This window comes from Micromys minutus (genome assembly GCF_963924665.1).
Source record: "Micromys minutus genome assembly, chromosome: 19".
Classification (NCBI taxonomy): Eukaryota; Metazoa; Chordata; class Mammalia; order Rodentia; family Muridae; genus Micromys; species Micromys minutus.
This window is the reverse complement of record NC_137954.1, coordinates 32,363,975-32,436,063: the sequence shown is the minus strand read 5'-3', so window position 1 is coordinate 32,436,063 and position 72,089 is coordinate 32,363,975. Positions and strand designations below refer to the sequence as shown.

At 42.1% G+C, this 72,089-nt stretch overlaps 5 protein-coding genes across 5 annotated transcripts; 3 read left to right on the top strand and 2 right to left on the bottom strand.

The window, feature by feature from the left end:
- Positions 1 to 31,152: 31,152 nt before the first annotated feature.
- Positions 31,153 to 31,461, bottom strand: LOC308433420 (uncharacterized protein; the record flags this gene model as incomplete). The annotated part of the gene is made up of 1 exon (XM_080933483.1): positions 31,153 to 31,461. One exon carries the CDS (start codon positions 31,459 to 31,461, stop codon positions 31,153 to 31,155), a length of 309 nt encoding a protein of 102 aa, XP_080789609.1.
- Positions 31,462 to 33,161: 1,700 nt separating this feature from the next.
- On the top strand, positions 33,162 to 33,560 carry LOC308433418 (uncharacterized protein; the record flags this gene model as incomplete). Its single annotated transcript, XM_080933481.1, has 1 exon — positions 33,162 to 33,560. One exon carries the CDS (start codon positions 33,162 to 33,164, stop codon positions 33,558 to 33,560), a length of 399 nt encoding a protein of 132 aa, XP_080789607.1.
- Positions 33,561 to 39,236: 5,676 nt separating this feature from the next.
- LOC308433417 (uncharacterized protein) lies at positions 39,237 to 39,644 on the bottom strand (the record flags this gene model as incomplete). Its single annotated transcript, XM_080933480.1, has 1 exon — positions 39,237 to 39,644. One exon carries the CDS (start codon positions 39,642 to 39,644, stop codon positions 39,237 to 39,239), a length of 408 nt encoding a protein of 135 aa, XP_080789606.1.
- A 2,610-nt stretch (positions 39,645 to 42,254) lies between these two features.
- Positions 42,255 to 42,602, top strand: LOC308433094 (uncharacterized protein; the record flags this gene model as incomplete). The annotated part of the gene is made up of 1 exon (XM_080932972.1): positions 42,255 to 42,602. One exon carries the CDS (start codon positions 42,255 to 42,257, stop codon positions 42,600 to 42,602), a length of 348 nt encoding a protein of 115 aa, XP_080789098.1.
- A 13,903-nt stretch (positions 42,603 to 56,505) lies between these two features.
- Positions 56,506 to 66,990, top strand: SLC19A3 (solute carrier family 19 member 3; the record flags this gene model as incomplete). Its single annotated transcript, XM_080932819.1, has 5 exons — positions 56,506 to 56,655; positions 59,719 to 60,526; positions 63,256 to 63,448; positions 65,998 to 66,139; positions 66,820 to 66,990. The coding sequence occupies 5 exons, from the start codon at positions 56,506 to 56,508 to the stop codon at positions 66,988 to 66,990; spliced, it is 1,464 nt and encodes a 487-aa protein (XP_080788945.1).
- Between the last annotated feature and the right edge of the window lie 5,099 nt (positions 66,991 to 72,089).

Genomic DNA, 72,089 nt, shown 5'->3' with positions numbered 1-72,089 from the left:
CAAGGTTAACCTTGCAAACTCCTCACTGTCTTTGTAGGCCTGTGGCTGGCCCCAGAAAAGACATAACAGCCATCAGGAACACAGTGATACTTTCTTGTTCAGGAGTAAGTAAAACCTTACTAGAGATGGTTTATGTGGCTACTACCCTTCCTGGTGGCTTAATTGTACAGAACTGCTTTGTCCAGTGGGGAAATGTGTTCACAAAACAGTTTTAGAACAAGTTGCTCTATCTGCTGGGGCTGAGGAATGACTAATTACTTAAGTACCCATTTCAATAGCTCACTGTGTGACTGGGAAAGTCATGTTCTCTGAACCTAAGTGCTAAGGAATATGCAAATTCAAGTCTCTGGACTCTGCAGGAAGTGTAGGCTACCAAAGGTTGCTCACATGTATCAATAACATAAAATAATTTTCATAGAGCTTGCTACCTGGTGACTTCATTTCTACTCAATAGAAAATAACTCTAAGCTCTTGCAATATGTGAGCCTTATAATTTAAACCAGCTTATAACGATCCAGTTTAACCAGTAGATGCTTCCCGCCGTGGCCTGACCCTGTACAAGCCTCCATTTTGACTGTTTTTTTGACTGTGCTGTTTTCATGACGATCCTCTCAGCACAAGCGAGGCAAAGCCGAGGCTGCCTTGCACCTTCTTACAGTGTTCATTATCATTCAGTGCTCACAGGTGCCACTGGGAGTAAGCCCAATGACAGAATCAGATAAGCAACTGGAATGTTCCACCATGCCCTTTGGCTCACGCCAGAAGCGCTTATTTATCTGCCTAAAGCCTTTATGTCAGTTCATAGATGAAATGAATCATTAGCTCATTCAAAAGATGTCAAGATCACCCCTGGAATGAGGCAGGGTGATGACGTAGCTATGCAGAAAATGACACTAGTTAACTCCCCAAGTTCAGAGTCATTAATGAACGGCACCTTCATTGCTTCTGTCTAGGCTTGCCTCATAGAAAGGGGACAAAGTATAGAGATGGATTACAAAGAATGGTGGTTTCCTTTGACATAAAATCAGTACATCTTCAGAATAACGTCCCCCCCCCAAATTTTTTTAGAAGATTTCCCAACAGGATCCACCCAATATGATGAGTTAAGTATGGTCTGCAATGCTTCCATTCCAGCTGAGGGCCACTGCTGTCCCTCACTGGAGACTCATGGGTTAACTCAGGACACTCTTCAAGTGCTTCACACAGGACAAGGCTTCCAGGAAGGAAACTGCTTCAGCCACGACTCGGATGACTCTGATGACTTTTACCCAATGGTAAGCAGGACCAATGGGGAAAATAAAAATCTAAGGGAAGTCATTTTGTGGTTCTATGAACTTGTGTGTCCCTCTACTAGTGTCGCTGGAGACTTCTCCTCCGTAACATAGGGTGTTACTAATTAACAGAGATTTGCGATCAATTTCTCAACAACAGTAAATCAAACACTGCTCAGCACAGAAGTTTGGGAAGCCCCTCAGAAGTGCCTGCTATCGTTTGTTGACGTAATGTTTTATTTTACACCACTCATGTCCTGCTTGGGAATTCAGACATTTTTACATAATTTCCCCCTTTGTGTTCTCTTTCTGTATTCCTGGCTTTTTCTTTTCCTACTTTTTTTTCTTATTAGTTTTACACCCATAACATATTGAAATAGGACACATCTCACCTCCTCCTTCTGCCCATTTTTTCCTTCCTTCCTTCCTTCCTTCCTTCCTTCCTAAACCAAATGGTCACACACACAAGTAGAATATCTGTGTGACCCTTTGTATATGTTCTGCCTAGGGAGTAGCACTATTAGAAGGTGGAGCCTTGTTGGAGTAGGTGTGTCACTGTGGGTGTCACCCTAGGTGCTTGGAACTCAGTCTTCCACTAGCCACCTTCAGATGAAGATGTAGAACTCCCAGCTCTGCCTGCACCATACCTGCCTGGATGCTGCCATGTTCCTGCCTTAATGATAATGGACTGAGCCAGAACTATAAGCCAGCCCCAATTAAATGTTGTCCTTATAAGACTTGCCTTGGTCATGGTGTCTGTTAACAGCAGTAAAACCCTAACTAAGACAGCAGCTAATAAAAATATTAGCGAATAGCTTTCTCCTTCACCTCTGGGAAATCCTGACTCTCACTGAAAACATAAATAGAAGATGGAGTACAGAAATGCAAAGAGATTTTTTTTAGAATATCTTGAAATTATTTTAAATACATATATTTAATTAATTCTTTGGGAATTTCAAATATGCATTCAATATCTTTTTATCATATTTTCTCTACTTCTTCCCTCAACTCTTCCAAGATCCATCTCCCATCTACCCTGTTGCAAGCAATTTTCACCCCCAATAAACCTGTATAAAAAACACACACTCCACTTATATATTATAAGCTATAAGCCTAGATGAGGCTATTACCACACCAACCTATTCCCCAGCTATGGTACCCTTGTTGCTACTTGCTATTTCTCCCAGCAAGATGGTTCTGCTCCATCTTCCTCTCTCCTCCCTCTCTTTATCAGGTTTATTGGGGCTAAAGATTAAGGCAACACCAACTGTCAGTTCCATGTTCTTTTTGTAAATAACTCACTGAGTCCAATTTGTGTTCCCCATATACTCTTGGGTGTGGGGCCATCCACTTGCACATTGTCCTTCTACCAGGAACCACATCCCTCAAGAAAACTTCTCTCTCTCTCTCTCTCTCTCCTCTCTCTCTCTCTCTCTCTCTCTCTCTCTCTCTCTCTCTCTCTCTCTCTCTCTCTCTCTCTCTCTCTCTCTCTTAGAAGTCTATTAGGAGTATCAATAGCTCCTTAGTTAGGGGTTGGGGTCCCATGAGCCACTCCCCTGTTCCTACCAGAATATCTTCACTGGCTTGATCCTTTGCAGGTTTTAGTCAGCAACTACAGCTGCCCTGTGTAGAGGGCAGTGGGCCTGTTTTTTCTGGACGACATTGTTTTCCATTGGTCCTCCTTAGGGGAGTGGGTGATATAGTCCCATTGGTGGCTAAGCACCTCGCAGATGCTTATTCTATTCATTCTGACCAGTTGTGAGATTCTGCATTGATCATCTTCCCCTGAACATAGAAAACTCCCTCATGGGATCTGAGAACTATGCTGGTCTATGGGTATAGACCGTGAATGTAGAGAATAGTTTGATGTATGTCCATTTAGCAAAACAGTAGTCATGGGTTCACCTGCAGAGCCTGTAGTAGCTTCCTGACTATGGGTTTTGGATGATCTGCCATACTAGGCATGCATGTCATCCCACAGAATAGGCCTTATACTCAATCAGAAAGTGATGTTACCCCACAATGTTTGTGCCACAATTATACTCATGGCATATCTTACCATTTGGGTAATTATTATAGGTTACTAGATGGGTAAAACTGCTGATAACTTTTCCTCCAGCATCCTGGATAGCACTTTCCAGTCCTATGAAAGCTAGCCAACAATGAGGAAAATCATTGGTCAGTGCCAACTTGATGTCTCTATGTCCTGTGACCAAAGGGCATGGTGTCTGTAGCAATAGGGACTTACCATTAATTCCTTGCCAATCAGCAACAATGCCAATAGCCTATATTGTTTGGGGGTTGTACCTGGGACAACTTAACCAACCAGCCCAAGGAAAGGTAGCCCATATCTGACACTGAACATTTTATTTGGCAATAAAATAAATATATTTTCTTTTGTTATTCCTCTCCCTTCTCCTTCTCCCAATGCCATCCTTTCCCATCCCCTTCCTCCTCTCCTCCCCTTCCCCTCCTTTATATCCCCCTTCTTTCTCCCTCTTCCCTCCCCCTTCCTCCACTTCACTCCTCCCTCTTCTCTCTCCCCTCCTCCCCCTTACCATTCCTCTACCCTTCCTCCTTCTCTTCCCCTTCCTCTCCCTCCATCCCCTTATCTCTCCCTCCACCACTACCTCCCCCAACCCTGGCTTCTGGGAGAGGCATTATTTCCTCTGTACATTAACCCAAATTAAACTCTTTCACATGAGTTTATGAGATTATAAGTTTTCATATGACTTTTTCAAATATCCTTAGTGTTGGCTGTATCTCCTCCCTCCTGCTGGAAATATTCTATTGAAGAATGAAGACTGGAGGTAGAAACTGGATGTGGGGCTTCCAGACGTTAGCAAGGAGACAGCCAAGGAAGGCTGACAAGAGCTGAAGAGGAGGCACCTGCTGCCAAGCCTCAGGAAAGGGGGGAAAGCAACTCCCACAGGATGTCCTCTGACTGCCCCGAATGAGCACTAAACAAGTGTAATTTTTAATCTTTTTTTTAATAAAAACTAAAGAAGATAATTTTTCGGAAATCTTAATCTTACAAAACTAAGAAATGTATGCATTCCTTCATCTCTTGGAACTATAAATACTTATCTCTATAAAATACTTATCTCTATATCCATAGACAAACAATGCTCCCAGCCTTAATGTGAGAAGGTTCTCTTTACTCGAATGATGACAAAATCGGAGACGCTCAGGGCTCAAGGGGTTAAGAAAAAGTAACAGTTTAAGGCTTAGCTCTGAAGGTGACTATGCGTTTCTATCACCCCCTTTAAGGCTCTGCAAACGTTATGGAAGAAGGGGCAGAGAGCAGATACTCTCTATCAATTGATCGGGAAGACAGAGGGAAGGGTAGAGAGGAAGAGAAATGCAGGAAACCTCAGACTCATGGGCAGAAGAAAAACCAAAGGGAGGGCTGAGGGTATGAGAGAGTGGTGCTTGCCTAGCCTTCGATGATTCCTAGTCCACATAAAGGGGAGCAGAGGGGGATGGAAAGAGAAGGGGGGGAGAGAAGGAATGGCATTGGGAGGAGAAGGGGGAAGAAAACAAAAGACATTATGGTTCTAAATTGTGTGTTTCATCGTTTCATTAAGGAAGACAACTGAGGGAAATCAGTCTGGCGGTTCCTCAGAAAACTGGACATAATCCTACCTGAAGACCCAGTTATTCCACTTCTGGGCATATACCCCAGAGAAGCTCCAACATACAATAAGGACACATGCTCCACCATGTTCATAGGAGCCTTATTTATAATAGCCAGAAGCTGGAAAAAAACCCAGATGTCCTTCAGTAGATGAATGGATACAGAAATTGTGGTATATTTACACAATGGAGTACGACTCAGCTATTAGAAACAACGACTTTATGAAATTCCTAGCAAAATGGATGTATCTAGAGAATATCATCCCCAGTGAGGTAACCCAATTACAAAAGAACAGACATAATATGTAGTCATGATAATTGGATACTAGCCCCAGAAAGCTCTGAATACCCAAGAAACAACTCACAGACAATATAAAGCTCAAAAAAAAAAAAAAAAAAAAAAAAAAAAAAAAAGCCAAAAAGTGGAAGCCTCAGTCCTTCTTAGAAAAAAAATAAACAATTAGTGTATAGCACCCTCTCAGAGTGGGGTACACCTAGACCTTAAATCATTAATAACTCAAGAGCTAAGAAGATAACCTTGTGGCAATTTTTGGTATTTAAATATCATTATGTTTAATCTTTACACACCAAGAAAACTTTGACTATTTCCATGTTACATTTTGTTTTACATGCACTTTATGATCATTGTAAATAGTAAGATTTCAATCCATACTATCAAACCTTTAAAAAATATCAAGTACTGACAAAAATATATTCATATACTTTTATGCTAAAATGCTTTTAATAATCTGTGCATGTATCTCTGTTTTGTTTTAAAAAAATAAAGTTGTAAGAAAAAAACAGGAGGAGAGGCCTTCGGTTAAGGCTCATTATCCCAGTATAGGGGAATGCCAAGGCGCTGAAATGGGAGTGGGTGGTTGGGAGTAGCATCTTCATGGAAGCAAGTAGAGGGGGAGGGGACATGGGAAGGGGAAAGGGGATAACATTTGAAATGTAAATACATAGAATATTTAATAAAAATGATAAAAAAAGAAAAACGGGAAGCAATCAATAAAAAAATAAAAAGTAAATAAAAAGGACAACCGAGGTGAGCAACTAGCCCTGTCGGATGCCCACACTCATGAACACACTGAGAAAACAGAGACTTAAGAATTATCTTTCTGTCCTTACTTTAGCTATCGAAAATAATATGGTGTGTGTTGTGAGAATCAGACACATGACACTTTACCAGAAGATAAGATGGATCTGTTCTCGTCCCCCATCCCCCCCCCCCCCCCCCCCCCCCGTCACTGTTATCTCAAAATTTGTCAGGACACGAGTAAGAGGTTTCCTTCAGTAGGAGGAAAATGCACACTCTGGAGACAGGAGAAGTAGAATGTTATTTAATGAACAAGTTGGTTGATTGCAAATATTCTTACTTGATATGTGTGCAAAAGCTTCTAAATGTGTTAAGATACAGCTGGGCAATAATGCTCATTCCTTTTACGAAGTGGGTTTAAAAGTCAAATTAAGAAAGTAAGCTAAATCCACACGCCCTCTTCTTGCTTGGCATTCCATTTGCAATCCTCCTACACCCTGCGTGATACCATCCTACGAGAGTTTCCCCAGCTCGTGTGCCATTTGGCCAGAGGGTCTAAGGATGCCAGCACCTCCCTCCTCTACGTCAACCCTTGCAGCTGCGACTCGGGATCTCGGTCCTGCCTTTCTTGTGACCTAGTTATCATTTCCTGCATACCAAGAAGAGACTTGACTTTTCGGAGTAGAAAGTAGCCCGTCAGCACCTTGTCTCAACAGATGCTTTAGCTCTTGAATGTTTTCCAGTTCCCAGGAGTGAGTAACCGACCGCAGCCTGGCATGACTGTACTTGAGCCGTCCGATTCTCTCTCCTCCAAGCCACAGAACGATGCTCACACAGGGGTTTGAGGGAAGCGCATCCAAACCACCCGCTCACCAGAGTGTGATCAAAAAGGATCGTGTGGCGATGAGAGTGGGAAGTCAAGGCCTGGAAAACTGAATGCAAAGGGCACATTGGCCTCAGGCAAAAGGCACAGCCAGGAGCAGAAGTAAAGGGGCCCGCTTTGGTCCTCTTCCTGGGTTTCTTCAACATCTCTTGGAGCCAGGCTTTCCTGTCATCCATTGTGTCTGGAGGTACCTAGAGTAGACGAGACTTCCAAGAATGTCTATATGCTTGGGAACTCTGGGAGAGTGAGAGCAACCTCATCAGCTGCAATTCCGCTCTATCCAAGAACTGTTTAGGTCTATGTCTCCCTGAGCCCTAGAGCGCTCCTAACTTACAGGTCTCTCCCAAGTGTGTCTTCCCCTGTTCCTAGAGCAACAGATCATGTCTCTCTTAGCTGTTGCGCCTTCTCCATCACTCAGGATGTAGTTAGAAGCCTGCTTTTCCGGGCAGTGAGATGAAACAAGATTTGGGTCTTTACTGTGGACACCCACAGACTCTTCATTTCTCACAGCACACAGTCGCCCTCACGATCACATCCTTGTGTACTTAGCACCTCGTCGAAACGCTTGAGGTTTACAAATGCCTACACCATGATCTAAATACATGGGCTTGCTCCCGCCTTGTTTCCTATACTGATTAGCCACCGATTCTTTTTCATGCTTTAGCTCCAACTCACCTTTGTTCTCCTCCGCAGGGTGGTCTCAAGTTTCAGAATTCACTGTCTGCATTGCTACAGTAAGTGACTTTCTCACCCCAGTCACAGAATCAAAGAATAGGATAGCAACACCTCAGAGGAACCTGTACTTGGTCACCTCGGGGAGGAAAAAGATATTGGCATACCATACCAGGTCATCTTTCCTAGGGGACTAGTTTTGTTTTCAGTAAGTCACCTTTAAAAATGCTTTACTACATTTATTGTTTGTGTAAGTGGGTATTACAACATATCCACGTGGGATCAGACTACAACTTGCAGGAGCTGCTTCTTCCTTTGTACCATGTGGGTCCTGATCTCTGGTCATCAGAATTGGCAGCAAATACCCTTAGGTGTCATCTCACCAGCCTCTAATTCATCTTTAAAATGTCCATCGATTATGTAAACCATTAGAAATTGTCAGTGTATTATTTCTGGGTCTCTGTCATCCAGAGACTTGGACAAAGCAACGTTTGAGAGGAATTGTTTGTTTTGTCCTGTGGTTCCTGATGGGATGGAGATTAGGGTTCTACAGACGAGTTCCCAGTGTGGGAGCCTCTGGTAGGGATTGTTCAGACTACTAACAACACACAGTAACAGGAGAGCCTTCCACCAACGGGGAGCTGGGCATAATCTTCAAAGGCCTCCCTCTACTGACCTACTTCCATGAGCTAGGTGCCATACCTACCCATTACACACCATCCCAAATTCCTACAACATCCCATAACTGCCCCAGCTGGGGGGAAAGCATTAAATAAAGAAACACATTAATAAGTCTGTGAGAAGCATTTCAGATTTGGAAATTAACAGATTAGGTTAAATACTCATATATAATCATATAACATAATTTTTTCTTCTGTTTTGTTTTTCTTTATCCATGTAACAGTATTGGAAACTGAGGCAGCACTGTGAATCTGCTCCAAGATCCTGTTGGGCCTATGTTTTTTGTTTTTTTGTTTTTGTTTTTGTTTTTGTTTTTGTTTTTTTTGCAGTGTAGATTTATTTATTTATTTGATATATTTTAGTTATGTTTCAAATGTTATCCCCTTTCCCAGTTTCCCCTCTATAACCCCCTCTTCCATCCCCCAGCTTCTATGAAGGTGACCAACCCCTTCCACCTCCTGGTTCCAACATTCCCTCACACTGGGGCATTGAGCTTTGGCAGGACCAAGGGCTTCTCTTCCCATTGGTGCCCAACAAGGCCATCCTCTGCTACATATGCAACTGGAGCCATGGGTCTGTCCATGTGTACTCTTTGGATAGTGGTTTAGTCCCTGGGAGCTCTGGTTGGTTAGTAATGTTGTTCTTATGGGGTTGCCAACCCCTTCATTTTTCTTCAATCCTTTCTGCAACTCCTCTATTAGGGTCCCTATTCTCAGTTCAATGGTTTGCTGTAAGCATCTGTATTTGTCATGATCCAGAGACAGGATCAGGCTCCTTAGTACATGAATTTAAACATACTTTATTTGACTTGGCTGTAAGAGGTCCTTCACTGAGGGGTGTGACTCGGCATTCATGTTGTTACAATTGGCTCTCTCAGAAGTTTCTCCTGTTTCTCCACAAGCTTCACTCTGTATTTGTCCTTGAACTTGATTCTCTCCTAGAGCTTCAAGTTTTACTCTGGAAGCAAGCAGTCTCAGAGGACATTGCCTCGGGGCAGACTAAGCTGGCCAGATCCATAAGTTCATTTCAGATCCAGAGAGGAGGCAGGGCAGGCTGTGAACAGAACCCAGGTAAGGCCCTTTATGTACTTTAGGAAGTCCTTGCTTTATTTCTATGTCAGTGAAATGGGGTTGGGAAACAGGAACAGCAGAAAGAACCAGACTGGAATAAAACACCTGAGCATTATAGACTCATACAAGCACCCAGAGCCACACCCTTGGTGGCCTCAGCCCAAATGGTTTAGGCCAAGGGCAGACATGGGGTCTCCTATAGTCCCTGGGAACAAGGGTAAATATCCTTACCAAGTAGTAATGTTCAATTTTAACAAAAACTTTTGTCAAGTCTTTTCTATATATGCTGTGTTTTTCTTATTAGTATGTATTAATTGTACAGTGTTCTGAGTTTCAGTGGAACATTGCTGTATGTCCATGCCCAGGACTTGATCTACCCACTCAACACACACAGACACACACACACACACACACACACACACACACACACACACACACTTTGTTTGACTTACACATGCCCTCCCATGTTCTCGATCCCCTTCTCCTTCTTTATGCCCCACTTCCTCTTTCCTTGTAGGACTCCAGGGGAAGGCTTTTTGACTTAAGCTAGAACACGATACAGGAACTAAATCTTGAGAAGTGAAGGATTCAGAGTGGTAATAGAGATTTTACATAGTAACTGGATTTGAAATTTAGAGAAATAGAAAAAAATCCATACTGGGTAATAGTTAGGCAGCACAGAGAGGGAAGAAACTCATGAATGTTACCCCCTAGCTGGGAGGCTATTCAAAGTGATGGTTCCTGCGGTGAGGACAGTCAGTTTTCTTCAGTGCTATGGTCCAGGGTAAGGTGCTTATACTGTAATCGGTACTTCATGTGCTCAGTGGGTTGTAATAAATAAATAAATAAATGGAAAGGCTGGCATCAAGTTGGAGTGAGGACATGGGAGAGGGGTTGTCAAAGAGTTGGGAGGTTCAAGTGGGGCACAGAAGGGGCAAATATGATCTAAGTACCATATATGCAAATATGAAATTACCAAAAAATACACGGAATTTATAAAATAAAATGACTAGTTTAAAAGTTTTTCTTACATGGTGTACTATGAAAAATATAAAACCTTAACCTGCCTCTACAAGAAATCCACCACTAAGGTGAACTTTATTTGTAAACATTTCAAAATTTTTTTTCAGTGTCACATGAACAAAGGCTAGAGATCACAAATTCCTTTGCCTTATGTTGGCTCCAATCCCACCTTGGGGTCCTAAAATATTAAGATTTAAGACGAGAACTATCTCTTACTTGAATAAGATGACACTTACCAAGCTTAGACGATCCATGTGGGCATGTCACTAAACACTGAGATGTCTGGCATTTCAGAAATCACTAATTTCCCAACTAACTCATCTTGCTATTCTAACATCTGAAGAATCACACACACACACACACACACACACACACACACACACACACACACACACACACTCTTAACTCTTACCTACCAAAAGACATTCCAAATATTCTAATATAAATCCACATTTAAGAGCAGGATGAACATAGCAAGACACAGCTAAATATTAAATGAACAAAGTTTTCTGAAAAGTAAAAGTAGACAGAGCTTAGTAGCTCTTTGATACTTTAAGTTCCGTATTAGGTTCCTCATAGAGCCCGTTCCCACTTGCTCTCTGCTGAAGTTGAAATTGAGTCCTATGTCAAAATAGAATAAAAGATACAGAGTTCTCTATGCAACATTTCATTTAGAGTTGCATACGTCTCTGGATAATATATCTATACCTCTCTTAGAGATAACAAAGCTAGAGAGCTGAGTAACTTGTTTAAGGCGCCCCAACTAATAACGACAGATCTTGGTCCTGAGTCCACCCTGATCCACTGTCCACAGGGCTCTCTATCTTGCTATCTGCCCGTCTGTATTGGCTACAGGGAGTCTATGAGGGAGAATAGACCTCTGGGCTCTGAGCACCACAGGAAGTATTCTAGTGGGCTTTCTGTTGCTGTTTATAAACACCATAACCAAAAGCAACCTGAGAAGGAGAGGACTCATTTGGCTTACACATCTCAGTCACAGCAGGAATTCACCATGAAGAAATGCTTCATGGCTCCGCTCTCTGAGAAAACCCAGAAGGATCTGCCCAGGAGCAGCACTGCCCACACTGAGCTGGGCCTTTGCACATCCATTGTTAATCAAGAATGTGCCCCGCAGGACTATTTGATTGGGGTGTTTTTATAAATGAGGTTTCCTTTTCCCAGGTGACTCTAGTTTATGCCAATTTGACAGAAACTACCCAACACAGAAGTCAGGCCCAAAGCTACACTGCCAGTCTGTAACTGAATTCTGAGTTCAGAAGTGACCTGGTCTCTTCCTACACTAAATGCTCTGCTAGACTTTTAGCCTTGTCATCTCACTTTTGTCTGTCACTGACCTAGTTTTACCACAGGCATTGCTCTGGATAGCCCAATCTTCTGTGAGGTCTTTGCTCTGTTTACTCAGTGTTAGCCACAGCATTACAAACTGAACGATTAACCTAATATTTTTTAGGTACCTAGGGAGATGGGCTACAAGAATGTTCTTATGCTGCTGCGGTTGTAGGGAAAAGGTTGGGTTTGTGTGTTTATGTCTATTTTCCTTGAGAGTTAGTCCATAGATTTCATTAGAGTCCTCAAGTAAAACTCAAAAGATCTGAAGAAGATTCTTTCAAACACTTGATTTTTTAATTAAACAAAAAGTAGAATAAAAGAAAGAAATGGAAAGAAAAAACAACCCAATCATTGTTCTTTTTAATAATAGCCTACCATGAAAGGATTTTAACTGTCCAGAATTTCCTGAAACACATAATATGCTCAGACTTGCTCTCCATTGCTCCCGATGATAGAAGTGCAGGATTCCTGTTATTCGTGCTGTGGATTCCCAGCTCTGATATTTCCCTCCTCTCCATTCAGATGACCAGGCCTGACTGTGTCCATGTACTTCTCATTAGGAAACCTAACTGATAACTCTTCCCAGGCTCCTATCACAGGACTGAATAAGCAAGTAATTTCCTAATGGCAGGACCAATGCCAATCAGTTCTTAAAAAAAATAAAAAATAAAATCCCCCAAAGGAAAACCCAAACATACTGAGAAACAGGAAGCACATGAGTCTAACTATAACTATAACTCAATGTAGAAATAACTCCAGGTGGACATACGTTATAAGCACCATGTAGTTTGAAACTCAGACATTTTCTTTATGTAAGATAAATTCACTGGAATATAAAGAAATCCCATTCTCTATTAACATAGTAATGAACTCTTACTGTCTGATAGGAGTTCTAGTTTAGATGTTATTGTTGTTGCTGTGTTAATTATTTCGTTAGTTAGTTGTTAGTCAGTTAGTTTTACTTTGTGTCCTATGAGCCAAAGACCAACCTAAGCAAGTGCTGTGCCAACCCCTTAGCATGACAAGCAACTCATATAAATTCTTAATATAGCTTCTTATCATTGAAGCTTCACCCAGTGGCTCAAGGGTTATTAATTTCTAGAAGGAAGAAAAAGGAGGAACTTTTTTTTCTAGTCTAGCAAACACACGGTGTTGACGTTCCTCTAGTAGTAAATCCAGTCCTATGCAATCTGTAAATATTAACTTATAAAACACAAAGCTTCCAGGCTCGGGGATTTTTGAGGTGAGCACTCTTCCTGAGAGCCTCATTCCCATCCCTGGGGATTTTGTATCCACAGTTTAGTCTCCAGTTTCTCAGAAATCTTTGGAAACTGTTCATACCCAAAGTATTGAGATTCTTGTTTAAATGAAATTGTCTAATCTTCATTCTAAGTCTGTCTTCATAACTGTGGAGGATTGTGTATGCGCTCCATTTTACTGAGACATGAAGTCCAAGCTTAGATAACAAATAAGTCGAGATGAAGCCTAAGTCTGCCTGGCTCTAGAATTCATGTTCAGCAACAGCGTGGGACAGAATTGAGCACAGAAGGAATGTTAACACATTGGTTCTGCTATGCTGCAGGTTCTGCAGAGCTGAGCACCCCCCAAGGCTCAAGACGTCCAGAAGTGCACGGTTCTGTCTCAGGTATGGCCACGTTGAGACCAGTAAATTTGGGAGTTGTACTAGCTGACAGTGAGCTATTCAGGCAAAGAAACATAGTACCTAGACATTTGAAATGAAAGAAGTAGGAGTGTCCAGTAATATATAATTTTATACATATATGTAATATGTACTGTGAGTGTACAGTGAAGGGGAATCCAGCAAAAACAGTCAAGCTGCGTGTTCATGATGAGGCTAGAGTTACTGGATTAACACGTTAAGAGTAAAATGTGTTTAAGAAGAAATATGGGGGGGGGGTACTGGAGAGGTGTCACGGTGGTTAAGAGCATTGACTGCTCTCCCAGAGGTCCTGAGTTCAAATCCCAGCAACCACATAGTGGTTCACAAGAATCTGTAATGGGATCTGATGCCCTCTTCTGGTGTGTCTGAAGACAGTGACAGTGTATATAATAAATAAATAAATCCAGAAGGAGGAGGAGGAGGAAGAAGAAGAAGGAGAAGGAGAAGGAGAAGGAGAAAGAGAAGGAGAAACATGAAAGGTGCCAGGACTGAGATGACCATAACCCCAACAATAAGAATTAGGAGCCCAGAAATCACATAAGACTGCAGCACACAAGGTGAAAAATATGTAAAAATCTGACTCTTGCCTTGCATAACTTTGCATTCTATGACCATGAAGTCTTTTCAAAGGGGCAGCAAGACCTTCTCTTCCATAGCACTCCAAACACAGGCAGCATCTCCATCACAGTTCTGCTGGCTTCTTCTTCCCTTTGCCATAATTAGTGATTAAATATAAAATGTGACTGGGCCACACCCCAGGAAAACAGATCAGTAAAACCCAAAAGTACTCCTGTGTGTGTCAACATAGATCGTCAAAAACATAAGCCAAGCAGGAAAAGCCAGACACAGCAGGTAATGCATTAGAGCTGTGTGTTTTATGTAAAATGTCCTTATCAGACAAATCCACAGATAGTCATCACAGCTTTGGTTGCAGGAGCTGGAGGCAGAGGCAAAATGGTACACTTTCAGGAACATAGTAATTTGGTCTTAAAAAGTTGTTTGCTAAAATGGTCTACTGGGCTGGCAAGATGAAGGCTCAGTGGATGAAGGGACTTGCTGCCAGGCATAAGGATCTGAGTTTGATCCCTCAGTCCCACATGATAAAGGGAGAGAAGCAATTCCTACAGGTTGTTTTCTGGCCTCCACACGTGTACCCTGGCACACACTTGCTCCACAAGGAAACATGCATGCATATACACAACAAGTAAACGCAATGTAACTTTAAGCATTCGGAGCCTACTAGCAAAGTCCTTTGTGTGGCTTGCCTGGGACAGGGAGGCTTTGGCCTGCCACTGGTGGAATAAAAAGAACCTGCTTTCTCTTCCTGATATCCCTCTTCTTTTTTTCTCCTGGTGACCCATATCCTTTCCTGTCATGCCATTACCTTCTTCCTACCAAGCACACAGAACGCCAGTCAGTTCTAAGAAGGAAATGACTTACTCAAAGCGTTATTCTTGAATCTCCCTGAAAGTCCTCATGCTCAGGAAATGTTCACTGATGCTATTCACACTTCTTTACCAGGGCATTCAGAAACCGAGGATGCACACTACTCCTGTAATTCTGAGGGACATAGGCATGGAGAATCGTAAGTCAGCGAAAACGGCAGACGAGAGGACGTTCTTTTCACAATTAATGGAAACTCTTTTACATACTCCAAGACTTGAATGCTTTTTAAATTTAAAAAAAAATGGAAAATGTTAGGTTCATTTTTTTCCCCATAATTTTTGTCTATCTTGTTACAAAGATCTGCAGCCTATGGGCATTTTCAATATGAGAAAAATAACCCTAAGAAAAGTGACTTACTCCATTTGAGTTCAGTGATATTCAGTAGTTCTTAACCTTCCTAGTGCTATGACCCTTTAACACAGTTCCTTATGCTGTGCTGACCCACCACCATAAAATTATCCCTTTACTACTTCAGAACTGTATTTTTCTACTGTGATAAATTTGGGGTGTAAATATCTGATATGCAGGATATTGAACATCCGACCACAGAGAATGAGACCTATGGGTTGAGAACTACTTCTGCCTCAGATGCTTTTGAGGCAGACAAACACAGCCACTGCTGCTTCTGATCAGAGATGCAATAAAGAACTTCAGTTTCGCAGGAAAGCAGAGGACCAGCCCTCTAATCCGGAACTTCTAATCCTAGAACTGGTCCTTACTGCTGACAAAATGTTAGATTATGGTATAAAATTATTCACCACTTAAAGAAAAAACAAACACATTCACAATCAAAGGGAGAGAGAACACCAAAGGAAAAGCCGGAGCTAAGACTACCTGTTCTTGGAAAGTAACTACTTAATCATGATATAAACAGGGTTTTCACGTCCTTGGATTCAGATAAATACTATGCTCTTAAAGAGGAAATTCATGTTACAGCTCAAGATCCTCTGTTTCAATTAGCCTCCCACCCCATCCCTTTAATGTTAGAAGATAATTAACTATACAGAGAATAGACACATGCCATTAAATGTTCAGAGAGATGGCTGATCCAGTAAGCAAAACATTATAAGTGGGAAATGTCACCAGGAGCAAGGGCAGGCAGAGGATGGAGAACTCTAAGGTGTTTTGTATTTTAAAAGCAATCAAAATCTGGCTGCAATGAGAGAGTTGAGGGAGATGGATGGACATACTTTTAAGTTCCCAGGACGGGTGTCCCAGATACGATCAAACACATAGGAAGAAAGATAGCAGATGTAATGGGTCCCTACCTACCACATTGTTGGTGTTAGATTCTATGAAGCTTTGCCCTAGACAGATACACAGCACAGGGAAGTGAATGCTGGGTTGTGGTCACTGGGGATGACTGTGTGTTTGACAAGATGTGAAGAGGCAACTGGAAAGCGTGAACTCCATTCGCACCACACAACCTGGGGACATGGGCCAAGGAACAAATGAATACGACTCCTTCCAAATGCATCCTCCTCCTCTTTCCTTCCCCGGCCCTTTCATCTTCTGTTCTTTACCCTTTCCATAGACTAAGTGCCATTATTGTTTTGTGAAAGACGGCAAAAGAGATGGTACCTAGAAGCGGGATCAGTAGTGACCCCAAAACTTATGTAGAGTGTACTAATAGCTTACAGTTCATGGAACAGAACAAAGGAGGCCTGGCTCCAGCGAAGTCGTGTAATGAGGAACAAAAGCAAGTGTCTAGCCCCAAATAAATCAGCTAGTTAAAGTTAGACTCAAGTCTCCTGTTTTTCAGGCCCATGCAAAAGAAATCCAAACTTAACCACCTAGAAATCCACTTGTGCCTGAACTGACTGGCACAGCACGTTTTTCAGAATGTTCATTCTCTCACTGGGAGGAAGAGAGCTATATATTCTCTGAAATCCAACTACCGCCTTGCTCAGGAGAGCCTGGGACTCATCTTCTCTGAAGGCAAAACAACTGAAGAATAACACACAGGGAGGTGATCCAGGAGCAGTCAAACAAACACAAAAAAAAAAAAAAAAAAAAAAAAGAGAAAATTCTAGAAATGAAGACACTGAGGAAACCCATGGCCACCCATAGCATAAAGCTCGTGGAATTACTGGGTAGCACCACAGCTGTGTGAACCACAAGGTCAAGCAAACAGAATCAGAAGAAGACGATGAAATAAATGAAATAATAAAATCATTACGTGAAAGTGAGCTTTGCTTAATAAACAAATGCTTCACTTGCTAACAGGTTGATCACCTCAAGAGTTTTCAATGGGACCTTGAGAAGATAACAGTTCCCAGCGCCTAATCTTGGCGCTGAGGGTGGTTATATCAGCCACATAGTTTGCAAATAGGATCTGATCTTGTAAGATTTCCCCCTGACTAAACACGAACATCTGAGTCATCAGCAGGACCTGTGTTAAAGGCGAAGGAGCTGTGGGCTGACCTAGGATGGCTAACCCCATGAGACCCATAAATGCTACCTTACCCAACAGAAGGAACTTTGAACATCTGATTAAGGGTTGTCTTGGTTTCTCAGGATGAACCCTAAAATTTCATCCCAAGTGTCCTGAGGTGGAGGCAGCTGCAAAGCTACTGCAGGGGAGATAACGGAAGCCAAGGTTGGGAGGTTCTGTCGGTTGAGGATACACAAGGCCTCCAAGTACTAGAAGAAGCAAGGGACAGATTCTGCCTGTAGGAGTTCCCAGCCCTGCTGGGACAGGACTTTTGCCCTGTGAGACCAGTGCAGGACCTCTGACTTATGGAGTCTCAAGAGAGCAAACAACCAACTTCTGATTATTCATACAATATCAAGAAGAGATTAACAGAGGTAGTAGATGTGACTGATTTTATCACAGAGAAGCTGTCAAAGCAGTGACTGTGCAGGAGGTGGAGTAAGGAAAGCCCCTGGCCTCTGGTTTGACCCCTCAGGCCTGACTCTCAATCCTTTGGCAGTTCCCACAGTGCCTTTCTCTCGCACTGGCTCATTAGGGACCTAAGCATGCTTCCCGGGCCTCAAGAATTTCAAATTAAATGAATGAAGTTAGAGCATAATATGTTGTTGATAGTAAGTCATCCTGGAAAATTTTCCAAAGCCATTTTTCTATACTCTTTCATTTATCATTTTAATTGATTTCTTTCTAGCTAAGCAAAATTATGTTTTGATACACACATATCATAAAATGACTAAATCAAGCTAGATAGTATATAGATTACCTTAACAGTTACCTTTTATTTTATCATTTTATGATAGGAACACAAAACATAATTTCAGCAGTTTTTAAGTATATGATATATAAGGTTTTGCTTTGACCTAGATTGGAAAGGGTTTTTTTGGGGGGGGGTCTCTTTTCTTTTTTTAACATGGTCTCATTATGTCAATGTGTAGCACAGGGTGGCTCAGTAACATGAACCCCCTGCCTCAGCTTTCCAGGTCTGGGACTACAGGTGTGCATGATCACACTCTACCAACTGTAGTCACACAAGTTGCTCAACAGATTTCTTGAATGTGTCATTAGTGGAAGCCGTGTGTCCTCTTACCATATGTGCTTTTAAATCGCAGACAACCTGAAAACATCTACAGCTCAGCAATACATATTTTCCATGAACTGCAACAGGAATGGAAGACTATGGCCCTGTGGATGTATTAAAAAAAAAAAAAAAAAAACTCATCTATTGAGACCTAATTACCAATGAGCTATAATTAAAGAATGGACCTTTGGGGGGCGGTGGTAGTTCACAAGGGCTCTACCCTTGTACGTGGAATTAGTGTCCCCATAGCAGAGACCATGGAGTGAGAGCTAGTCCTTCCTGACATAGAAGGACTTACTCAAAAGTCATCATCTACATGAAATGAGACTCGGGGTACTGGATCTGCCAATATCTGGACCTCAGACTCTGCAGCCTCAATACCGTGAGGAACAAACACCTATGGCTTATAGGATAGGCTGGTCCATAGGACTGTTGTCATGTCTGTGCAAACGGACTGGAGTAAGTAGTTTTTCAGACTCTCACTATTCTGAACCTTATGCTTCCAGCTCTTCTTCAGAAAGTCTGGTGTCAGAAAGATTACCCCAGGATGAGACTGTATATTCCAATCAACTTGCAAGCATGTCCAAGTTTTTGTCATTGCCATTAAGAGAGTTTGCTCTTAAAGAAACACACAAACTTGTCACCAAAAATTGCAAAAAAAAAAAAAAAAAAAAAAAAAAACCCAAACCAAAACAAACAAATCTCACAATGTTTTAAATACATGTTTGCTTTATAGCTATCCTTGGCCAATGACAGCCCATGGAACACAGGTTAGACATGCCAGGAGGTTTGTGCCTGACCAGATTCCTACTTCTGATCCTTGCTTTGGGGCCCCGGGCTGCAGAGCTGGCCATCTGCAGATGCCTGAAGGTCCCATAGCTCAGCTCCTGGGTCTCTTGTTCCATTTCCGTAACTATGAAGAGCTAAGCAGTAACATTTCAAAAGGCAAAGGGCCTTGTAAGGAAACAACGAACTGGAGATGCTTCACACCATTCCTCGCCATTTCTTCACTGGGTATAAAAGTTTCTCCTCTGTATCTAAAGATGAGAAAAATAACATCGTGTCGCTGGAGGAGCAGAGGAAGTGGCGGGAAATGTGGCATTTCTTGACAGAGAGGAATGACACTTTGTCACAGGCCAGACTGTCTGTGTTGCACTCCACCTGATCTTCTTGCTTTGGCAAAATATTTCAAAAGCTCCCCAAACCACCTACAGTTCCATCACATGCGTCATGTTTCAAATCCAATGGAGAAACTGATTCGATGAGCATTGTAAACCGACAACACTCACTTCAATGAAAGGGGAGGTCGAACTGCTTTGCCCACACTGTCTGGCTTTGTGTCACGTTCCATAAATATTCTTAGCATGCAGAAAAAATATATATTATCAGTCTTTAGAGAATACCAGTTTCTTAGGGTTTCAGCCATCCGCCACTGTGGATTTTCCAACTAAAGCTGGTGTCAGTGCTGAGAATGCTTCTCTACCAACCTTTGTCTGTGCTCCAAAGCAGTAAAGGATGTACTAGAAGATATGCAAGCTTTTGTTGCTTGGGTCTATGAACAGCAACAAAACTTGGCTATGACAGCCAATCTGTCAAGCAGCCTTTCTTACATATCCTTTATTTTTGTCATGGGACACAAGGAATTTATGTTTGATAGCCATTTGGTGCTATCAACCAGAAGACTCTGGTTGACTATTCCCCAAAGAACACGGGGAGATTTAAGGATGCAGAGAAGTTTTCCCAACTGGGCTTAAGGGCTGTGGACAAAAGCTGTTTTGCAGAATGGGGGTTCTCTAAACCTCTTATAGGTCACTCCCCATCACCTGTTTACTCAGTGAATAACTTACCTCTATGTTCATTTTTCTGGCAACTACCAGGGTAATTATGTAAAATTCAAATTTTTCTACATGATCAAACCTCTTCAGTGATTTACCAGGCCCCTTCCAACCCCTACGAGGTCTCCCATATAGTGACCAACACAGCCCATTTGCCTTTTCTCCACATGGCTCAAAAACTGTGACCTTTGTTGCTGGGCACAAGCTGCTCCCTCTGCTCATCTTCCAGAACAATCGCCTTAATTTCTATTCCAACTAAGCCTCTTCCAGAGAGCCACCAACTGCTAATTCACCTGGATTAGTAGCCTCCATTACTGTACTTACCACGTTTCACCGTTAGGTGGCAGCACGGGGCTGTTTTTCAGCGCTCTATTCAGAAGGGCTCTGCAAACAACTAGTTAACTTCCCTCTTGCCCTTGTGTGCCTGGCTTTCCTTCTCCTTAAAGATAACAAAATCCTTTCCACGAGATTTGTGTGTGGATTATATGAAGCAATATAAACGAGCACCAGAATTGCCACAATGAAAGCTCAGTTTGAGGGACGTGTTGTTATTTAAGTCTGTTTAATGTCAGTCTCCTCTCGCCGACTGTGATTAACCTTTCATGTTTAAATATGAATAGCAGAGAATCCATTGCATTCATTTCACGGAAGTCTCTTAGTATCATCCCCACGGCTGCATATTCATCAGAATATCTAAACAGTGTCCTAGCTATTTGTAAAACTCCCTCTGTCAACTGTTTAAAGCCTGTGTCTTCTTATTTCTCTCCCTCCAGTGAGGGTTTCAGCTCAGTGATCACACCTCGTTCACCGTCCCTGCTTCAAAGCCCTGCTGACAGTGATTAAAGGTGAACACCCTTGCCTAGTTTACCAAAGTCCCTGGGGGCCATGGGTGGTCACAATTAACTCGGGGACATCGTCACAATGGATCCTGCCCAAATGCACACCCTCTCTACCACCTCTCACCAAGGCGGGGATCAGATATGGCTTCTGGCTAGAAGGCACTTCTCCCCTCATTTGACAGGCAGAGCCCTGTCTCCGCTTCAACGTCCGTGCCAGGCATGACTCTTTAATATGTCCCCCCTTCATCACAGACCCCCCAACACCCTCAAACCACCTCATCCGCCCCCCCCCATCTTCATCGCACCTTGTATGTAACACGCTAGCAGAGATGGAAATATTTAACAACAATTTTTGCTGTCTCATAGTTGTTGGTGATGGCATCTGACTTTAGGATACAACTTGATAATCCGCCCCCCATAAAGATAACATTGGGGTTTGTGAAAATTAGTCTTTTCCCCACTCTACTCAAACAACGGGAGCTGGGTATAGAAAGAAACGGGACCATAAAAGCCCAGGATGTTGAGCAATAAGATTCCTCATTCCCAGCAGGCAGAGGAAAGAGTTCGAGGCCAGCGTGGGAAGCATAGCAAGAGCTATCTCAAAAGAGAAAACAAAAATCCTTAAGGCCTTCTCGTGTTCAGTTTTTGAGGTCAGAAAAGTCGTGTGTTCAGGATTGAATGGCTACAGATTATAAAGCAATTCCTATGCCAATTTATGGGAACACGTTTAAACATACAGCAGGAACCACCTGACTTATCCACTCAGGAAGCACTGTACTAATTTACTAATAAGCACGCACAGTAATTCACTTGTAATTCATAGTAATACAGGAGCTTGCCGAGGCCATACATAAATCCAAGGTTTTGGCTGACTGCATTTCCTTGTGTGTTCTCATACAAGCAAAGATGATTATGAGGCCCTTAGACAAAATAAACACATGAGACCACCGTCGTGATATTGGCCCGTTGCTGGCAGCAACGTTGTACTTGGTATGTGGGTAAATTCAGCTACATGGACAGAAAATTAATCCCTTCACAGGACACTGTAGAGTTTTTGTTTTTGTTTTTTTCCTGTGTAAAACCCATTCCTCACTATGCCATCTTTTCTTAATATTTGTCCTTGGCAAAGCATCTCCTTTCTATGTGTGCAGAATAAAGTGACAGATCCATCAGAAAATAGAAATGCAACTCTAAAAAGAATGTTTTTTTTCTTCTCACTCAACAATGTCTTCACAATCACCTAAAGGCATATTTTCTGGACCCTGTCCCCCAAACCATCAGTATGTATTTATACGAATACATGTATGAAATTCTGACCTGAATGCTGGGCGCAGACCACAATCCAGAATGACGTGGAGATGGTGAAACCTTCGATAATATCTCAAAACAAGAAGCTGAGATGTGTCTGGGGGAGTCAGCCAATCCATCCTTCGACTCGATTTAGACAGAAAACACCTTTGATGGTAGATATAAGTGTTAAGGGATGGCAAGGAGGGATGGGGAGAAAAATAACTCTTAAACATGCTACAAGCATAATCATACTGAAGAACAGTTGATATATATCATTTAAAACACGGTATTTCTGAATTGCCCACCAACTATGGACAAGAGCTATCTTGGGGTATAGGGAAGGTTTCCACCTTCCAACCTTACCCACCTCTTTCATCATTATGCATAATCTTCTATTTTGAGGATTTGTAAATCCATTTTAAACCAAGCCTCAAAAGAGTATAGGTGGATGTTTGGGCAAAATAATGACAGAGGGTAAAGGCATTCAATAAAACAGCTATGGGACCTTTTCCAACAGGAAGTAAAGTGTTCCAAGTGAGTGAAACCTAAGAAGTTGAATTCTGGGAAGTTCAAGCCCAGGCATGACCTTTCTTTTTCTTATTTGGCTGAAAGGTAGACAGTTTTACCTTAGTTTTTGTTTGCTGGCTTCTAGAGATTATGCCTTGTTTCACTGAGGATTTGGGATCACTCAGAACACATGCAGGAAGAGAAGGGCTGGAAGGTTAAAACAGGGGAAACACAGCTATGAAAATCAGAGGACAGAGAAATGCACAGAAGTGGCGATTGTGCACGCCTCCTTGGAGCTAGTGTACATAAGGACTTGGTTCCAAGCTTCGTCTTGGCCGGAATTAAGACAAACAAGTCATCATATACATTTACCACTGCCTTCAAGTTACAGGCATGCTTAACTTGCTTAGATGGCTTAGCAGGAAGACCCTTTCTCCATACATAGGGCTCACAGCTTTTGTTTATTTAATAAGATTTACTTATTTTATGCATATGAGTGCTTCAGTACATATATGCAGGTGCACCATCTGTATGCCTGGTACCCACAGAAGCCAGAAGAGACATCAGATCCCTTGAAACTAGAATTATGGACAGTTGTGGGCTGTGTGGGTGTTGGGGGCCGAACCTGAATCCTCCTGCTCTTGAAAACAGAGCTACCTCTTCTTATAATTGATTTCTTATTGGACCCCAAAAGGCAATCATAAGGTTTTTTGACTTCATTTTAAAATTAATTTTAAAATAATTTGAATACAAACACACACAAACACACACACACACACATATACACACATCCAAATCAATATAAAGTAACAGAGACAAAGGTCTTCTGTGTTATTAAAATTTATATAAATATTATGCTTCCAAATCTTATTTTCTTTTCTCATTAGTCCTGAGACCTCTATCCATGTCAAATAAGTTGGATCTCATCTAATTATTTAACTATTTAACTGCTACATAGTACTTTATCGTATGAAAATACTTGCATTTATTTCCTTTGGAAATCATTCATTCAGAAGTTGCCACTGTTGACAGTGGCAGCTGTGCTAGCTAGTTCTTACGTCAGCTTGACACACACTCTGGTCATCTAGGAAGAAGGAATTTTTATTGAGAAAATGCCTCCATTGGATTGACCTGTGGCCAAAGCTGTTAGGCATTTTCCTGATTGATAATTGATGTGGGTGTCCACGCTTCCTCCCACCCATCCCTCGCCCCACTGTGAGTTGTGTCATGCCTGGGCAGGTGCCCCCAGGTGGTGGAAGAACACAGAGGGAACAAGCCATGTTGATCGAGTCAGTAAGCAGCGTTCCTCCATGACTTCTCTTCGGTGTCTACCCCAAGGTTCCTGCCTTGAGTTCCTGCCCTGACTTTCTTCTGTGAGGGATTGCAATGTGGAACTGTAAGCCGAAATGAACGCTTTCCTCCCCAAGCTGCCTTTGGTCATGGTGTCTCATCACAGTACTGTGAACCTTAAGACAACAAACTATTTCTTTGTATCATTTTTTTCATGCAGGAATTAGAAAGGCTCTCAGGAGCATAAATTTAAAATTTTAATTCCTGACTTGAATTGTATGCACAGTTGAAAAAGATGTTGCCTAACTATCTAATTTCCAAGTGATAGTATACTCCCCAGAGTTTCTCCCACCTCCTCTCTCTCTCTCTCTCTCTCTCTCTCTCTCTCTCTCTCTCTCTCTCTCTCTCTCTCTCACACACACACACACACACACATACACACACACACACACACACACACACACCTAATCTGATTGATCTAACAGGATATTCCTTATAATTCTACACTAAGAGCTGGAAGTATTTAATTTGACTTTCTTTTGTAACTAGTCCATGTACATACTTTGTATTTTTTCATTAGACTATAAACATTTTTAAACCTGTGAGTCTTATGAACCGTTGCTTGGCTCTTCCTCATAAAAGTGTTAATTATTATGTAATCAGTCTCACCATTTCATTCCCATTTGTGCTGTTGATTTCCACTTTACACAGTCTTTTAGAATCCCAAAGTCATAAAGATACCACATATTTCAAAGTGTTTAAAGAGCAATTTGCTATCCAAACCCAAATCTTTAATCCACCCCCAGTTTACTTTTATGATCTGAATGATTTAGGGTATAAATTTGTCTAATTTTCTTCCTATGTGATGAGCCCAGTTGCTTCAACACCATGAACTGGATAATTCTTCATTTCTCCCACTACATCACAATCTTTCTCTACCACACACTGTTTCTAAACTTTTAGATTTGTTTCTAGGCTGCCCCAGCCACTTTATTCTCCTTCTCTTACAGATATAACCTTAAGCACTTCTGATTGTCTTGGCTCTTTGTGGTCATTTCCTCTTTTGTACACATTTCATGACTGGCTTATTGTAGTGGCTTCGATGAAAATGGCCCCCATGGGCTCATATGTTTGAATGCTTGGCCCTAGTTGGTAGAACTTTTTCAGAACATTTGGGAGGTATGGCCTTGTTGGAGGAGGTATGGCACAGAGGTGGGCTTTAAGATTTCAAAAGCCTAGGCCATCCTAGCTCTCTCCATCTCCCTCCCCCTCCCCCTCTCTCCCTCCCTCTGTCTTGTGGTGTCTCCCTCCCCCTCCCCCTCTCTCCCTCCCTGTCTTGTGGTGTCTCTGAGCTGCTGTCCCAATTCTGTGCCATGTTTATCTCCTTGCTGTCATTATCCCCACCAAGTGGTCATAAACTCACTCTCTGAAGTTTTAAGCATTTAACTAAATGTTTTCTTTTATAAGTTACCCTGGTGATGGTGTCTCTTCACAGAAAAGTAACTAAGACACTTACCAGATCCATCTTAAAGACCGGTTTTGTTGTTTTAGAATTATATTAAACTTATTTATTCATTTACTTAATTGAAGGGCAACAGACTTCCTCAGAAAAATGTTTTCTTTCATATAGTTGTCTAACCAAGTTGGTAGAAACCTTGCCTAGCACAAAGCCCTAACTTCCAGCTCCAACTCTAAATAAAACAAGGCATACTAAAATACACTCTTGTGATCTCAAAACTCTAGAGGTGGAGGCAAGAAGATCAGAAGGTCAGAAGTTCAAGGTCATCCTTAGCTACATAAGAAGTTCAGAGCCAGTCTAAGCTACATGACAATCTGTCTAAAGAAGAAAAAAATTCAAAGCTCCATGGATGAATAGTGTATATCTAGTCATTACCCTTCATTAGTTCAGGTTCCCTTTTGTGTTCTTTAAATACCTGGTTGTTTCTTCAATAGTGGCCTTTCATAGTTTTCGTGAATTTATTGTTAGTAGCAAATAGCCTCTGTTCAAAGAGTAAACTGTATCCTTTTCCCTGTTACATTTTTGTTAACTAAGGATGATTTATAACCCACAGTTCATTTTATCTTAATTTGCTTCCAACATTTCTGTCTCGTCCAGTAGTTTGAGGTTCACTATAACTTCCTAGTGAATTGTTTCATATAAAAATAACAATAGTCTAGGTTTACCCATTTCTCTTCCTCCAAATGCCTGTGTGGCAGGTTGGGGTGTGCGTAACAGCAAGAAATGAGAAGAACTGGACAAAAGTACGTCTGATGTCATTGAGACTCGTGCCACATACTTCACTCCTGGTTTCACAAAAGCACCTCCAGGCCATGGACGGCAGCTGGACCCCTGCCCTCCCCCCACATGGCTTTACCTTCAGTTCTCTTTCATCTTCGCTAGTTCTTTCTGCACAAGGCTATGGTACCGCTCCTGAGGGGTCAGAATGGATGCACTTGGAATCTGGCACTGTCATGGGTCCATGTCATCCCACCTCCAGCAGAAGGGCTCAGTTCTCTGCAGGAGAGGAAGCTAGAATAAGTCGTAGAGCTAAACAGCTACAGTGTACTCATATACATAAACATTTTTTTTTAAGAGAGAAGAGAACCTCAATTGAGAAAACGCCCAGCCTCTGACAAACTTCTGGTGTATTGTCTTAATTAATGATAGATGTGAGAGATCCCAGCTCATTGTGAGTAGTGTCAACCCTGGGCTGGTGCTTCTCGGTGCTATAAGAAGGACTAATAAGACCCAAGAAGCAAGCCAGTAAGCAGAGTTTCTCTATGGCTTCTACATCCGTTCCTACCTCTGGGTTCGCGCCTTGATGGTGTTTTCTGAATTCCTTCAGTGATATACTGTGATCTGAGATTTATGAAACAAAAGAAGTCCTTTGTTCTTTCTCCATATTGAATTCCACAGTGGCAACATTAGCTTATATCCCCGATCAGCAGTGGGTAAGGTTTCTTTCCCCCATATCCTCACCAAAACTGGCTGTTAGTTTATTTTCGTGGTGACAACCATTCTCATTGGGAATGGGGAGGGAATGGAATCCAACACACTTCAATTTATGCTTCCCGGACAGCTTAGGGTTGTTGAATGGCTAACATGTATCCAGTGTTCGTGGGCTCCATTTCTGAGAACTGTCTCTTCACATCATCTTCCCATTTCTCGGTCAGATTATCAGGGAATTGGCATTTAAAAATTTAAGTTCTTTGTTTATCTTAGATATTGATCTCCTGCTAAATGAATAACTAAAAGATGTTCTCCCATTTCATGGGACATCTCTTCATGTGGGTCTTTTCTTCACTCTGAGGAAGTTTTTTTAATTTCAAGCAATCTCGTTTGGCAGTTCTAACTATTGTTTCCCAAAGGTGGGTCGTTTGTAGAAAACAGTTTCTATTAGTGCAAACGTTTTTTCTTTAACCAGCCTGGTTAGTGGGGAGACAGCTGTGTGGTGACGCTGTCATCTAGTGGTAAGAGAGAGGAATGATGTTATGCCTGCGTCTTTTCCTCCATTTGTTCTTAGAGGTTAATCATAAATTTATTTTGGAAGTTCCTTTGACACTGCTCAAACTGCTCCACTTTTTCGAGATCAGAGCAATAGAGCTACGGACCAATCTTAGACTTCCCCCAAACTCAACTGTTAGAGCCAAACATGGCAATATTTGAGACAGAAGTGTTTGGTAGGTGTCATAGGGATGGATCATTTGTTTGACCGATGAGTTTTGTTTCATCATTTTCAACACTGTAGACTGAACCACATGCTAGGCATGTGCTCTTCCAGTTAGATGCATTCTAGCCATCTTCTTTTTATTCTGAGATAGCCTCTCACTAACTTACCTAGGCTGATCTTGACTTTACCACCCGCCCAGATAGGCCTTGAAGTTTTGTTTCTCCTGGTTCCAATTCTCAAGTAGTTTTAACTATAGAACTCTGACCTAGGTATAACCATAATATAGTCTCATGGTTTGAATATTTTTTTATTTCTTTTTCCTAGCTGGAGAGATGTTTGGGGAGATTGTGGGACCTTTGGGACAGGAGGCATAGCTGGTGGGCATAAGTCACTATGAACAGGTCTTTGAGATTTTGCCTGCCTCCAATTTCAGTCTAGCTCTAATCCCTAACCTGCTCCATGTAAAACAGGGTTAGCTCCAACACCTGCCATTTCAGACAGAGCTGCTCCCTTAGCTGCCTTCCCTGGTGTGATGGACAGCTCCCCATTGCTGAAGTTGTTTCTGTCACATGTTTTTGTTGTCATGTAGCTAGGCACATGTGCTATTGTGTTTTCATAAGATGAAGCAACACCAGGGGTGACAGACACAGAAGAAAAGCCATGTAAAGACAAAGAGACAGTGACCATCTACAAAACAAAGAGAGGGTCTTCAGGGGGTGAAAATCCTATTGTATCCTTGAGTTTGACCTCCCAGATTTCAGAAGTATGAGATTAATTTGTTGTCTATGCAAGGCAGCCTGTGGTTTTTTTCTACAGATGACTTAGAAGATGGATCCAAGAGTCTACCCATGGCAGATTATGAATCAGAAAAAGCCAGTTGAGACATAGATTAGTATTCTATAATAATCTTGTTGGTAATTGAAAACCATTCTCTTCATCACCAGGGGTTAAAGTCAATTATATCTGTGTCTGGCTCAGTAAGTCTAAATACAGATTAAAGCAGCAGTGGCAATTTGGACAATTTGATGACAATTCAAGGAAAACTGAATGTCCTGTGGTGTTAGCTGAGGCCCTAGTCAAGGACCACACACCTTTAGGCTGAGAAAAACCTTACCATGGAGTTGCGACCCTTTCAGGTCCTTCAGTCCTTTCTCTAGCTCCTTCACTGGGGTCCCCATGTTCAGTTCAAAGGTTAGCTGCAAGCATCCTCCTCTGTATTAGTGTGGCTCTGGCCATATCAGGCTCCTGTCAGTAAGCACTACTTGGCATCAGCAATAGTACATGGGTTTAGTGGCTGCATATGGGATGGATCCCCAGGTGAGGCAGTCTCTGGATGGTCCTTTCTCCAATCCCTGATCCTCTATTTGTCCCATTATTTCCTCCCATGAATGTTTTGTTCTCCCTTCTAAGAAGGACTGAGGCATCCAACAGTAACATTTTTTAACACTCAACAACATTTTTTTGTACATAGCTTTCATGTGTCCTGTTGGTCAATATCATGCCACATATGATAGTGGTCCCATCAAATCGCAATAGATCTGAAATGTTTCTGTTGCATAGTGACACTGTAGCCACTATACAGTCACAGTAACTCATTGCTCATGGATCTATGACATCACTGCTATGAGCAAGCCGGCCTTGCTGTCCTTGACAGAAAAGTACAGAGTATGCAATTACAATCTTCACGTTGTGCTTAATAACAGTAACAAACACTGTTGCTAGCTTATATTATTGCTACACTATACTTTTCTTGTTATTTTGGAGTGTGTTTATACTAACAAAAGTCTGTTGTAAAGCCATGTGTCATGTTCATCCTGGCATAACCTCATTCTGCCATGTTTACCAACTCTCTCTTATGACTGATTAAATCTCATGTTTTGTTCACCATGATCTTAGGAGCAAAAAAGAAGCCCCTGTCTCTCTCTCTCTCTCTCTCTCTCTCTCTCTCTCTCTCTCTCTCTCTCTCTCTCTCTGTGTGTGTGTGTGTGTATGTGCATGCATGTATGTGTGTTCATATGTGTGCATGTATGCATGCACAGGCAGGCATGTGTGTGTGCATGCATCTGTGTGAACACGTGTGTGATGTAGGCTTTCTGTAAATTCATTCTATAATCTTTGCAGGATGACAGGTCACCAAATAATACACTCTTTCCTAAAAGATAAAATTCACCACAGAAAAAGGTCCCCAATCTTTGCTTTGGCTGAATTAAGTATCTACAAGTTTCTTCACCCATCAGACGACACTGTAATCCACAAAGTAACCTCACCAAGGAAAGGTTTGCTTTAGCTCCTGGTTTCACAAGTTTTCAGACACAGTAACAGACTGTATCTGCAATATAAAATAATTACACATGACCAGGATCAGGGTGATCTGCTAGGGAATTACCATATGTGAGAATTAAATGACTCTTAAATCTCTAGGCATCAACTCTTTACCTTTCTATCCCTTAGAAAATGAGATGAACTTGGAGAACTGATTGGCTCCTTATCTAATTGCCGACTAGATTTAATATGACCCCCATACATCTACAGCAGCATCTTAGCCTTCCTTCTCTTGCTTATTCATAGCTATTGCTATCAATATACTTGATCTCAAAAGCACTTTTAGTAGACCCCCATGTATGTCTCAAGCTCCCATTATTCACCCTTCTGTCTTGATTGGAACCTCTCCCCCTAATCAATTCTACCAGCTCTCACCAACTCTTCAAAACACATCCCAAAAGGACCGGTTTCTTGAGCTCCGGTTCTTTTGAATTATAACCATACTCCACCCAACAGTGTGCTTACCCCTTTTTTCCATACCATGTCCCATCAATGTGAACATGTTACAATGCCATTTTTTCTGCCTTATATTCATGGTCATCTGTGCCTGTCTAGATAATAAACCACACAGGGACTGAATTATTTGTGTGGGTTTGATAAGCATATCACACAGAGCATAATAATGAATAGTGGTAATATGAAGACAACAAATGAATAAAACTACAGGAGACATTTTATGTTTTATTTTGTAATTTTATTTTAAAAGTATTAGTACATTGTCTAAACTCTAGAAAGACTTCTATGACTACAGAAAATATATATTACCACTGATAAACACGAGGAAACCTAAAGCATAGATAGAGATTCAAGAAGGAAAACAGAAAGAAAACCATTGTGCAATTTCATTGACATCAGAAACCAAGATGGCCTGCATCTTTGTCCTTCTATAACATTGACTATGACTGCATTGAAAAAGAAAACCAAGTTGCTTCAACTTGAGAGTATTAAAATCAGGAAACAATGCACCAGAGTCCAAATGCTGGAGAGACAGATGCTGGGAAGACAGCAGGGTCTACCCACACTAGGGCAGAGGAAAACCTTAGCAGTGAGATCAGGGTAACTTGTACCTTTCCCCTCACCCAGGACTTACCCACAGGTCGGGACTGGTAGCACCTGCTTGGAGGCCGGGCATCCCATCTAGCAGCAGCACTTCTTGCAGCCACACTTCTGCTGACAGCAGCAGCACTTCTGCTGACAACATCCCTTCCCACAGCCACAGCCGCAGCCACAGGAGCTGCAGCAGCTGCGGCGGCAGCAGCAGACCACAGGCTTGCAACAGCCACAGCAGCCACAGCAGCCACAGCCACCACAGCCACAGCCACCACAGCCACAGCCACCACAGCCACAGCCACCACAGCCACAGCCGCCACAGCCACAGCCTCCACAGCCACAGCCTCCACAGCCACAGCCACCACAGCCACAGCCACCACAGCCACAACAACCCATGGTGTCAGTAGAGAAGAGTCAGGTGCAGTGAGGAGAGAGACTCGAGAGAGAAGAGGATGATGTGATACCCCCTTTCTGCAGAGAACCCCCTTTTATACTGCCCACCCCCTTTATTTTTAGCCTAGTTTCCATGGAGAATTTCCCAAGAGTTTATTTACTTACATTTTGAGTCACTGTGTCACAATAACAGTGCTATTTTTAGCATTACTATCTTGAAAACCCTTTGAGTATTCATTTGGAGTTTAAAAAAGATGGTGTCTATTTAACCAACAACAGAGAAATGATTCACCAAACACAGCAGAAAAGTAGTTGTAGCATTCCAGAGTGATTTCTGCATCCAAGGGAGACATCTGTGAGTGTCCTCTGCATGAGACTGGATTCTTGAGGTGCTGGGCAAACAAGTGACTGAGTAGGAACAGCCCTTCTAGCCTCTGGTTGACAAGAAGCCTATCAGGGAATGGGTTTTAATGCTTTTCTTCGCCTTTTCCCACTGGCTGATTAAAGGACGTGGGCGTCCCAGAGTAGATACGGCCCTGAAAAGCCAGATCATTCATCTGTGACAGGGTCTACATGTAAGTTCGTTAGGAACAGTGGCATGGTATGCATGCCACATGCAAAGCACATGCATGGATCTCTGCTGTAGCATGTTGGTGGCATCTAAATTAACCAAGTTGCCTTACATGTGAAGCCGGTTGAGCAAAAAGCGAAAGCTCATCCACTGCAAATGGCTACTGCAGGTACTTGGGACTGGAAGTGAAAACCTGGCACACTGAGTCAGCTGGACATTTCCAATCACCATTTCATTTTAAGGGAGTTTCAGGATTTCAAAAATAACCATATAACAGGGTAAAAAAAAAAAGAAGAAGAAGAAGAAAAAGATAGGAGTCTTACTTTTGCAGGTAGCTTGGGCAGGATGTCACAAAATTATATTTTTAACATCAGATAACACATAATTATCTCACTGTAACTTTAAAGGTTTTTTTTTAGTGAATTACAAACCCCGAGGAACCATGAAGAGAACATGTGTGCTTTAAGGCGAGATTGTTAACGTTGAGGCTGCCTGCCACGTCCCTTTGATGCCAGTTTTCCCACAACTTTTTCTGAGAGCGTTTTCATAAGGGAGCATGTTCCCAAAGAGAGTTCCCAGAGATGGATGGAGACTGTTTTATCTGAAATGCAAGAAACACAGCATTTTTATCTGACCCTAGACTTGGTGTTCATAGATACAAAAGAGTATATTTGCAAAAGAATGTTCCGAAATATTCTCAGCATTTATTTAATTTTAAAGGTATCCACTGAATACTTACAATGTGCCAGGCCTTGTTGAAAGTACTACAGTAAAACACACACACACACACACACACACACACAGAGAGAGAGAGAGAGAGAGAGAGAGAGAGAGAGAGAGAGAGAGAGAGAGAGAGAGAGAGAGAAAGAAAGCTGTCAGATTCATGCTGGGATCTAAATATAGGACTGAAGAGGTAAGTAAAAGTTAGAGCTAACTATAAGTTCAGGATGTCAACAAGGAAGGATGCCAAAGGCCTCGTGAGCGCTTTCACGGAAATTTAGATAAACAAGAATGAGCTAAATGTGCCAAGGAGCTGGTATAAAAGGAACCCCCCAGTAGGAGGAGCATCACATCTCCCTCTCCTCTCCTGAGTCTCTCTCCTCACTGCACCTGAATCCTCTCTACTGACACCATGGGTTGCTGTGGCTGTGGCGGCTGTGGAGGCTGCGGCGGCTGTGGAGGCTGCGGTAGCTGTGGAGGCTGTGGTGGCTGCGGCGGCTGTGGCTGCGGTGGCTGTGGTGGCTGCGGCAGCTGTGGTGGATGCGGCGGCTGTGGCTGCGGTGGCTGCGGCGGTTGCAACAGCTGCACCACCTGCAGGTGCTACCGGGTCGGCTGCTGCGGTGGCTGCTGCGGGGGCTGCTGTGGCTGCTGTGGCTGTTGCAGGCCTGTGCTGGTCTGCTGCTGCCGCCGCAGCTGCTGCCGCTCCTGTGGCTGTGGCTCCTGTGGCTGCGGCTGTGGCTGTGGGAAGGGATGCTGTCAGCAGAAGTGCTGCTGTCAGCAGAAGTGTGGCTGCAAGAAGTGCTGCTGCTAGACTGATGGGTGTTCAGGAGCTGTGTGAGTCCTTTGTCCCATCCCTTCCTATAGCTAAAGGCCTCTTCACCCCATCTTGTCTGTCTCCAGCCGGCTCTCTGTCACTTCAGCTCTCTCACACTTTCTTCCTTGATCCTTAAGGTAGACACGTGGACAACTCTCACAAGGTTCCCTGAGGCCTATCATGGAAACTTCCCGATGGTTCTCTGGTTGCTACAACTCTTGGCAAAATCGCTGATTTTGGCTGCCCTGTTGCCTGGCCTATGCCCCTGAGATCAGGGTAAGTACTTAACGGCTGTTCCTGTCTGCCACTCCTGATCAGTGCCCAGCTTCTGAAATTGTTCTGGAACCATGGCTTTCATGCAGTCTTCTCACCAAGCCTCCCCAGTTAAAAACGGTCTAGACTCACTATAGTTAAACGTGAGCATGTGAGCATCTAAAGAGTAGGTCATTGGGACCTCAGACTCATGGGCTAGATTGTCTGTATTTGATTCCCATCATATGTTCAAGTACTTGTCTACCAATGTCTGTCCCAGTGTCTCTTCTGCTGTGGTGTAGTTGGGTTTTTTGCAATGTCCTCAATGTCTAATAAACTATATAAAATATCCTTTGCATCTTTGCCTCACAAAAGCCTCTTGTTTGGTGGGTACTTCTGATGGAGGGTGGATGGGCAGCACTGAGTGGGAGGACAGACTCCTCCCTGAGCGGCTGGGATTTATTGTGGACTTGAACTGTAAATAATGGCAGGACTTTATTAACTAAAACTGAAATTGTAAATCCTTTATCTGTTTCAAATCTGTATTCTAGCCCAATAATTCTAGCCCCCCCTCTCTTTCTCTCTCTCTCATACCCACACCCACACACACACACACACACACACACATACACACACAGATTTACAATACCACCACTGGTGCCAGTTTGCAATAAATGCAAATGGCTAGGAAATTCATCTTTCACTTCTTCAGTATTTTTCCTTTAGCCTCCACTGGTCATTTTTGAAAATGGGTGGCAAACTACAGGCACAGAAGTGGAATGTCATTTTACTAGAGAAACAAGAGTGTGGCATGACATTGTCTCCTAGGACAGCAATCTACCACTCCGAATATTTAAAAAACAACAACAAAAAAATGCCTTATGGTTTCAAAAGTTGACATCTAAAACAAAACAAGAATTTCATCATTTCGTATTTAGTGCAGTACGTGGAGCGAAAAGCCTAGGAAAACCGAACCACTGGTCAGTCTTCTGCTAATGAGGTCAGATCACATGGTCTGTCCATACAAGGAAACACTGTATAGGGTCAAAGATGGTTGAGCCAGATTGTCATAAATTGAGAAGGAATGGTTTGAGTCTCGGGAATGTTCTTAAACCTATGTAGAGTATGCATGGGATCATTTATGTAAATAGAAATTTAAAGAATTTAAAACACACTGTCAAGGAACAGGCATTCCCAGGGAGAGACTCACAAAAGGTTGCCCAGGTGCCTGTAGTACAAAATCAGAAGGAGGGAAAAGTATGAGACCTTAGACCATGACTTTAGCCCATGGAAGCCTTCCAAATGTCACAAGCATCATCCCCATGTATTGTAGTGACCCTGTGCCATGATTGCATGGGAAGCCCTTAGCCAAGGGGAGCAGTTGTCATAATTCTTCGTATTGAAGATAAGACTGAATGTCTCAGCACAGAAGCAAGCCAATGGATGTCTTCACCATCATATCTGATCTTCAGTCAGCCAAACACATTAAGGTCTCTGGAGGGAAGGAGAGACACACACACACACACACACACACACACAGAGAGAGAGAGAGAGAGAGAGAGAGAGAGAGAGAGAGAGAGAGAGAGAGAGTGAGACAGAGAGACAGAGAGACAGAGAGACAGAGAGACAGAGAGACACAGATAGAGACTTAGCCTAAGACATGTCTACAACAGATGTGGAAACTACCGAAGGATATCGGCAAGGTCAAGGGTACTTCCCTCACATTCCAGTCAGGCCCACCCTGGACATCAACACTGCTCTTTCCTCTTTTCTGAGTCATTTATGCTGCCTGTCTTAGGAATTGGCTTGCAATACTGAGAGAAATGGGAAGGAATTCAATCTCATCAAGAAATGGAAAGGAATCCGATCTCATCAGAGAAACTTCATCTTATAGACAATGGGAATTGATACAGGGAGATCTATAACCAGACAATGTACAGAGAGGATATGGAGAACTCAGCCCTAAATGTCTTCATCATGGAAAAATTCTAAGAGCCACAGGTCCAGAAGTGAAGGATGACTCCAAAGGCACAAAGACACCTAGCGTTAGTTTCCAAGTTGTCCCCCAACAAAAACCTGAGCCTAGTCTCTAAGCTAATCCCCAACAAGATCAACATTTCCAGGTTACAGCCTCAAAAAGACCATCTCAAGGTTATTCCCCTCACAAATCTGCACCCCTAGGTTACAAGTCCACCCCCTGCCTAACAACCACCAATGCAGAAGGGAGCAGAAATGAAGTTTATGATATGTCTCCCAGCACCAGACAATCTTGTTAAAGGCCACAGTAGCTTTCCAAGTAGATGCTTACACACTTCCCAGTTGCTGCTTACTATAAAGTATTGCCCAAATAAACATTCAGAGCTCCCCCACCAACAAAACCATCCTGTGTGACAGTGGTGTGTTGAGGGGGCCTAAGCTAGCTTGAATAGAATAAAGACCCTGCTCCTGTCTGTGTTTTGGGGATCACTGGCATTTCCTTGGCACTACACTACTTGGGAAGTTATTGTCGCCTCTAACATAATTGGCTGGTACTGGGAGTCATATCATAAACTTAATTTCTGGATTCCTGTGCACTGGTGGTTGTTAGGTAGAGGATTGTAACCTGGGGATGCAAGTTTGTTGGGTGAATGACCTGGAGATGCTGGTCTTGTAAAGGGTGTAACCTAGAGATGTTGGTCTTGTTGAGCATGTAATCTGGAGATGCTGGTCTTGTTGGGGAGTAGAGAGAGCTAACATCATAGTCTTTCGTCTCCTGGGCGTATCAGAGAAGAGCTGGAGTTGGGCAAAAGGTACCTATTTCTTCTTTGAGGCCTCACAGCACTCGTATTTGTCATGTACCCTCCTCTGGCCTCTTCTGTAGTTCTCTTTAATATAATAACTCTCTACTTTTCAAAGTATTTATCTATTTTATGTATGTGAGCACACTGTAGCTGTCTTCAGACACAACAGAAGAGGGCATCGAATCTTCTTATAGATGGTTGTGAGTCACCATGTGGTTTCTGGGATTTGAACTCAGAACCTCTGGAAGAGCAGTCAGTGCTCTTAACCACTGAGCCATCCCTCCAGCCCCTTAAATTGCAATAATTCTGAAGCCTGGATTTCTGGAAGCACTTCTAGGAAGATGGGAATTGGGGAGGGGGGTTAGTAGGACTCGTGGCCCAGGAGTAGGAGAGGTGACAGAGGCTCACTTCTGAAGGCCCAGGCCAGCTGTTGACCTCATGGATCGCTTATTTCCCATCCCACACTTTCCAGGGAACACTGAGGTACACAGATAGAATTAACAGTTTACAAAAGGGGCAAGCAGGGCATCCAGAGCACAGATTAGTTTGTGTGAAGATTTGCATGTGCTTGGCCCAGGGAGTAGTACTATTGTAAGGTGTGCCCTTGTTGGAGAAAGTGTGTCACTCTGGGGCTGAGCTTGGAGACTCTCCTCCTAGCTGCCTCCTCGATGCTCAGTCTGTTCCTGGCTTGCTTTGGATGGAGATGTCGGACTCTCAGCTCCATCTGCACCATGCCTGCCTGGATGCTGCCATGCTCTTGCCTTGATGATAATGGACTGAACCTCTGAACCTGTAAGCCAGCCCCAATTAAATTTTGTCATTTATAAGACTTGCCTTGGTCACGGTGTCTGTTTACAGAAATAAAATCCTAACTAAGACAGTCACACACTGTGCATGCTTTCAGTTTCAGGGATCCAGCAATGTGGTACAAGAGCCGCCTCTAATGACCTCTTAATGTTTATGATTTGATTGGTTGGTTGTGTTGTTGTTGCTGCTGCTGCTGTTTTTGATGAGGGTTTCTGTGTTGCCCGTGAACTCCTCAGCTCCTGTGATCTTCCCACACAGGTGCCACATTCAGCTTCTCAGGATGATGATCAAACCTGTTCTAGCAACTTCCATCTCTTACTAGCTGATAGTTAAGAAGAACAGAGATGGATTAAAGATTGGCACTAACCTGCCATAAGTATTTCCGTGTTTATTTCTCCTTGTGTATATGCATTTATGTGTGTAGGCATGTGTGTACATGTATGCTTGGATATGTGAAGACCAGAGGACGGCACCACATCATTATCAATTACTCAGCACCTTATTTTTAAATATTTTACATATTTATGCACTTATATAGATGAATTTTTATTTATGTATATGGGTACACTTGTGGGGGGGTTCCACATGTGCACACAGCAACCATAGGGCAGCATCATGGTCATTTTCTATTTCTTTACATCTTTTTAAAAAATATTTATTTATTTATTTATTTATTTATTTATTTATTTATTTATTTATTTATTTATTATAAGCAAGCTGTCTTCAGACACACCAGAAGAAGGCATCTGATCTCATTAGAGATGGTTGTGAGCCACCATGTGGTTGCTGGGAATTGGACCTCTGGGAGAAAAGTTAGTTCTCTTAATCACTGAGCCAACCCTCTAGCCCATTAATGCAGTAATTCTGAAGCATGGATTTCTGAAAGCATTTCTAGGAAGACGGGATCTTTAAAAACAAAAACAAAAACAAACAAACAAAAACCCAAACAGAATTTCTAGATGAACTCGGAGCTCACTGATTTTGCAAGACTACTTAGCCAGCAGGAACCAGGGATTCCTTGTCTCTGCCTGCCAATGCTGAAAATAATGCGCATGCAACCATGCTTTGGTTTTAAATGAACACTCTGGACTGAAGCAAGCACTTTACTGACTGAGCCATTTCCCCAAACCCATGTGATGAAACATTAACCTTTTAACAGAACCAAGCTACAGTAACTCAGACCCCAGTTGTGACAGCATAAGCTTCAGATTTGCACATCCTCTGGCCCCAGACACTGGGGTCAGTATCTGCTAGGAAATGGCAATGCAAGGTCAAAGAGGTATTAAAGAAATGTGTTCCCACACATGGTACTTGCGGGGTCTTCTCTGACTTATATAAGAGGGTAGGTAAAATATCCAGATCCTTAAAATAGTGCGAAAACCTTTCAGTAGAGACTACCCGCTCGACATCGGTCTTGAACCAACAACAGGAGTTTTTACTTTCCTGGGGTTAGTTGTATTTTCGATTAGACACACAAGAATAAGAAACAGAGAGAATGACAATTTTGTATAGTTTATTAGAAGACTATCTTGGTTCACCAAGAAACCCTTAGCTGCAATGCACTATGTGGAAGTTATGGGGAAAGGGAAAGAGGAGTAAAGAGAAACATTCACTTGGGGAAATCTCCAAAGATTTAACACTGAGAACCATTACGATATTTTGTTGCTTATAAACAAGATTCTTGTTGGTCTTTTTTCACTTGGAGGCAGGCTCTCAGAGACGGGGATCTGGACGGACTCTTGTGACTTGAATCTTAGTGGGCAAAAGCAAGAAGAGAGTCTTACCAAGCAGACAGTTACCTGCAGCACCTTCCCAGGGACCAGGTTGACTCCTCTTAGCAGCAGCATTGCTTCTGACAGCAGCACTTCTGCTGACAGCATCCCTTCCCACAGCCACAGCCACAGCCACAGCCACCACAGCCACAGGAGCGGCAGCAGCTGCGGCGGCAGCAGCAGACCAGCACAGGCCTGCAACAGCCACAGCAGCCACAGCAGCCACCACAGCAGCCACCGCAGCAGCCGACCCGGTAGCACCTGCAGGTGGTGCAGCTGTTGCAACCGCCGCAGCCACCGCAGCCACAGCCGCCGCAACCGCCGCAGCCACAGCTGCCGCAACCGCCGCAGCCACAGCTGCCACAGCTGCCACAGCTGCCACAGCCACCACAGCCACCACAGCTACCGCAGCCTCCACAGCCACCGCAGCCTCCACAGCCGCCGCAGCCTCCACAGCCACAACAACCCATGGTGTCAGTAGAGAGGATTCAGGTGCAGTGAGGAGAGAGATTCAGGAGAGGAGGAGAAGATGTGATGCTCGTCCTACAGGGGGAGCCCCTTATGTACCCCCTCCAGGAGGAAGCAGCAGCACACATGACCACTTCCCTGTTCAGCTCTGTGTCACGGGAGTCTCAAATGTGTTATTTACTTCCCTTTCGAGTGCCAGCTAGATTTATTAGATTACCACTTTACCTTTACCTAGAAGGCCCCCATAGTCCCCGTGAGCAACGCTTCAACTGGTGGTTTCACATCAGAAAGACAAAGGAGACTCTCCCAAAGTCTGCCTTTCCCATTTTCTTACCCAAAACTGGAAAAATGAGAAATCTCAGGCACAAATGTCATTGCTGAACAATCCACAACAGCCACAGCAGCCACCACTGCTGTCACTGAGCAACGGCAGATCTACCTCCTCCTCCTACATGACTGTGGCATGAGACTGTTTTACTATTCAGTGTGTTTAACACCGTGTAATTGTCTAGAAGGCATGAGGATTCCACAACAGTCTATGATTCATTTTCTTCATATAAATCCCTACTGAACTTTAAACAAGCACAGAGCTTATCTTAGAATGATATCTTGCTTAGAGTGTTTTAAAGTTTTACCAATTGATATCCAAAAAGGAAAATTTGTTTGTCAAGCTATTGGTCCACAATGGTAGACACATAAAGAGAAATATGGGGACAGACATGGGGTGGGGCTGATAAATTAGCATATTTGAAGATATTTCATTACAATGGACTATTTGATTCTATAGTGAATATTTATAAAAATCAATTAATCATCCATCTCATCTTTGACTAAAACTAGTGATACAAGTATGTCAAAAGTAACATAGAAGAGTGACACTGATCTGAACATAAATTAACAATGTCCATCAAAAAGGAACCCTGTAGAGAAATTAATAAGAAACATGGAGAGGGCTAACGGCAGCAACATGGTGTCACTTCTGTGAAGGATGCTGGGGTGGTAGGGAGAAAGGAATATGGGCATAATTGGAAACACATAAACTCATTTAGTTACTTTGTGTTTCAGACATATTCAACATCACCATTGTGGTCAGCATCACACAGTTCACTTGGTTTGATAGAGACAGTCCCATTACCCAGTTTTAAATCAGATGCCAGACAAGGAGCTTGGGGTTCAGCTTCAGGACCTCTCGGAAGAACTCAGTGAGGACTGTCCTATCTATCATAAGATGCTGAGCAACATCTCTAACACAAGCCAGACAGGAAGACAACCTCTGTCCTGTGTACAACACCTGGCAATGTCTCTGTTAGTGAGTCCTGAAGACAAAATAGTCCCCTGTGATTGTAATCCACTATTCTGTGAACGTGCAAGGGGAATATCGAATATCATAGCAACCTAAAGGGAGAGGTATTAGGTTTATAATTAGCCATTTGAAGTATGCTTTTGAATTTGGTATTAAAAATTTCCTGTTTTTTTTTTTTTAATATTTGGTGAGGCTTCCTGGAGTTCATGATCTGGGATGCTAAGTTGCTTGGTGTCTGGAGGAAGTGGGTGAAGTAGCTGCTCCATCTCTTATGTCCACATAGCTCCATCCTTCCATCCTCACAGATAAACTGTGTCCTCTAGAAATTAATGTCTAATTAATTTCTGCTATCATCTAGGTCTTCCTCCTCCTCCTCCTCCTCTTTTTCTTCTTCTTCTTCTTCTTCTTCTTCTTCTTCTTCTTCTTCTTCTTCTTCTTCTTCTTCTTCTTCTTCTTCTTCTTCTTCTTCTTCTTCTTCTCCTTCTTCTTCTTCTTCTTCTTCTTTTTCTTCTTCTTCTTCCTCCTCCTCCTCCTCCTCCTCCTTCTTCCTCCTCCTCTTTATGTATCTTATGGGAACTCAAATTGCAAGGAATTACAGTGTACTTGGGACATGAAGCCAGCTGGTACTGGAGATTCTGGGCTCTGTTGTCCACCCACCCTGGAAATTCATAAGAAAGGAGGATATTTTTGATTCATTCTGGGAAGTTTACTTTGAAATAATCATGACAAGTTCTCAAAACCCGCAGTGGCCTTGCCAGGTGGCTTTCCTGTCAATCAAGGGGGAAAAGAAGATGTTCTGACACCCTAACATAGAAGCTGGAGTGTGGGAGGGTTAAGAGGCTTTACCTCTTTGTAAGGGGACAATAGTGACTCTCCATTAGTCAGAGAGGAGAAGAAAGTAGGACAGACCCCTCTGAATTCCAGAGACAGATATGAAGCAAAAGCGGAGGAATCCTGATATGAGACCAGAAAGTGTATTTTCCCCAAACAAGACCACAAGGTCATGTGTGAGCTTGAAATAGATGTCAAAATAGGACTAAATATTTCAGAAATGTGTTTTCACTGGAAGCATCATGGGAGGAAGTAAATACTAAACTAAGCAAGTCTTGGGGTGAGGCATGGTCCATGAGGAAATGCACTCAGGGTCTTGTGAATCCTCCCAGGAAGTTGGCAGAAACAAGGAAGCAGCTGCCTGCTTATGTGGGGCCATGGGTGTATTTAAGGGGCTCTTAAAGCAAAGGTCCTCACATCTCTCTCTCCTCTCCTGAGTCTCTCTCCTCACTGTACCTGAGTCCTCTCTACTGACACCATGGGTTGTTGTGGCTGTGGTGGCTGTGGCTGTGGTGGCTGTGGCTGTGGTGGCTGTGGCTGTGGAGGCTGTGGTGGCTGTGGCTGTGGTGGCTGCGGCTGTGGTGGCTGCGGCTGTGGTGGCTGCGGCTGTGGTGGCTGTGGCTGTGGTGGCTGTGGCTGTGGTGGCTGCGGCTGCTGTGGCTGCTGTGGCTGTTGCAAGCCTGTGGTCTGCTGCTGCCGCCGCAGCTGCTGCAGCTCCTGTGGCTGTGGCTCCTGTGGCTGCGGCTGTGGCTGTGGGAAGGGATGCTGTCAGCAGAAGTGCTGCTGCTGTCAGCAGAAGTGTGGCTGCAAGAAGTGCTGCTGCTAACGTTGCTCTTGGCTCTGGTTCTAAGCTACAAAATGCTTGGGAGCCTTTCCTATTGCATCTGGTAAGACTTTCTGGGCACTGCTGACTTTCTGTCCTTCTTACCTACCTATCCTATTGGCTTCCCTCCTTCTCCTCTGCCCACTGGAAATGCTTTTTTGCCTTTTGTGCTCTGAATTTTTAGGTTTGTTTCTTCACCTTTTTAAGAAAGCACTGCTCCTACAATTTCTTCTTCCTGTCTTCTAGCACTTAGTACTCAATACGTATATGTTTGCTGTGATATTTCTAATCTTGACTAGCATATATTCTCAACACCATGTGTAAAAGCAAAGCTGTTTTGTTTCAAAGGAAATATATTATGTGCTTAACAATGAAAATCCCTAATAGGTCATTTTGTTGAAAAAAATTTAAGTTATGGTTAACTTTATACTCTTTCATATTATGTATTCACTAACTTCTTTCCTAACTGTACAACTTTGTTTAAAAGAAAAGCAACTCATTGTCAATAAATAAATAAATAAATAAATAAATAAATAAATACCTAACCCATTCTAATGTGTCTGCCTGGATTGTAAAATGTGCCCTTGCATGGGAAAGGCCAATGGAACAAAAGAAGGTGACATTCAGACTTCAGTGAGGTTTACTGGTAACTGTGTACAGTCCTTATCTTTTCTTGGAATATGTTTTACAATAGAGATGAAAACTTGGAGAGCATTTTGCAGCCTTTGGCATCTGTGTCACCTCCTGCGGGGACTATCATGGCCTACCTGCAACTGAACCACAGCTTAGGTGTCAAAGAAGTCACAGCCTTACTCTCCCAGCAACATCACCAACACCAGCAAACCAGCGGTGAGCAGCTGCACTAGCCAAGGTATTCAACCAAACATAACACTAGACAGCCAAAGATAAACAAAGCCTGCTCCTCCAAGAGTCAGCATCAGACACAGAGATGAGTAAATCAGAATCAATTATCAGCTTCCCAATGGCTGCTCTTCTTTCTCCACTCCTATCCAGACTACAGAAATAGGTTTTCAATGCACTTGATACGGTCATATTTCGGACTATGGCCACTAAGAGATTCTCAATTCACTTGCTAAATGAGTTGGCCACATTTTCCACCATGGGAGAACAAGAGAACAACTCAGAAATGGCCCCACCCCATGCCCCCTCTTCTGTAATCACACTCCAGCCTGAAGTCCCCTTTCCATTAGCTAACAGTGTACCATTCCCACAAATCCGAGTTTAACCATTAACACTGCCTGGCCCTGGTAAAAAAAACCCTTCCCTGGGAGTTTACTCTCTAGGTTCTTCTGATAAGACCTACCTTCAGGTTTATTCTGAGATAAACTTCCCCTTCCCTCTGAACTGCATCCTGTCTTTCTCATCTTAGACAAAAAATAAAATAAAATAAAATAAAATAAAAATAAAATATTTGATCTCCCTGTTAAGTTTTATCAAGCTAATAATCACTGGGCAGAGCTGACCATTCCTTCCCCTAAACCTTCCTTCCCAGCCTTCCAGTATCCTTTCTAATACACTGTTATGGCCTTGTGGCTGACCTTGTGCCCACCTGGTGCCCACTGCTAACCTATCTGGCCTCTCCTTCCAACACTTGAACACTGAGTCTCAGACCCTAGCTGCTTTCTCTTTTCCTCTCTCTGACTCATCAGACCTACATCCTCACATAAACTCCCTCCTCTCTCTCCTAACCCCACCCCCACCCAAGGAACTGAACACGTTCTAACCCACTATAAAACTCACATATTCACCAAGCTTATGATTTGGTGTTCCCCTCACCAACCCCATCTCCATCCAACCACAATGTGAATTCCTGAGAGATCTTTTTCATAAGGAAAAAGGTTAGTATTGACAGAGCTAAACCATCTAGAGGGGTGACTGACAGATTTTATATATATATATATATATATATATATATATATATATATATATATATTCTTACATATTTTAAAATATATAACTATATAATTAATAACTTCTTAATAAGTGGTTTTTAAACGTGCTTTTCTTACATGCAAACGTAGAGAATAGAGCCAAAACTTGCCAAGAGCCACATGCATGTCAGGAACTATCTCAGCATGGCTTGCTCCGCCTGTGCGTCTGCCTCCAGCCTTTCCAGCACAGGATCCAGAAAACCTCTCAAAATCTGAGGTCTTTCACTGATGGGTATGGAGCAGACCAAGGCACCACCTTTTTCACCTTGCAAACTATGTCAAACGCTCTCTGGGAGAGCCAATTTTTCAAAATCAGTGTGTTGCCCAGTGCACAGAATTCTCCCACACCGGAGTTGTGGCTACACCCTCACGGGCCACCTTTTCACAAACCATGGAGGTGGGCAGACGGCAAGAGAAAAATCCAAACCAGAGGTGCAGAGACTCCTGCAGGACTGTTAACCAAAGTCATTTCTGCTTGCTGGGATTGCTTTAAAGTCAAGCGGTATTTCTTTGGAGGACTTTTTTTTTTTTTTTTAACTTCCCCAAATTGATCTTTTAAAAGTTAAGTATTTGTATTTTAACCGGTAGGAAATCTATGTTACATAAATAAAGTTAAATTTAATAGAACTCAGTGATACATGCCTAAAGCACAAGAACCTGGGAACTGTTTGTGACAAATATGAACCATTTGTACCAAACCACTCTTAAAGCACCAGGAAAACACCCACCCACACCCTTGGGCTCGGAGGGACAGTGCTTATAAATTTGACTCTGAAGCCAGGATGTCCCAACTGAAAGCTATGCCTCTCTAGCCTAACAGTTCGGCCTCGTTAGTAATTCTTTTCTTCGTTTGCAAACTGGAAGTCACAGCCTACCTTTCTCCTGAGTCTTAGTTGAAAGAAATGAATTCATAGGAAGAGACAAACGGAACAGAGGATCAGATCTGGTTTCCCTTCATCTCGCCCTACTACGCTGACATGGAGAGTGAGCACATTGTTTGAGGTTGCTCTCTTCAGGTACTGGCTTCACTTTTTTTAGCCCTTTACTGATTGGCTCAGGGACTACTCCGTTTTCCACCCTCCGGATCTAAGGCCTGGGGGCTTCATTAGCATATGCAAAGTTGGGCGCAGCCTTTGGTCCAGCGGGAGTGACCAGGTGACCAAGTCCATCTTTCCTTGAGATCCTGGACCCACTTAGCTGAAAGTGTTAGATATCCGAGACAAGTGACCAGCACCCGCTTCCATAGGTAAGATCTCCCACCGGCGTGTAGTTAATTAAAGGAACTCCAGGAACCCTGGGACGCCCGCTTTTCCTCTTCCCGCTCTAATTTGGAGGCGGGGTGGGGGTGGGAGACTGCAGAGGAGCCTGTGCAGCCGCTGTACGCATGCGCCTGCCTGTAGACAGGCTGGCTTCAGTTTCTGCGACCGCCTGTCTGCTGCTTTCCCGGCCTGCTGAAACCTACCCAGCGTGGTCAAGCCCGGATTCCTATACAACGCTCCCTAAGAGCAGACTAAGTAAAAACCACCATTCTGTTCTGGAGCCAGCAGCTGCCAAGGTCACAACCCGGCTTCCCAGGTTTTACCTACAAAAGCAATTTTAGCACAGAATGCCAAATCCCAGGCCAAACATTGAAAAGTCACCTCCAAAAGAGGAAAGGAAAGGCGAACTTTGAAAGTTAAAGAACCAAGACTGCTGAGAACTATTTTAATGAAAACTAAAATAAAGTAAAACCACGCATCTATCAGGCCGGTGTTCCCTCCGTAAGAAAATATTTTCTAAAATTGGAACGAGCCCTGGTTCTACCAGGATCCACTCCCACTGCCGTGTCCCAAGGCAAACGGCATTTTTGCATTAAACAGACATTTTAAGTAGACTTAGACATTAACTATTTTCCCAAATATGTTTTTTCTTCATCTTGCCTCAGTAGTAGCAAAAACAGATTTTTTTTTTCAGTTGGTTTAGCGAATGGAGCAAATTCTGTAATAGAAAATACAAATCAAGAATTCAAGAATGTCAAAGGACACTGAGCAATTTAGTTTAATGGTGCAAAGGATTCTAGAAAGGACTCTTCATTGCATGAAGCAGTGCTCCCCTGGGCTGGTGGCCTTACAGAAACAGGAAGACTATGGGTCATTTCAGGGTTACTGTCTTTGTGTGGCAGTGGGAGAGATAGAAGAATAGGGAATACGTGCTAAGTTAACTGTATGTGACTGCTTTTCTGTAAGAATTGACTCAGAGGGAACTTTGTGTTCAGCTAACAGCTTAGGTACACCATAGTAACACAGGACTTTGGCATGAATGACTCTTGATTATCAGCCAAGCCTGGGTGGCTGTGGTGCCAGCACTCGTAAGAAAACGATGACTTTCTTTAATTAGTTTTCTCTAACAGGCATAAATAGTCCAAGATGAATTACTATTCTGTCCCCTGAGCCCCTGACCATCAACATAAAGTTTTCTGCTGTCAACCTATTTGGACTCTATCCTTAAACTGTAAGAACCCAGAAACATCCACAGTTTTGGTAGACTCTGTTCCATGTGCTTGCATGAGAAGGAATGAGAAGGAATGAGAAATGGGCTCAGCTGTCATGGGCCAAGAGCTGGAAGGGATGTTTCCACGGCCAGTGCTCTTCCTGAGCTGTCTCACTGACATAGTCTTCTGTATTATGGGATGCAGAGCACAGCAGAAGCCAGGAGAAATATGACGATCAGATTTCAAAGTCAAGCTCTTTCCACTGACCCACACTGCCACAACACACTCAACCCCAATGGGGGGGGGGGGGGACAAGAGAAAACCAAACAAAACATAAAAACCCCAGCTTGGGAGAAGTTGCAGTTAAGAGAGATTAGAAGGTTTAATAACTTGTAGTTATTAAATGCTGAGTCAAGAAGAAATAAAGATAAACATGTTAATGATATTAAGTCACCAAGGAGGTTACTAGTCAAAGGGAGAGTCAGATGGAAAGAGATTCCACAGAATGGGCATATTAATAGGCAGGGACATTGAGTAATGTAAATTGGGATAACTGAAAGGAATTTCTATGAGAAAGGAATATTTTCCCTTCTCTAGGTAAAGCCTATTTGCGTATCTACAGAGAAATTTTTTTTTTCACGAAGCAATTGATTGCTACAATATGGAGTTATAAGGAAGATGGACCCATTTATACTTTTCCTTTTTCTAGAAACACAAGTTTCCCCACCGTCATTGCACAGTTTGCCCCAGGTCCTCACCCCGCCACATCCACAGCGAGGTTTGATTGGTTGGCCTTCAGCTCGCCTGCTCACCCCTTCTGTAGCTCGGTTAGTCGGACATCTCCCTGCAGTTGGGTCAAGCCATGGACACGGGGAGAAGAAGTATGATGGGAAAATGGCAAAGCCAATAAAAAGAGCAATGTGGTACATGATAAAACAGACCCCAAAGTGTGTGTGTGCGCGTGCGTGTGTCACATGCTTTCATGTGTCACATGCTTTCAGCACCACATGTAATTTGACAGTTGCTTTGAACCAAAGTGGAACCAGTTTTCTATTGAGCTTTTTAATATTTTATTGCCCTTAACTTATTTTTATTTTTTATTGCTTGTGGAGTATCTGGGCCTTGTTCATACCTTTTGAATCTGCGTGAAATGCTTCCCATCAGAGAAGATTGGAACTTGGCATGAAGGTTTTACCAGTGACTTTGAGGCTCCTTCCTAGTTTTCCGCACTGACAGTCCATTGTCCTTCAGAAAATAGGTTATTTTGATACTACCATTCAGAGCAAAGTGGGCATTGTTTTGAATTTGTACACTATTCTTATCATTGTGTTTGGAGAAGATCTGAGCCTAGGTGTTTGTTTTTTTCACCAGGATTTCACAGAGGTCAGGGGTGTGGGCTCTGGAGCATTCAGCCTTCTGGGAAGAGCCAGGATCATTGCCCAGGCAGTGCGGCTCTAGAGGAACCACCTTCCTCAGAAGCTGAAGGGACAGTCCAGCTGGCTTTGCTCTGCAACTCGATCGAAGGCGCAGAAGTGAGTCTAAGAGCGAGCCCCAAAGTCAGGACGCAGAAGAAAGAGGTACTTGGTCTATCTGAATCAATCTGAAGAGTGTCAAGGGGCCAGACTCAGGCTTCTTCATTTGTCGTAGATCTGACTTGTGTTAGTATTTCTATGCTACGTATTCTAGGACAAACCCAAACAGAAAGGCGGCTTTCGGTTTTCCATTTATGTAGAGGTCCCACTTTCATGTGAATTGGAATAACCACACTGTACCTGTAAGAAAAACTAAGGGCCAGCATAAACATGCTTTGAAGGAGTGAGGGGAGACTGCCTTCCTTTCATCATATCGACGATGTGCAACTTTCGCACAGAGAGCAGATTAAGTTTGTTTGTAATTATACCCCTCCTTGTAATTAACTCTTTGAGGTACAGGATATTTAATACCCCAGAAACTGCCCTCATAGATAGCTGCTCCCCCTTCCAGCTCCCGACCTCAGAGTTCTGGTTTCAATCAACATGAAGTATTGTAGTTTTGCCTGCTTAGGGACAGGTATGAATGAAATTGCTCAGCCTGTCCTTTTGAGTCTGGATTCCTTTATGGACCATAGTGTTTGAGGTTAATTTACTTTGTGAGCCTTATTTATATCAGTGAATCTTTGTTTGGGTATGACCTTCCATTGCTAACCTACACTTTATGAGTCTGCACTCCATAAATGTGGATTAAAAACTTACAGCCATCACCCCAACCGAGCTCTAGAGAAAGCTTTGTTTTCACCACAGGAACCTCCACATCCTCTGCTGCTCCTGTCCCCTCCCCTCACCCCCACACCAGGCAGCTGCCAATCTACTCCTTGTCTCCTTAGATCAGCCTGGCTTTCCTAAGACTCCATGTATGTTGGTGGGGCCCCATGAATAGAAAATCATGATTTACTATTCATTCTGGTCCTGCCCCTGTGTGGTCCTTCTAACTGCCGGTTGCTATTGGTTGCTGAAGTAGTCTGTGCTGCATATAAATTTCCTCGTTTAGTGGACCCTTCAGCCGTTTCTCACCACACCATGAAAGCATGCAGTTTCTTGGCCAGCTTGCCAGACGATGTCCCAAGAAGCTGGGACTGCTACGTCTTTTGGAAAAGCAATGCATACAGGTTCATTACCTTGAAATCCTTCCCAGCATTCCATATGCTTGCTCATCAGTTTTTAACCATCCAAGAAGTCATCATGGAGAGTTCTGATGTATGATTTCTGAGAGCTTCTGAAGAGTATCTCTCTGCACTTCTAGACAGCCACATTTTTTTAAGTGCTCAGATCTGCCCATCATTTTGGTTTTCAAGATAAAGTTTCATTTGTATAGACTTGACTGTTCTGGTACTGGCTCTGTGGACCAGGCTAGCCTTGAACTCACATTGATACCCCTGCCTTCTGTAGACCAGGCTGGACTTGAACTCATATTGATCCCCCTGCCTCTGCCTCCTGGGTGTTGGGTCTAAAGGCATGCATTACCACTGCATAGCCACCTGTTTATCTTTTGTCCCTGAGTTGTCAGCGTTTATTACACATTTTAAATGCCATTCCTTTGACAAACATGGGTATTAGAGTTGTTTTCTCATCTGTAGCTTCCCTTCCCAGTTTTTGAACAGATTCTTTGGATGAACAAATATGTCTGGGTTTTTGCTTTTACAAAATTCTATTCCTCACTTTTTTTTTTTTATTTTCAAGGTTAATCCTCTTTTTTTTTTTTTTTTTTTTTTTTTTTTTTGTTTCTTTCTTCCCCCTCCCCTTCCCCATTCCTTTGAAATATTTACCAGTTCCTAGTCTTTTAAGTTCTGTTTTCTTCTGGTTTGTTTATGATAGTGTTACACTTTACATATCAGATTGGTTTTTACCAACAGAGATAATGATAGTGAAAGGCATTTTAAAATTTGACTAGTCACAGCGAAAATACAGCTAAGGTAGAAATGTGTGGATTCATCTCCAATCCTGATTTTTACATCACATGAATCAACTTTGGCAGGGACTTGGCATCCTTTGTCCATGTCTGTCTCCCTCAGCAGGTTTGCCTTTGGGGAATCTGGAAGTTCCTTTTATGATCTGATATCAGTTCAAAGCAAATATTTGGATTTTTGCTAATCAGATTTCTAGCTTGTATCTGTCCAGTGAGGGGATTGACTGGTAATATTGAAAACCTGGAAGATGGGGTTCTTAGAGAACATAGCTGGCACACAAGGAAATATACATTACAGCACCATAGTGTCCACTTCCGGTATTCTTGGAAATGACAGAGTGGTAGGAGTGAGTGTGTGTGTGTGTGTGTGTGTGTGTGTGTGTGTGTTCAATTTTGGTTTTGTTCTGTTTTGATAAAAGAAACTCATGGAAGTGGAAAGCGACTTCTGGCTTTCTCTTGTAACCAGCCCACTTCCCCATGGGATCCTGGCAAGGGTGGGTGGGTGCTTCTTGTTTCTAAAAGAAGAAAAACCTTACTTTCTGCAATGTTGTGGAACTGAGATGTCAGCTTAGTTCATCTTGAAGTTAATGTGAAATTGGAGAACTTCAAATACTATTTCCTGATTTTTAGGAAAGGACATTTTAAGGCAGTGGTTAAAAAGAGAAGAACTAGAATACAGAACTAACAACTTTAAGAACTTGTCACCCAACTCTGATAACAAGGACTGCCACCACATAAGAGACATCTTCTCTGAGCACTGAAAGGAACCTTAAGAGAAGCTATCTGCCCAAATGTGATCATTGTCAAAACACAAGTAACTCTTAACACCTTACAAGAGATGAAGTTATGGGTTTCTTTGGGGTTTGCTTTGTTTATGTGTAGCTGGACTCTTTCAAGGTCGTGGACTCTTTTAAGGTCACACGTGCTGCCTTGTAGGAGCCACCAGTGCAAGGGCAGACATGGTGGTGTACTGTGTCCCAGTCAGAGGCAGGTGCTTTTTGTCATCAGGGTTGGTGGAACAGGTGAGACCGGCTGGTATCCCAAGAGAATGGGAGCAGAGCTGAGGCTGGGACTTACTATTCATTACTATTCATTCACCATCCCACCCCCACCCCCCCACCCCACCCTCCACTGAGGCCAAGACTTACTATTCATTGCTATTCATTCACCTCCTCCTCCCCCTGTGCTGTGAGCTGAGCCTCATCTCTCCTTCTGTAAAATCCTTCGCTCTGTCATAACTTTAGCTGCCCTGGGACGGAACTAGAAGAAATGGCTGATGAAATTCATCTTGTGTGTTGCAATCCCTGAGTCTTCACTGATGGAATGTTTGCTCGCTGTTTTAAATCTGAGAATTGTGATTTTGCTTAGGCAATGTTTTGTTTTTCCTTCCTTCCTTCCTTCCTTCCTTCCTTCCTTCCTTCCTTCCTTCCCTTCTCTTCCCTTCCCTTCCTCCTCCTCTTTCACCTCCCTGCTTCCTCCTCCTGCTTCTGTTTTCTTTTTTTACTACAGCCCACACAGTATTCTTGTACCTTAAAAAAAAAAAAAAAAAAAAAGAGTTTTGAGGTTTATGATTAATGGATGAGGACAACCTGCTGTGGAGCAACTCTGTAAAGGATTAGCATGTTTGAAAAGCACAGGAAGTGAAGGGGAAAGGTAAGCTTGCTTTGCAGTAGAACTCCCTTATAATACCAAATGAGTTCATGACCTCAAGTCACATGAGTAAAGCAAACAGAACTTGAAATGGTACTTTAAGGATGGGATGATAGGCTGACCAGAGGAGTATGATAAATGGGAATATGAAAGAGTACTGTAGTTCTGTGTGATATTCTCTCTCTCTCTCTCTCTCTCTCTCTCTCTCTCTGTGTGTGTGTGTGTGTGTGTGCACAAGAGAGAGGGAGAGAGAGAGAGAGAGAGAGAGCTTTCATGCCCCACAGCCTACATCAGAGGATAGTCTTGTGGAGTTGGTTCTCTCCTTCCACTTCTATGAAGGGTCCAGGGATCAAACTCAGGATCCAAATTTGCATGGCCAGTGCCTTTGCTACATGAGCAATCACCTCACAGGCCTCCACATCTATATAGAGGGTGTGTCTCTCCAGAACCACATAGGTATTCTAGGATGATTTGCCCCACTGTGCTTTTGAGGAATATATATACACACTTAAAGCTCTTTCCTCTTCAACTGCTCAGCCTGTCTCCTGTCACTCACATGTGTCATTGCTGGTGTATTTGTTTGTTATTAAAATAAGCCAAGGCTACAGAGGGGCAAGTCCTCATCCACTCTGCAGTGAACTCTACTTATAATAATTTTACATCTTCTTTAAAAAATCCTATTCATGAGCATTAAATTCTTTCATATACCACATTCAGAAAAACGGTGTCCTAAAATAAACCGGAATTGGAGTTTTGAAAATATGCCTGGGCTTTGTCAGCGTGGATGAGAATAGGCTAGTTAGTGAAGCTGGAATTGTAAAACCCAAGTCCAAGTTCATGTTCTATCCTCTTGTTTCCTTTCTATAAAAGGGGGAAAAACAGCGGAGGCTGTAGATCAGTTAGTAGATTGCTTGTCTGGTATACATGGTCTGAGTTCACAACCTAGCACCATACAAAGCCAGACAGTACACTCAAAGGTTTAGAAGCAGGAGGATCAGAAGTTCAAGGCCATCTTTAGCTGCGTAAGCAGTTAAGACCAGCCTGAGCTACACAAGGCTCTCTCAAAAACTAAACTCAGTAAAAACTGGGTTAAATGAGATCGAAACTACCTTTTTCTCTACAAAATTAATTTCCCCAATGTAAAAAATCTTTGCAAAGAGATCTGGCCTTTCATGGATACAAATAGAAAGTGGGGAACTCCCAGGAAAGTGATACGGTACTTGTGTGTATTCTTTATGCCCTGTATGTCTTACCCTGACATCTTCCCTTTCCACCCCCATTGTCCACATAGACTATAGTTGCTGTCTTGTTATATTCATCCCCTTTCATCCTTGAGGGCTTACTGTCTGTGAGGCACTTTCTAACCACTTAGAGTAATGAACCACACAACATGCCCTAAAACTTTGTGAGTTTTACGCTCTAGGGGCATATTTTATGCTGCCTCTCCAGCTAACTGAAGTTGGACCATAAGGAGTCAAGAGTTAAAGAATCCATGGTCAGTTTAGCAGCCCAGGAAACCAAAGACATAGTCCCAAGTCTCTGAGATAGTCTCTGACATAGTCCCAACTCTCTTATAGTCAACAGTCAAATTCATGGGCAGTAGAGATTGTATGTTCTTCCCATGGCAAATGGCACACTATTACAACCAGCCTTCTAACATCGGTAATTGGCAACTTAAAATAACTGTTCCAATAAGACCACTAATAAAGTAAGGAGGGAGTTCCCAACAGACTTGACAGAATGTCAAGAAATGAAGAAAAGAACGCCCATGTTTTCTGTACTGAGGGAATAAGTTGAGAGTGGTTAACTCAAGTGAGTCCTTGACAGAGTTTCTACAGTGTCAGCATTGCTCACGGTTGGAATCATTTTCCAAAATATCAATCATCCTACTTTCTAAGCTGGAAAAACCAGGGTGTTGTAGACACAAATGAAAATATTGAGTTTACTTAAGTTAATAAAAAAAAGTTTCATAGCAGTTTAGAGAAATTGTAAAAGGTCGAGTGAGGACAAGATCTGGTGTGACTGAATAGGCACCTCTGCCTAGACAGCTGAAATTCTGCTCAGGTGGCCCACCCATCTGGGATGAGTGCCCACTTGACTTGTGGAGACAACTCAAAATTCAAGTTTGAAAGTTTTATGTATTAAACCACACTGTCATGAATTACCTTGGAATTACAATTACTATGATGCTTTTAGAATTACAATTACTATGGTGAGAAAATACAAAGGGAAAAAAAGGCATCATACCTTTGGCTATTCCTGGTTGTCAACTTGACTATATCTGGAATGAACGATAATCCAGAATTGGAGGGCTCACCTGTGACCCAGATCTTGAGGCTGGAAGACACAAGTTTCTGACCTGGATCTTGGCGTGGAGATCTTGAGGCATAGTGGCTATGAAAAGCTTAGGACCAGGAAAGATAGTGGAGCCTTTAATCTCAGGAGACTGAGGCAAGGAGATCTCTAAATTCAAGGTCAGCCTGGGACAAGCAAGTCCTAGATCCAGGCCTGGTGGTACACACCTTTAATCTGGAGCACTGCTTCTGCTGGAGGCCTACTTAAGGACATTGGAAGGAGGAAGATTCGCTCTTCTTTGCCTGTTTTCACTCATCTGCCAGCATATCTGTTGGAACCTACTCCTACAAAAGACCAGCTGAATCAGCTAGCCTCGTGGAACAGAGCAACTGCTGGAGTCTCAGATTTCCCAGCCACAGCTTTTCATTGTTGGGTTAATTGGACTACAGACTGTAAGTCATCACAATAAATTGCCTCAATATAGACAGACATTCGATAAGTTCCATGACTCTAGAGAGTCCTGACTAATGCCCATAGACAGTTACCTTCCTATATAGATTATCTCAAAAAGTAACCAAAATAGAAACCACCAAAAAAAAAAAAAAAAAAAAAAAAAAAAGGTCTCTTAACAGAAAAGTTTGATCTCAGATGTGAAGAAATGATAAACTTCTCATGCTCAGCTCACCCATGAAGGGGGGAGGGGAAAATAATATAAAGCTGGTTGTGTTTGCTGTTTACTTTCTGGGCAGTGACTACGGTCTTCTTGTGCTTTGTGTCAGAACTTTGAACTTCAAAGGGTATCAACACTAGGGACAATGTGAAGAATGAACACCCCTCCCCTGTGAATAATCTGCAGCTACACATTTAGAGAAGAGTGGAGACACGTGGGAAGGAGAATGATAGTCTTAGAAGCCGTGTCCCCCACTCCCAAATACAGCTGGCACCAGTGGAAAACAAAAGGACAGGGTGGGGATATGGGAGAACATTAGTTAGATCTTTATCCAGTTAATTTCTCTAAATACTTTTTTATTTTATTTACTATTAACATGGGGTGGGTGGAGGCAGATACATGCTATGGTGTACTTGTAGAGTCTTGAGGTCAGAGGCCAACTCTCAGGAGACAGTTCTGGACTTCCACCTTGCTAGGGATGGGCCACTTGTTTCTCCTGTGCTGTGTACTACAGGCTGGCTGGCCTGTGAGCTTCTGGGCAGTTCTCCTATGTCTGCTGGCTCTCTCAAGGTAAGAGATCTGGGTGTTACAGCTGCTTGCCTCCACATGCAGTTTGATGACTCAAGACTTTAATTCCGGAGTTTGGGAGGCAGAAGCTGGTGGATCTCTGAGTTCAAGGCCAGCCTGGCCTACAGTGAGTTCCAGGTCTAGCAGAGGCTGCAGAGAGAAACACTGTCTCAAAAAAATAAATAAATAAAAAATAAAAAAACAAACAAACAAAAACCAGCCAGGGAGCAGCAGGTGGTGTCGGGGCTAAGCAGATCAAAGTATCAGGATTGTTTGGCTAAGCCATCCAAAATGGTTCCCAATTGATTTTTCTAAATGAAGAATTTGGAATTCTTCAAAGATGGAGAAACCTAACAGACATTTCAGTTGCTTGTTATACAACCAGTAAGACTCCAGTCTAGGGGCAGCCTGGGTCGAAAGAAATCTATAATAATGTCAGTGGGTGTGATAGAAATTCTGGAATCCATGCAAAGTGGTGCAGGCAGACACAGAGGCTTGTTCATCTGGAAGCACTTCCCCTCTGGTAACTTGACTCAGCTTCATTAGCTGGTCTCTTACTTAGGATCAAGCATGTACTACCCTACCAATCATGGTTTACTAGGAGATTAGCTGCCCATCCTCTGAGAAAACACTGAAGAAATCCAATTCCCTCCAGCAATAACAAAAAGGGGGGCTCTGAGAAGAGGGCGCTCACTTTGGAAATGTGTATTACGTAATTCACTACTTACTTTTCAAACTCTATAGCACTTGGATGGATAAACGTCATGTTTTTATAAATGTGTAGAAATAACCTGTTTTGATGCAAGATGCCAGAGAAGGGTGAGCGGGCTTAACTTTCGCTTTGTTTCCATTTGACCAGCCATGAATTGCTGCAGGACTCCACCAAGCAACTCTTGGGTTTATCCCACTGTGATTCTCTGCTTGTTTGGATTTTTCTCCATGTTCAGGCCCTCAGAATCTTTCTTAATCCCATTTTTGTCTGGACCCAGTAAGAATTTTACCAGCACAGAGGTAAGCTGATGGGTACATATCTTAATAGGGGTTAATTTCACAGGACTTGAACAAGGTGGTAGGGACATCATTCAAATTATACCAGGAAGGAAAAAAGTTATGAATTCCACTGAACCTCTATTTTCACAGAATCTATTACATAATAGAACTTCCCCCTTCCTCATAACACATAAAACATTAACCCAAACACATAACATGAATGAAGAATATTTTAAATTTCAGAGTTTTGATGTTAGTCTTTCAGGTCTCCATTGTTCTATCACATTTACCATAAAGTGAAGTTGTTCTCTACCCTAGAATTGCCTGATGGGAAACCAGTAGACTGTGGTATAAACAGGATGTAATAAGAAAGTGTAATACAATCCCATGTCATGTTTAGTGACTGATGTACATGCCCCCAGCATTCCAACTGTAGTTCACTATAATTAAGACCATGACATTTTAGAGAACTCCTGTCCTTCAGTAACACTGCAGCCAGCACCACACCCCAATATTTACTTATGCATTTATGTGCTATCAGTGTGAATAAACCTACTGCTCTGCTGCTCATAAAAATGTAACATACAGGGACTGGAGAGATGGCTCAGTCTTTTAAGAGCACTGGCTACTCATCCAGAGGACCTGGGTTTGATTCCCATCACCCGCATGACAACTCACAACTGTCTATAACTCCAGTTTCAAGGGATCTGGCACCTTCACACAGTTGTAAATGCAGGCAAAATACCAGTGCACATAAAAAGAAACATATCTTAAAATTATATATATAATACACATTTTAGATTCTGCTTTTAATTCACTTTAGGATGATGTAATGAAAGCTACGAAACATACTGTTTCAGCCTAACATCTGCATAAAATTGACTTTAACATCCTCCTTTTGAAAGTGTTCAAGTTTCTGGTTAACTGAAGTAAGACATAAATCCCTGGTGAATGGTGATTGATTATGTATAATATACACTTATACAGTATGTAATATAAAACTCAATAATGATGCTAAATGGCCGTTACTGTCTATGCATTTTACCGCTACTTTTATTGTTGTCTTAAGGCATCTTTTTATTTTTACTTAGCAAAAATAAATGTACCATGCAACATCAGCATCAGCCCATACATCCTATAGTTACTGCTTCTTTCAGTTGCATCACATTCTCTTGTGTTTAAGTTAATCTCATGTTTTACTTACAGTATTTATCTCGATACTATACATCACATAGCTGAGCTGTATAGTGGATTATACCACCTGAGTTTCTGGGTGTGTACTCTACAAAGCTTCTGCAATAAATAAAATTAGCCACATATATCAACAACACATGGTTATATTTCTTTGTGACTCTGCTCAGTTTTCAAGAACTATTTAGCAGCAGGTGTGATATAAACAGATTTACTTCCTAATCTACTTCTCTTCCCAGAAGACCAAATTCTCTTACCTAAAAAGATACTTCCTAGTGGGCATGGCAGCACACGCCTTTAATCCCAGCACTCAGGAAGCAGAGACAGAGGCAGATGGATTTCTGTGACATTGAGGTCAGTCTGGTCTACACAGCCTGTTCCAGTTTTGTCAGGAACGCATCCCTCTCTTCCAGTCTTTCCCTCTATCTAAAAAGATACAAGAAGAAAATGCACTAACCCCACTAAAAATCACTGAGCTGGTTTACTATCTCCAGTCACAACAATGAAAATGTTGTATGGAAGGTAACGTCATCTTGAAAGCTAAGTGGTACTGGATTATCAATAGGAAAATGGCAAAGAAAAAGTCAAGCAAATGACAATGGCTTCAGAGTTTCTTGGACTGAAGCATGTCACATTTAAGACAAAAGTCAGAGATGGGGCAGAATCAACTCAACGTGCCCATCAGGTTTGTGTCTGCATACACTATGGACAAGAGAGTAAATCCTTCTTCAGAAACGTAGGTTAGTTGTGGGCCCTCCTGTGACCTTGGTGAGTCTACTTGTCAAGGAGGGAGAGTTCAGAAATCCAAGACACTGAATCTTACCCATCATACTTAAGAATCATTCACAATCTTTTGAGTGTTTTCTACCCATGAAACTCGAGTGTCCATGTGTTTGCCATGAGATAGTGATGTGACCCACATTGAACTCAACCTACCAGTGACATCTACAGCCATGGATAGGGTGAGAGGAGCTTTGAGCCCAGCAAATTTAAACAGGAAGGAAATGAAGTACTTAACTGTTCCTACTTAGTCATTTGACAAAACTGTTTACTCTTGCTCCCAATGTGTGTGTGTGTGTGTGTGTGTGTGTGTGTGTGTGTGTGTGTGTGTGTGTGCCCAGATTTCAGACAGGTGGGAGGCAGTGGTGGAGCAAGTAAAGAGAGGTGTTCTACTGTTTACGATGAGAACCCTATACCACATGTTGCCAATCTTTGTATAAGAGTAGTTTGGGATTTTTTTCAATTTATTCATTTTTATTCATGTCCATTGGTATTTTGCCTGCATGTGTGTTTGTATGATGGTATTGGATACCCTAGAACTGTGAGTTACAGAGAGTTGTGATCTGCCATGAGGGTGTTGGGAACTGGGCCTGAGTCCTCTGAAAGAGCAGCCAGTGCTCTTAACTGTTGAGCCATCTCTCCAGCCCCCTAAGTTGGGATTTTTTTTTTATAAGAACTTGGAAAACTCAGAAGTTCAGAGCATTTTTGTTTAAACTTAACTTGAAAAGTTTTAACTAATTTATTCAACCATTACATGTTACTTAAATTTGTTATTTAGTCCAAAGGACATATCTCTCTAGAACTCTTCTACTGGGATATACCTAAGTATGTAAATTGCTTAGAGTTTTTGGATTTTTTTTTTTCCTTTTCTTTCTCTCCCTAACAACTCCATGGTGGTTTATTTTTGTTGTTTTCATTTAACGACAACACTAGTTTTTTTTTGTTTTTTTTTTGTTTTTTTTTTTTTTTATTAATTTACCTGTAGATCAGGTAAATTATCTTTCCATCTAACATGAAGAATGATTAGATATGACTTTGAGGTACAAATCGGTTACTACATGTCCTTTTGAGATGTGTTGTGCTTCTGATCACACCTACTTATCAAATCCACAGATGACGAATGAGATTCTTCCTGTTTGGACGTACTCTTACCTGGCAATGCTGCCACCTGTGTTTGTCCTCACCGACTACCTGCGCTACAAACCAGTCATCATGGTACACGTTGTGGCCTTCGCCATTAGCTATCTGTTTCTCTTGTTTGGCCAAGGTGTGATGCTCATGCAGACAGCTGAGTTCTTTTTTGGGGTTGTCTCAGCCACGGAAATAGCCTACTTTTCCTACATATACAGCATGGTCAGCCCAGAGCACTATCAGAAGGTTAGCAGCTACTGTCGGAGTATCACGCTGGTGGCCTACACAGCAGGCTCGGTGCTAGCTCAACTCCTTGTCTCCCTGACGAACCTGCCATACTCTATCCTTTTTTTTATATCCTTGGCCTGTGTCTCTGTGGCTTTCTTTTTCTCACTTTTTCTACCAATGCCTAAGAAGAGCATGTTTTTCCATACAAAGTCTGACAGAGAAGCTTGTCCAAAGCCACTGGAACAATGTACTGACCTTAAGAAAGCTCAGAACAACAGAGTCCACCCAGAATTGTGTGCCAATTCAGGGAATCTAGAGGACAGTGAGGCGAGCAACCTGGAGCCAAAAACTTCAGCTTTGAGACACTTTGTGCATTGGTTCCAGGACCTGAAGGAGTGCTACTCCTCAAAGCACCTTGTTTACTGGTCCCTGTGGTGGGCTTTTGCCACAGCAGGTTATAACCAAATCTTAAACTATGTTCAAGTCCTATGGGAACACAAGGCACCCTCCCAAGACTCATCCATCTACAATGGAGCAGTAGAGGCCATAGCTACATTTGGAGGTAAGTGGACATCTCTCTTCTCCACATACTCCAGATGCTAAACTTCTCCACAGTGGTTAATTAGCTATAACCAGAAAGTAGAGTGATTTTTTTTTAGTTGAGGGAAGGGGTATACATACACATGGATACATATCTGTGTTTGCATATAGGCCAGAGGAGGGCATCGGGTGTCCCCTAAAACAGGGTTCCTCACTGAGCCCAGAGCTAGGCTAGTGGCCAGCAAGCCACAATAATCCTCCTGTCCCCACTCTTTACAGCACTGGGCTTACAGGTAACACACATCCAACATTTTACAGGTTCTCTGGAGATTTGAACTCAGGTCATCAAGTGTCTATAACAAGTCCTCTTACCCACTAATCCATCTTCCCACTCAAAAATAGAAGTCACTGGAAAAATAAGAGTACAAGAATTTTTATACTATATGTTGCAGTTACACATAACTCAAGAATAAAGCTAAGAATGAGTAGTACATTTCTAGTACAATCCATAGATCTTATTAAAATAAGTGTTGATAACATGCCCTGTTCCTTCAGTAGTATGTTAACACATTTTAAGGTTTGATAATTTGTTTTATTGTTAGTTTAAAGATGAGTGGCATCAATATACCTTCTATTTTTATCCTATCTCTCTCTCTCTCTCTCTCTCTCTCTCTCTCTCTCTCTCTGTGTGTGTGTGTGTGTGTGTGTGTGTGTGTGTGTGTGTGTGTGAACATGTAGGTACATTTGAAGGCCAAAGAACAGCTTTAATATCACCCTTTGGGTCGATCCATTTTTTTTTCTTTTTCTTTTTTTAAGCAGGGTTTCTCATTGGCCTATATCTCACTAAATAGACCAAACTATCTGGTCAGATTCTTCTAGAGATCCACTTGTGCCATTGCTGGGAATACAATATACTACCTAGCTTCTTATGTGGATTCTGGGACTTAAATTCAGGTTTTCATGGTTGCAAGGCAAAAACTCCACTCACTATGCTAACCCAGCCTGCTTTTGTTTGGTGTTTTGTTTATTTTATTTTATTTTTTTGAGACAGAGTTTCACAACCCAACTTTGGCTGTCCTAGGACTCACTCTGTAGACCAAACTGGCCTTGAATTCTGAAATAAATCTGTCTGCCTCCACCTCCCATGTGCTGTTATTAAAAGCATAAGCCAACAACCCTGGTCTGTTTTAGTCTTTATAGGCTTGTGTACAAGTGTGTTGGGCACATTTCCCCCTGTGCCCCTTCCATTCCCTTTCTAGTTGTTTGATGTCTTATTTAGTGTTTTAAAATCAGTGCATCATAGATCCAGATCCTCTGTCTGCCATAGAACAGCAAAGCCTTTCCTCCCATTCTGTAGGCAGCATCCTCTGCTTCCCTTCACCCTGCAGACACCTTGAATTTCACACAATCTCACTTGTTGACTGTCTCGCCCTTATTTCCTGAACTACTAGAGTCAAGACCCTTTCTAACATTGAAAGGAAAGAGAAAGTGCAGAATTTGTATTATTAACTCTAGAAAATACATGAAATTTTCCAGACTCTTACCCACAGAGTCTTCCCAGGGACCTTCACAACACTAGGCTGCACACCACCTATTTTCACATTTCAAAAATTACATAATTTCCATGATGTTACATTCAGGATTCTAATATCAAAAAGAAATTTGCCTTTGAAGCACACTGTGCAATAAATATTTATGTAGTCATAAATGGAAATGTTACATGAGACTTTGAAGATGTGGTTTAGGAAGTGGGATATTTTTCCACACCTTCCGCTACAGAAAGCTTCAGAAATGCACGTAGCCTCTGGGTTGTTATTGTTTCCTTCTCGGAAGGCTTTAGCCAACTCCTGAAAGCCGAGGCTGAGGCAGAATTGAATCACTGAAAGTATTGCTTTTATGGCAATTCTTGGGGAGAGCTATTCTAAAAGAGACAGTTCCAACATAGAACACCTACCAAAAAATAACCAACCAGTTGTCAATAATTCGAGCCCTTTTTTCAGTTAAAGGGAAGCCTGGTTGCTAACTGGTAACTTTTTAAAACTCTGTGCATCAGCACAGGTCCTTTTGTCCAAAGTCTCAAGATCAGGTCTGCTGGAGCAGGAGGATCACTTGAGCCCAGGAGTTCATGGGCAATGTAAGGAGATGCCCATGGTCCCCTAGGTCTAGGAAAGATGGGAATACAGGAAGGAAGGAAAGAAGGAAGGACAGAAAGGAGGAAGGACAGAAAGAAGGAAGGAAGGAAGGACAGAAAGAAGGAAGGAAGGAAGGACAGAAGGAAGGAAAAGAGGAAGGAAGGAAGGAGGGAAGGAAGGTGGGAAGAAAGGAAGGAAGACAACTGAGATACCTATTGCTCCAAAACATACAATTTAAAACAATAGAACAACTTTACTTCCAAGGCATCTGTATGCTATCCTGGGAATCTTTTAAATGACTAGGGTACTGTGTGCACCCCACACTGCTGTGCTTAGGCTTTTCTGTCCCTTCTGCCTGATAAGCAGTTAATGCTAATTAAAAGCATTAATGGTAAACTGGGTTTAAAACAAATAGGAAGTAAGAAGAAAAAGAAAACTCGAAAGAAAAAGTCCTTTTAGAAATAAAAATCTCCATTTAAGTAGATCACATGGTTGTTTGTGAAATGGTATGTTCATCTTTAGAATTGCTTGGATCTGAGTTCTGTCTGCCTGCTTGGAGTGTTGCTGTTTACTTCCTGCAAAGCCAATAGCTTGATTCTTGCCCATTGTCTACTTCCAGGAGCTCTGGCTTCATTCTCAGTGGGCTATCTGAAGGTCAGCTGGGACCTTCCAGGAGAGCTGGGTCTGGCTGTCTTCTCGGCTGTCATCGCAGGATCTCTGTTTCTCATGACTTACACACTCAGCATCTGGGTGTGCTATGCTGGCTATCTACTGGTCAAGTCTAGCTATTCCTTTCTTATAACCATTGCTGTGTAAGTATCACCTACCACTCCTCCTTACTCTTTCCAGGTTCCAAACGACCCTCTGGGAACTTCAGGAGGATTTTAGTCAATTGCAATGTTAAATGTTAACTACATATTGAATGGAATTCAGTGAAGCCACCTTCTTGGTTAGCTGAACAGAGTTGAGTCATCGAAGGAAGAAATATGGGTGCCATGGGAACAAAAAGCAAGGGTCCATGATCTCCTTTTGATTTCTTTATACTTCTAATGATGTTTTTCACAATAAGGTCCAGTGTTATTTAATTTCAAATGCACTGGTTTAGATTTTTATGCTTAGGCTCATTTAGTTGTGTGAGAAGTTCTAAGCACATACTTTTCTGGGAATAAAACGTTCTGGGGAAAGTTATAACGAGTTGGGCTCGGGGGTAGAGGTGCGGGGAGCATGAAGCAAAGATTATAAGAAAACTTCAGCTTCACTAATTCTTGGGACTGTGTCCGTTTGAATAATTTTTAAAATAAGGTCTCTGAAAGTCAGAGTTTCCTTTAATACTTATACCTTCTTTTTATGAGGTTTTTTTTTTTTTTTTTTGTTTTTTTTTTAAAGAAAGAAATTACTTAAAAGCATGGGATGTGTATATATATTTATATGGGTACAGTTAAAACTAGTTACAAGGAATTGTCTTTGGGAGCAGGCTATGAGGCTCAGTTGTTAACATGCCTGGCCCATATGCAGAATTTCTAGCAGTACATACACAGACATGGTAGAACATCCCTGTTATTCAGATCACAGGAGGTAAAGGAAGGAGGATCAGAAGCTCAAGGCCATCCTTGTTGAAACAGCAAGCTTGCAGCCAGCCTGGGCCATATGCATCTTGTCTCAGAGAAGGTGGAGAGAAGAGTGTATGTAGTTAGTGTCCTTTGGTGTTAGCCAAAAAAGAGATGAGAAATGTGCATTTTGGTTTCAGGATACATCTGAGAAAGCTTTATCAAGTTTCTTTATTAAGGTTTTATTTTATTCTTTTAAGATTTATTTCATTTATATGAGTACTCTGTCACTGTCAACATTCACACCAGAAGAGGGCATCAGATCCCATTACAGATGGTTGTGAGCCACCATGTGGTTGCTGGGAATTGAACTCAGGACCTCTGGAAGAGCAGTCAGTGCTCTCAACCACTGAGCCATCGCTCCATCTCTTTAAGATTTTGTTTTTACCTTATGTATAGGAGTGCTTTTGCCTGCATGTATGCAGGTCTACAAGTGCAGTACTTGAAGAGGTCAGAGGATCTCACGGGATGCCCTGAAACTGGAGTTACTGACGGTAGTGAGCAGCCTTGTGGGTGCTGGGAATCAAACCCTGATCCTCGGGAAGAACAGCCAGTGCTCTTAACCTGTATGCCCTCTCTCCAGTCCCTCAAGTTTCATTTTTAATTTGTGAAAAAGAAAATTTGATAAACAATAATACATTGGAATGTGAGTCCCAAGGCAGAGATCATGAGAAAATGCAGGTGTCACTAGTTAGCAAATGTTCCTGGTTTCATTTCTATTGCTGTGACAGATACTTTGGCAAAAATCAACAGTGTCATTTAAATCCATGATCGAGAGCAGAGAAAACTAATGTATTCTTGCTTCTTGTCCTCGGCTTTCTCCTCTGTTCAGCTCCCCTCCCTAGGGACTGGCGCCACTCTCATTAATCCAGACATCCAGATACAAGTTCCCAGGCTAACCTAATCTAGATAGACTCTCTTTAAGACTCTATTTCCAGGTGATCCTAAGTTGTATCAAGTGGGTAACTGAAAATCAATCATCACAGAAAGCTAAATGTTTTTTACTGAAATATCTTGGTTTAATGAATCAAACTTAAATGTCTAGCTTCATTTTTTATAATGAGTATTGAAAGGTAGAACTATTCTTATTCCTTTGCACTTAAAACACTTAGAATCCAAAGTCTTTTATCTTCATTCTAAGAAATGTAGTCAGACTTTGAAATCTCTGTAGTTAAAAACTAATTGTAGATTCAGTCCGTGGCACAAACAACCATGGTCTATAACTTCCAATGAACAATCACCTACCATGCCTTCTGAATGTAGGACATCAACAATCAACTGAATATGTATTTTAAATTCCTCAGATTACATGATGTTTGTATCTTTATAAAACTTCATTGCAAACATGTGTGAAAGCAACTTACATTCAGTATTCTCAAGTTATGAGATGTCAACATTTAAGTTCACAGTGTCTTAATGGAGCCTTTAGAGATATACTTAAATTTTTCCTTTGCTTCATCTGTTTATCTATACTGGAGAAGAGTTAGGTAGGACATGCCTTAATATCACTGTTTTTGACTCTTTTGTTCTGTTCTGGTTTCTTGTTTGGTTTTTAACACAAGGTCTCATGCATGCCAATGGTGATCTTGAATTTGCTATCTGGCCAAGAATGGCCTTGAATTTGTCCTGCTTCCTGAATGCTAGTATTATAGGTATTATAGGAGCTCACCACCATGCCCAGTTTTAGTTTCTGTTCTTTAGATAAGAATTTTATGTATGCTATGGTTAAATGCTAACTCGACATTCAATGACAGCTTTCAGATTGCAGTTAACCTGAGCTTAGAACGTTATGCCCTGGTGTTTGGCATAGACACCTTTATTGCCTTGGTGATTCAGACCATCATGACTATGATTGTGGTAGATCAAAGAGGGCTCCAATTGCCAGTCACTACTCAGGTAAGCTGCAGGAGTTCTGCTACCTATTACTATGTTATAGTAACTGTGGGTAGGTAATAGGTATGTACTAACTCTGTTTATATAGGTATATACTAACTCTGTATAAGTAATAATTAACTCTGTTACATACTACTATGTTAACCTAATATTATGTTACTACTGACATAGTAACCAGGAATATAGAATAACTAGGTTGCCTCCAAGATGTCTTAATCTTAAAACTAGCAATTTCGAAGGCTTTTTAAGAATTCTTCAATTATAAACAATTTTAAGTATGCAGCCCTTATTTATGACACCAACTAAATATATAGCAACGTGTTTCATATCTACTTTAAGAAGGTGGGTAAGAAGTAAACTCTGCATTTAAAAGTCATTATTAGATACTGGTATATAACGCTGAACCAGTCTTCAAACGTGGACATGTGGACAGAGCCCTGAAATCTGGGGTTTTTCTCTACCACTGCTGGAGTAGCTAAGATTTCAACCTAAGCATTCTGCTGCAAAGCCAGACCCTTAGTCACTGCACTACATGCTTACATTATCAAGCTTGGTTCATTTGAGATATTAGAAGGTAGTCGGTAGTCAGATGACGCATAATCCAATCAAGAAAAGAAGATTGTTATATGTTACCAATGACATAAGTGGTCAGATTTAATAAATGGCTAATTGTTTTCTTCCAGTTTTTAGTTTATGGGAGTTACTTCGCTGTCATTGCGGGAGTCTTCCTAATGAGAAGCATATACATTCTCTACTCAGCTAAGTGCCGAAAGGGCGTGCAGAACCTTGTTACCACCCAGAGCCCCGATGAGCCACAACTACAAGAGCCAAGAGATGTGTCAACAAAGTTCTGACCCAATTACATTGACTGCAGTCACAAAAGGGTAGGATTTAAAAATGGGCAGCCAAAAGTGCTTTGCCACACACAGGAACACTCAGTACAGATTCCAAAACCACAACCAAACTTCAGCCTCAGGCTAACTACCCAGCTAACTGAAAGCACTCTATATATGGCCATGACAGCTATATTAGTTACCTCCTTGATGCTATGACAAAATATCTAACACAAAGCAACTCAAGAGAGGAACTCAGTGGTTCAGATCACAGTTTAGAGGGATGCATTCCATTATGAGAGGAAGACACGAATGCAGGACCAAGGAGCTACTGGACACATTGCATCTTCAATCAGGAAGTAAAGAACAATGAAACCTGGTGTTCAAATCACTGTCTCTTTTTTATTCAGCATACCATCCCAGCCAAGGGGATGGTGCCGACCACATTTACAGTGAGTCTTCCCACCTCAGTGAACCTAGTCCAGATAATCCTTCACAGATATTTAAGAGGCTTATGTCTTTGGATTCCAAATCTTGTCAAGTTGACAATATTAACTGCCAATATTAACAGCTGACAACCCTTGTTGGAGGACCCCATGAATAGCAATAACTTGGAAATTCTAATTCTGAGAAGTCACGAAGAAAACCCTAAGGATGACGATCCCCCAGGTGAGCACAGATACCAACAGGATGGACCTACAATTGGCTCATATACTTTTTGGGTCTAAAAAGGCAGAACTTGGTATTTTCTTCATCTTTGCTAAGTGCACTTCTGTAGCAACCTCCAGCTCTCTGAAAGAATGACTAAGTTTGGTCCCATTGCTGAGAGTTCCTCTTCAACTCTGAAAATACCATCATTCTACTAAAAAGTTGTTACTGAATAGTTTCACTGGTCTCATCTTCTTCTTCTTGTCCTTCCTCCTGGACTTTGTGTGAAAGATCCCCCACCCCTGGGGTTACTCCAGATGCTCCTATGTGTCCACAAAATTGCCTTGCATCCATTCCAAATGGTCAGACAAAAAGGATTCCCCCTTCTTGCCACCATGGCCCTAGATATGTGTTTGATGATATAGAACACTTCTGAAGGAAATTTCCGAGCTTTCTGGAGCTTTTATACATAAGAAAACACTTGCAGAAATGTAATACTGATTGTTTAATTTATTTTTGTTTGGTGCTAAATATCAAATCCAGGATCATACTATATAAGTATTCTGTCACTAAGATATATCCTTGGCCCCACGATTAATTTTTAAATGTCAGAGATCATGTTCAATAAAATATAAAAATTCTTTTTTATTGGTTATTTTCTTTATTTATATTTTAAGTGTTGTCTCCCTTCCCAGTTTCCTCTTCCTAAGCCTCTCCCCACTGCCTCTATGGGAGTGCTCACCCACCCACACCAACCTCAGTGCCCTAGCATCCCCCTATGCTGGGGCATTGAGCCTCCACAGGACCAAGGTCCTTCCCTACCATTGATGCCATTCAATGGCTAAGGCAACCCTTTGCTACATATGCAGCTGGAACCAAAGGGTCTCTCCATGTGTACTCTCTGGTTGTTTGTATAGTTCTTGCGAACTCTGGAGGGTCCAATTAGTTGATATTGTTCTTTCTGTGGAGTTGAAATCCACTTTGACTCCTTCCATGCTCAATCCAAAGGTTAGCTGCAAGCATTGTCATCTGTATCAGTAAGACTCTGGCAGAGCCTCTCAGGCTCCTGTCAGCAAAGTGCTTTCTGGCATCAGCAATAGTGTCTGGGTTTGGTATCTTCAGATGGGATGGATCCCCAGGTGGGACAGTCTCTGGATGGCCTTTCCTTTAGTCTTTGCTCTACTCATTGTCCCCACATTTCCTTTAGACAGGAACAGTTCCAAATTCATGAATTTCTCTGAGTGTTCTCCAAGAATTTCTACCATGAAAACACACTGGAGTGTTTATTGAGCAGTCTGCCACCAAAGGAAGGAAAATATTGATTTAGAATTTGTAATTTAAGTATATTTTCCAAATTCTAAAATTCATTCAACGAGATTGAAAATAAAATGTATCCCATAGGCCAAAAACAATATCTCCTTAATTGCCATTTTGGTTTTTGTAATTTCAGTACCTATAGGCAGCCACAGTCCAAAATATCAAGTGTAAAGTTCTAAAAATAAACAATAAATAATTTAAACTGTATACTGTTCTTACAAGAACAGATGGGAGCCCAGTGTGCACCCTGTCCTGTGTGAAATGTCTCACGGCACTCACTTAGATTCCATCATGGTCTTCCCAGTCTTAAGGTCAACTGTGGTTCTATCTTAGTGCCAATGTTCAAGGAATCTTTTACTTTTCTTAAGGCTAGATGGGATGCTGGAATGAATCCATACAAAAAAGACACTGACCTCATAGTTGTTTGGATACCAAAAACATAGCATATGCAGGCTCCATTGCTGTTGATTCTTTCAGCATCCACTGAAGGCCATGGAAAATTGTCTCAGTCAAGTTTTTATTGCTATAAAGAAACCCCACAATCATAGCAACTCTTATAAAGGAAAATATTTGCTTGGGGCTAGCTTACAGTTTCAGAGGTTTAGTCCATTATAATGATGAGATACATGGCAGTGCACAAGCAGACATAGTGCTGGAGAAGGAGCTGAAAGTTCTACATCTTAATCTGTAGGCAATAGAAGGAGACTGTGCCATACTGAACATAGCTGGAACATATGAGACCTCTAAGCACACCTCCACAGTGACACACTTCTCCAAGGCCACACCTAATTGTGCCACTCCCTATGGACCAAGCATTCAAGCACATGAGTCTATGATGCTCATTCCTAGTCAAACCATCACAAAACTAGTAAGAAACGAACCTAGATGCAAAGAATGTGCTCTAGGTAACAAACATCTACTGGAGATGATAGCCAGTAAAAGTCAGAATTAAAAAACTGGAAAAGAAGCAAAATTACTCAAAAAGCTACAGGAATACACCCAAGGGGCTCAACTGAAAACTAAGACACCAATGGCTGTGTTTACAACTTGATTGGTAAAACTCCCATTTATAGTGAAACAAAACAATAAATATGTAGGATTTCATTACCTCTATTAAATGTATGAAGCATAGGAATGTACCTGAAAACACTTCAAAGTTAAGGAAATAAACTTAATCTAAATAAAGTTGTCTCTTGTTCTTCATTTGAAAGAAAAAGATACAAAGATACAAGATCTTCCTAAATCAATATATAAGCTAAATGCTACCCTTAAGGAAAAATCCAACACGTTCTACCTAAGAACTAGTAAAAGTAATTATTTGAAAGATAAAAAGGAACTAGGCCTCAGCTCCATCAATCCTTCCCCCTCAGGTTTAAGGAACCCCTTGATAGAGGAGGCAGAAAGAGTAAGAGCCAAAGAGATGGCACACATGAAGAAAATAAGGCCTCTAAATCAACCTGAGTGATGCTCATATAAACGCACAGAGGCTGAAGCAGCAAGCACGGGGTCTGCACTTGTCTGCCCCAGGTCCTCTGTGCTAATATTACAGTTCTAATGTTGTGCTACTATGAGATTCCTGGGTATAAAAACAATGGATTTCTGGGGTTTTTTCAACTTATCAAACAGGTTTACATGTTAAATTCTCAATCCACAAACCCTCTAGACAATAAGTTTACAACCAGCAGACAAAGATATAAATTGCCCATCCAGAAAAGATAAATTAGACCCATAGAAATGTTTAGAAATAATCATAACAACTTCATCAAGCTAGAGGTGTGTGGAGAGAAACACACACGTCAGCTTCCATCTTCTTCCTACCAAATCTGGGGACTCTGATTTTTGTTGGGTTCTTTTTCTTCTGTTAGTTTGTCTTGTCCAACTTTGATGTGATAGTTTTAGTTTTATCTTATATCTTATTTTTATTTTTTTAATGAATAAGTGAATGAATAACTAGTCACTGGGATAAAGGTTAACAGCTGAACTGTCGATTAAACGTACTGGGAGGGGAAAATCAGTTTTTTCCAGTAGGATGTATCAACTACTCCAGGACAGGTCTCATATTCACCCAGCATAGTATGAATCCCTCAAGTTTTTGTGTGACTACTTTTATTGGGTATAGCTGGTATTGTGTTTTGCCTCTTTTTTCTTTGAGGGGGTGATTTTATTTGTTTTCTTGGCTTCAAGGGACTTGGTTGTATTAGGTTTTGGGGGGGTTTCTTTTTTTTGAGAAAGAACTTTTGAAAAAATTGGGTAGTAGGGATGGGGAGAGGATCTGAAAGGACTAGGAGGAGGAGAATATGACCAAAATATATTTAAGTTTAAAAATTATTTTAATAATAAAAAATAAAAAGAACTGGGTCCGCAGTAAGGGCACCACCAAGCTCAACAACCTGAGTCCTATTTCTGGAGTCTATATGGTGAGAAGAGAAAACCATCTCTGAAGTTGTCCTCTGCCCAGCACAATAAATAACATCACAAGTGCACACCTCTGCGCATATAAACATACAAATAAATGTTTAGTAATAATCTAAAAAAAAGAAACCCCCACAAAAAAACTTTTAAAATAAAAAAAGGGAAATTCCAGGCAAGAGGATAGTCTGAAAACTGCCACTGTTATTTCTCAAAAGAAAGAAAAATAAGGATCAGAAAAAAAATAGACTATTCAAAAGAAAGAGAGAATAATCCTTAGAAATCCATGAAGGTAGTTATAGGACCGAAGCCTGTGAAAAAACCAGAAAAACAACCTGGGTGTTGCATAGAGGTAGGCTGGAGGAACCAAAAATACATCCATGGGCAGCCCCAACTGGTGGCCACACCCTCATGGCAAGCCCATGGTTAAGTTCCCAAAAACCTCAATCCAGCTTCAGATTTGACAAGGGCAGCAACTCCTCCATTGGGAGATTGATAGGAAAATCTCATTTGAAGCCAAGAACAGGCACAAGACAAACCAACCCCCAGGCCTGCTGCACTGCACACCCTAAGCTGAGGTCAGCCCCTTGCAGACATGGATGCCACGGGAGTTGAGAGCTGGAGACATACCAAGGGGACTGGCATGTCAGACCCTAAAAAGGGTCAGTCTAGCTGTTGAAATGCACTCCCCTTTTTTAGACAGGGTTCCTTAGGAGCAGCAAGGTGAAGAGTGGGCCTCTCACACT